This window comes from Eschrichtius robustus, chromosome 13 (assembly GCF_028021215.1).
Source record: "Eschrichtius robustus isolate mEscRob2 chromosome 13, mEscRob2.pri, whole genome shotgun sequence".
Lineage (NCBI taxonomy): Eukaryota > Metazoa > Chordata > Mammalia > Artiodactyla > Eschrichtiidae > Eschrichtius > Eschrichtius robustus.
Window position 1 is genome coordinate 95,564,645 of NC_090836.1, and position 70,506 is coordinate 95,635,150.

Here is a 70,506-nt window from a genome sequence, read left to right on the forward strand (position 1 = left end):
ATGTGCAGTATTTACATTTGTGCCAAGACCCAAAGAGAAGCTCTGAGTTTTTAGGCAAGTTACAGGTAGGCAGAGCAAGCTGCACCAGCTCACACAGACTCTCCCAAGCCTGCCATGGCATTGCCCCCTGCAGGACCTAAAGTGGACAATACTGTCCCCCAGCTCCAGACAAACCCACTCTTCCTTCCTGAGCATTTCCTGGACTAACCACCCTGTAAACATCATTGAGTTTGGTTCTCCTCATGACAACCATGTGAGATACGTTGGATTGTGCTTATTTTACAGATGCAGAGAGCAAGGTTCAGGGAGCACTGGTGAGTCAGCCAATGCACGGGAGGGGCACAGCCTGTGTTGAAAGTCAGTTTGGCTGAGCCCAGGGCCATGCTTTTCCCAGCAAGACAACTTCTGGTGTGCATGTGTACAGCTTGAATGAAGTTTTAGACAATCTTACGGGCGGAAAAGGAGTCACAGTCGTCTCTGTTCTACTCTCCTGGTACTTCCCAGGGCTGGATGAAATGAAAAGAGGAAATCCCCAGTCTTCTGCGGAGAAAAGGGAACTGGCATTTCAGGGGGTGGTGTGGGAGGAATGAGGTAAATGGAAAAGGGCGGGGAGAGCCCCAGGCCCCTGCGTGTGTGTGAGCGAGCGTGTGTGAGCGTGCATGTGCTCACATCCAGAGGAGGACCACACTCCCAGCACCCAGTGACTCCCCCAAGCAGATGTGGGTCAGTTCCAGGGGGACCTGGGGACGAATCAAATACCAGGCCTCCCTCTTAGATTTTTCTCAACACCGGTGCACAGGGTACCCAATGTGCGATCCAGCGGGAACCCACATCTTCAGAGGCCATTAAGTGCATCTCCCTCACGGTCACGTCCCAGGCACTGAGGCCGAGGAGAAGGGACTGTCCCAGGTGCCAGGCTGAGGCAGCAGCGGGAGCTGGAGCCCAGGCATCAGGGCCACTCCTGGGTCCGCCCTACCACGTGGGCCGAGTCCCAAGGGCTGACGCTTCCTTCCACAGGCCTAGAAGAGGCAGGGTCCTGGAGAGAGGATCCCCAAGGGCCGAGGACATGGCTCTGGCCTGGCCCCCAGCTGGGGAGGAACACAAGATTCTAAAGCAGTGAGGAGCCCAGACCCTACCCAGACCTGGACCCACCTGAGCAAGCCTCCTGCTCTTCCAGAGCCGACTCCAGGGATGGCGCTGACCCGGGGGCTGCTCCCCCTCGCCCTGCTGGTGCTCTGCTGGGGGCCCTGTGTGGCAGGGGCCCAAGGTGAGCCCGATCGCTCCCTCCCCCTCTCCCTCCCCCTCCCCACTGCTGGACCCCATCCCAGAGGAAGCTCCAGACCCTATGCTCCAGCCTTCCCTCCCTTCCTTCCTTGCCCCCCGCAACACCTGCTGGTTCTCGTCTCTCCTGGTCGTCCCCGGAGTCCCCTCTTCCCTCCTCCCACACTCCCGCTCATTCTTCTCTGGCCTCCTGTAAAGGCCCTCTCCGGTTGTGTGGCTTCTCTGCCCACATTTCTCCCTGCGGCATTTGAGGCCTCTGACCTCCTGGCTGGCCATTCCAGTCCTTTCCCTGACCCTCCTTCACCCCCAGACACCAGCACCTAGACGGCCTTAACCAATTCCCACCTCGACGCCCTTGCTCCTGGGGACCCTCGGCCTGGGGGGTCTCTCCTCCTGCCTGGAGGCCCTGCTGAGATGCTCCCTGGGCTCTTCAGGCCCGTGAACCCCCCTCCCCAAGGGCTCGCTGAGAACTTGGCTCCCCTGATAGCGCTGGAGACCACGCTCCCTTTCCCAGCAGCTGACCACGAGAGCAGGGTGGGGACGGCCCAGAGGAGGGCCCTGCCACACCGCCCCTTAGGGGCGGGTCTGTGCCTCTGCTCCCAGGCTGCACGCACCCAGGGGCCCAGGGGCAGGGCCTGTGCCTGATGCATGTCCCCACCCTGGGGTGGGAGGGACCCTGTTCCAGGAGCAGGGCAAGGCGGGGGCTCAGGACGTATACTGTGAATCAACCAGACTATGTGTTTCTGTGCAGACAGGAGGGTCCGCGGCTGGCACCCTCATAGCTACAGAGCCCCCAGCCCCGCCCAGGGCTCCTGGGGACCTCTGTCTGGCCTCCAGGAGCCTCTACGGGACTCTGGGAGACGCCTCCCCAGTGCCACACACCAGGAGGGGCTGGGAGGGACAATGACAAGGGACATCTGGAGGGGAGAGGTGTGACCCCCTTTCTGCCTCCCCCTGTCAGAGACCTTCCCCCTGCAGACCCTGCGCTGCCATAACGACTACACCAGCCGCATCGTCTGCAGGTGGGCGGACACCCAGGACGCCCAGCGGCTGGTCAACGTAACCCTCCACCGCAGGCTGAACAGGCGAGTGAGGCCGGGCCTGGGGCCGGAGGGCAGGAAGGGCCTCTGCTGTGGGGACTGTGCCGGGGTCGGGGCTGGACGGGGGGCGGGGCGGGGAGGCCCCTGCCCAGGAGCTGCTGCCCCACCAGGCGGCCTGCCAGGCCCGCGGGCTGGTGTCTGACGTCAGGTTTGGGGGAAGAGCCTCCTGTGTTAATATCGTTGTTATGATGGTGATGGTGATAATCTTCTCTTGTTTTGTCACAACTGAACAAGATCACCAGGCAGCAATCGATCTTGGTTCATCCTCCCTGTGAGGTGGGCAGAGATATGATGCCCAATTCACAGATGAGGAAACCGAGGCCGTGGAGGTGAGGTCCCTCCCCCAGGCCACACGGTGGGGAAGTGGCCTGCGCGGGACCAGTGTCCTGCATCCAGCCTGCATGGCTGGGCTCCACGCGCCCCCCGGGCCCTGCCACCTCCAGAGTGGTGGCTTCTCCTCTCTCCTCACCTGGTCTCCGGGGCCTACCCCATTAGGGAATGTGCTCCCACCATTCTGGGATTTGGTGAGAGTCTGACTCACCATAATAGAAATAATGAAACAGCTGGCATCACAGGGTCGGGGGTGTCCCCTGGAGGCCGCCCCTGGGAAGGCGCCGCTCTCACCCCACGGCGTCACTGCCCTTCCGCTCTCCCTCCTGCCCTCCCGGGAGCCTCAGTCTTCCTTGTCCGCTGTCCTCAGCCCCCACCCCACCTCCCACCCTTAGCTGTGACCCACTTCCTTCTGCTCGGGGACAACAGATCCCCCCACCCCGACCCCTAGCCCCCCACCTCACACGTCTGCTGCCTTCCTGGCCCCGCCCTGCAGGATCTGCCCTGTCCCAGGCTGTCTGAGGCTGCAGCCGGGCTCCCACCTGGTCTTGCTGCTCAAGGACGTCGCTGCCACCACAGTCCCCACTGTCCCCGTGCTGTCAATGGACCCTCTCCTGGGATCCACTTTCAGATGCCAACCAGGCTGCAGCTCTGGAGCCTCCTGAGCCCCATCTCCTGCAGCCGGGCCCTTCTCTCCTCTGCTTCCCTCTGAGGCAACCTCCTCTAAAGAGTTGTCTAGACCCCTGTAGCCAGTGTCTCTCAGTTACACCCTCCTGAACCCACTCCCCCAGGACTCTGCTGCCCCCACCAGGTCACTTAAACTGCTCCTGCTGAGGTCAGCGCTGCCCTTCCTGGTGCTAAATCAATTGTCAGTCCCGGCCTCCTCCCTACGGACCTGTAGGCAGCACCTGACTGGGACTGACTGGGCCTGAGCATGGGGTCCTGCTGAGGCACCTCCCTCCCCCAACCCCGGCCAGCATCCTGGTCCTTCCCCATGTCTCCCTGGCCCACCCTTTTCCATCTCCTAGTCTGTTCTCTTCTTGTGTCTCTTCCCTGAAGCGTGAGGTGTCCCAGGGCTCTTGGACCTCCACTCTTGTATCTGGATCCAGTGGCAGAGATCCAGCGTCAGACTATGGCTATGACCCTTACGTGCTCTCTCCAGCCCAGATCTTCCCCCAAGTTCCAGACCCGTAGGTGCACTTGCCTCTCCACATCATCCCTTATAGGTGTCTTCAACCCCAAATGTCCCAAACCACATTCCTGCTCTGCCCCCCAAAGAAGGTGCCTGTTCCAGATCCTCATCTCAGTTCACTGGATGGGAGCTCCTAGGGGCTCAAGCCAGACAAATGGGAGGGTTTTTATTTTTTGGTTTTTGTTTTTCAGTCGCCTTTCCCTCCTTTCCTTCTCCGCCACAGCATTCAATCCATCAGCAAATGCGGTCAACTTTATCTTCAGATAGAATGTGGATCTGGCTAACACCATGGTTCAAAACACTTCCTATCACTGAGATAGTCCAAAAGCCTCCTAACTGGTCCCTCCACTTCCAATATTGCCACCCCCTGCAACCCAATCTATCCACAGCCCAGGAGCCAGAGGAATCCTTTCAAAGCATGCCAAAATGTCACTCCTTTGCTCATAACTCTGAGTTTTCCCCAGTTCCAGTGAAATCAAAATAATCAAATTGCCTTAAATTCCTTTTGAGCACTGGCCTCCCATCATCTCCCACAACTAGGCTTCTAGACCTCCCACCCTTACATCTCTACTCTGTGCACACTGGTTAACTGCCTAGTTATACAGCACTCCAAACCTGTACCTACCCCAGGGCCTTCGCACTTGCTGTTCCCTTTAACTGAAATCCCCTTTCCCCGAAATCCCCTTTCAGAATCCGCATGGAGTCCTCTCTCATCTCCTTCAAGTTTCTGCTCAGATGTCACCTTTTCTAAGAGACCTTTCCTGCCTCCCTTATATCAGATTGTATCCCCAACCCAGACCTTCTGGCCTCTTCATACCTCTTTTCTTCTTGACTTGTCTATGCACAGTTTTCTCCATTTGACACACGACCTAGTTTCTTCAGTTGTTTCATGTGTGTCTCCCTCTATTAGGATGTCAGCTCTGTTGACAGGGATTTGTGTGTGTTTTGTTCCCTGACAGGCCCCCTGATCCTAAACAAAGCCTTGCACATGGGAAGCACTCAATAATGTTTGTGAATGAGGGATTCTTCTTCTCTCTGGGCTAACCTGCGTCTTCTCCTGACAGGGGCCTTCCACAGCCAGTGTCCTGCGATCTCAGTGATGGCATGCCCTGGTTCGATGGCCATTGTCCCGGCTGTGTGCCCAGAATATGTGTCATTCCCTACGAAGTTTTTGTCATTGCTGACCATGACTACTTCTCATTCCGACCGGACCAGCCTCTGGGCGCCCAGCTCACCGTTACTCTGAGTCAGCATGGTGAGGCTTGGGGGCCCTGGCCAAGGGTGGTCCCCTGTGTGGACAGGGGTGTCCAGGCTGCAAGAGATGGGCCAGGGAGGGAGATCCTTCAAGGGGCGTAGACACTGGCTTGAGTTGGGTTTGGTTCTTGGGGGAAGAGGATACGGTCTCCTTAGATGGAGGCACTGGGGCAGGTTCAAGGTGAGGAGCCCCAGCCAAAGGTACCCACCCCCTCCCGGATGCTCCAGCACCTGCCAAGTTATTGCCTTCCAGACTTGAGGCTTCCCCTGTAGAAGAACAGTCCTTCCTAGTCAGATACAAACTTTATTCTTTCATCAATTTGGTCTCATGGAACTTCTGTGACAATCCATTTAACAGATGAGGCATTTGAGACCCAGAGCAATTACGTAACTTTTCCAAAGGGCCACCATGAACCATCATAACAGTGATGGGCCGGACTTCCCGAGTGCTCCCTGCACATTGGTGATGGAGGTCATCCCCTTACCGCCCTCGCTGCATGGCCCCCAGTGTGTGCGCTGCGTGTCCACAGAGCCTAAGAAAGTAAATGGTCTTGGGTGGGAGTCGATGATCATTTTATATAAATAGTCGGGCTTCATTTAACTGTACCTCAGACAGAAATATAACCAGCACTTTCATCACATTAATTCAATTATATTTGTGCTTAGAATGACCCTGAAATAAACATGGGGTCATTTTTAAAAATTAGTATTCACATGGCAAGAAATCTACAGGAAACACTACTTGATCTTATTTAATCATTACAATAATGTGTGGTGTCATGCACTACTTTTTACCCCATTTCACAGATGATGAAACAGGCTGAGAGAGCAGGAACTTGCCCAAGGTTAGGTACTCAGATGCTAGTGTCTGAATCTATTGTCCTGGATCCCAAACCCTGGGCCACCTGCTGCTCCTTGCAAGTGTCGGATGGGGAAGGGGCTCCAGCCTTTGCTTCCTGCCTCTGTTCATCACAGCAGCACAGAGCTGTTGCCTGGAGGAGGGGATGGGTTAGGCTGTGATGAATTCACTCCAAACAATATCTCAAAACATGTGTCTGATGGATGAGAAGGAGTCCCGTCCCGGTGGAGCTCAGAGCGTACAGGGCAGGACACACCAGATGTTGTCCGGTGTGATCACTTACTGAAGGCGGGTGCGTGCCATGTGCCGAGGGGCAGTGGACAAGGAGCCCCTGGGAGGTCAGGACAGGCTTCCCCAAGCAGGGAGCTTTGCAGGGAGATCTGAAGGGTGGGAGGGAGGAGAGTGGGAAGAGCATCCTTGGCAGAGCAAGAAGTATGTGCAAAGGCTGGGCGACTCGGGAGGACGAGGCAGGTTGGGAAAACCGTAAATAATTGTGTCTCAGAAGCATCAACTTCAAGAGGACTGGGCAGTGGTAAGGAGGGGGGCAGGGAAGGCAGGGGCCTGACCTGGAGAGGCTTCTGTGTTCTGCAAAGGAGTTGTTTAGGGGTCAACATCTAGGCAATGGAGAGCCACTGAAAGGGCATGTCATGATCAGATGTGGGTGTGAGGACGTCAGAGGTGGGTGATGTACAGTGTAGATGGCAGGGGACAGGAGGGGGTGGGAGGATGGAGCTGAGAATGTGGCCTAAGGTACCCATCCCAGAGAGAAATGGTAGGGATTCAATCGCCTTATGGCCAAGGGATGGGAAATTGGAGGGATACAAATCAAAGTTAGGATATACAAGCAACTCATTCATTAAACTGCTCTTCAATAGAACACTTGCACATACAGGAAAGCAGTGAAAAAGTCGTCAGTGTCCCTGGCCCTGTGAAGCTTATGGGGTGATGACAGGTGTCATGGTTGAGATGGGGACCACTTAGAAATGGGGAGGGCAGTGTGGCATTTGGCTGCTGGAGCATATGTTGCGTGGGAAGTTCAGTTTTAGCCCAAACCATTTAGGCAATGAATCAGGGAGGCCTTGAGGTGCTGGGGAACGGAGAGATGTGCATCTGATCTGCTCTGAGGCTGCACATGTGGAGATCTGGCTATTTCACTTCCTCTGTCACCTCCACCTGTGAAATGAGCTGGTGGACTACATCTCTCAGGTTGGATGAATAGGTTTTCCATTGGTTTCCCAGTCTGTTCAGTTGGGAGCAGCTTCCTAGAGCTTCAGGCTGACAAGGAGTCCCACTGCATGACAGGCTCAGGGGCTAGGAGTGCATGATTGATTAGTGATGCCTGCTGTGGCTGGGGCTGGGGCAGCGGTGCTCTGGATCTGCCATTCTGGGCTGAAGATTTTCTGAGGCTCCAGCTCTGACACGCTCTATCATGCCCTGTCCCCTGTCCGGCATAGAATATTGACATCTCGTTTGGCTCTTGTGGAATTTTTTGTGTTGGAAAGTCATCTCTCAGCATTCAGATATAGAAGCTTCAGGAAGTCTGCAGCCATGCCATTCACGGATGAATCTGCGCACCCAACCCTGTAGGTCCCAGCAGGTGTCTGCTTGCTGTTGGTGATGGAATGATTTCATGAAAAGTCTCTGAAGGTGGACCTACATGTACTCATTCATTGATTCCTTCATTGATTCATTCACTTTGTCCCCATATTCGATGAAACACTCATCTCAGGCCCCGGGGAGAGGCAAGGGGGTCAGGACCCCACCCCTGACATCCACAAGCTCCTGGACTACTTGAGGGGACAGATGTGGAAGTATCTATACCCTCCAGGGCTATAAGGATCATACAAAGGGCTATGGTGGGGCAGGAAAAGGAGCAAGGGATTCTGCCTGGGGGAAAGGTCCAAGAATGTTCTAGAGGAGGAGACGTCTGCTGGGCACTGAGAAGTGCAGGATGACACTGGACACTGGAAATAAGAAAGTGTGGACAGGAGAGAGAGTAACATGAGTCACAGCGCCCTCTGCTGGGAAGGAGGCCACACAGAGCTCCTCATGGGCAGTGGGGACAGAAGGAAGCCCCGCTTGGAGTGTAACTGCCGGCACTTTGTACGGAGCTTATGTTCTGTGCGCCCAGCAATCTGCACATCTTCATTCACATGCACATTGAATCCTCACAATGTAGCAGATGAAGGTCTGAGGCCCACAGAGGTGAGGGGTCTGTCCAAGGTCGCTCAGTCCGTGGGGGCCGTGCTTGGCCTGGAACCCAGCTCTGTCCACACGTGGGCCCTGCAGGCCCTGAACCTCCCACACAGTCGTCCAGCCCCTTAGGGACCCTCTCCTTCCTCTCCCTGCAGTGCAGCCCCCCGCACCCAAGGACCTCAACATCCGTGCCGCCGGGGACGGTTTCCTGCTGTCCTGGAGTGTGGCCCATGGGGGTTCCCAGAGCCACTGGCTGTCCAGCCTGGAGTTTGAGGTGGTCTACAGGCGGCTTCAGGACTCCTGGGAGGTAGGGACCCCACCAGCTGTGCCCTGTGCCCACGGGGACCTGGCCCAGCCGGCCCTGCTCCAGCAGCCCCTCTCTCCCCCAGGACGCGCCCACCATCTACTCCAACTCCTCCCGGGCCATCCTGGGGCCAGAGCACCTCATGCCCAGCAGCACCTATGTGGCCCGAGTGCGCACCAGGCTGGCCCCGGGCTCGGGGCTCTCGGGACGGCCCAGCCAGTGGAGCACGGAGGTTCGCTGGGCCTCCCAACCAGGTAACAGAGTCGGAATGGGGACGGCGCCCCCCTGTGGGGAGGGCAGCTCATTACAGCTCCTGGACAGAAGGCGTCCAGGGGTCCGCACCGTGGGATCCACGCAGGCTCTGAGCCATGTGTTCAGAGTGACTTCCCTGGCCCACCCCGTCCCTGCTGTGACTCTGCAGAGGCAGCGGCTGCATCTTACTCACTTCTGGGCCCCAGTTTGCTGCCCACTTTCTGTGGAGGAACAATTACAATTTAATCACAATGGCATATGAGCGTCTGTGTTTTCGTGAGAGCTGCACCATATGCAGACATATCAACGTGATTGTGTTAAATTCCCAAACCCTGAGGCTGACATGCCCTCCCAGCTTTGCACAGGGGGGTGTGAAGGCTCACAGAATTCACTCTCTGAGCTGTGCTTACACAGCTGGCCCTTCGGGCTGAGTTTAACCCCTGGTCTTTTTGGCCCCAATGCCCATAATTTCTCTGTGATGAGCCTCATGGTGGGCCCACTGAGGGTTAGGGAATGACTGAATGAGGACTGAATGAGGGACTGTCTCCCTCCCAGGGAATGAGTCCCAGCCCCAGAACCTCCAGTGTTTCTTCGACGGGGCTGCCCTGCTCAGCTGTTCCTGGGAAGTGAGGTCCGAGGTGGCCAGCTCCGTCTTCTTCACCCTCTTCTACAAGTCCGGCCCCAGTGCAAGGTGAGTGTCCCCTGCCTCTGTCCCCTCTGCTCCTCTAGGCCTAGCCCCCTCCTGGCCTCCTCCTGCCCCTGGGGGCCCAGCAGATGCCACAGTTCATCCGGAGGTGTCATCCCTCATGTGGCCCTGCCTCCCCCTGCCCTCGCCTGTGCCGTGATCCTCAGGGAGGAAGAATGTTCCCCAGTGCAGACGGAGGAGACCAGCAGCCCTTACATCCGGCACTGCTGCCAGATTCCCGTGCCTGACCCCAGGAACCACAGCCAGTACATCGTCTCTGTTCGACCAAAGGAGGAAGAGAAACTTATAAAGAGCTCAGACAACAGTGAGTTTGCCCCCAGCCTTCTGCATGGAGAGTCTTGTGACAGCACTGTTTCCTTTGTGACCCGTAGAAACTCAGGGTTCCTCATGGCCCAGTCTTCATGTCTGTCACTTTCAGTGAAAAGTCCCGGGAGCAAATTGAACAAACATGATTCCAATCGGTCCTGGAAGTTCTCAAGTAGCAATAATGCAACAATGACAATGGTAAATAACATGAAGGAAGATGCAGTTGATATTCTCAAGAATATCAATATTAAAACCTTTGACCTCATTCTTTTAACTCTATTTTCCCTTCCAACTTTGCAGCTGCTCTGAAGTTCCTACTGTTGCCCATGGCCTCTTGGTCCTCCCACCACATTTTCCCTTTCTTTCCCTGATTTGATTTTTCTCTTTTAGGTTTCCAAAGTCCTCCCTTGACATATTTTCAGTCTTCAAGATAATTGATCTATGATTTACTTCTTCAGCTGGGGACTAGAGTGTGTGCAAATGGACGGTAGTTCCTTACAGGTTGATTTTCCTGATTCCTGGTACATAGCAAGGACCTTATGCAAAGGAATCTCCTGCATTACTTCATGATGATCAAGTTCTTCTACGCCGTCTCTAGCATGTGTCAGAGACAGCAGCCAATTTGCCCTAGTCACCTGGGTTTGAATTCACTACTTACTCTTTGGGATCGTCCAGGTTGCAATCTTTGTCTCTGCCACTTGTTAGCTCCTTGTCCTTGGCAAGTTACCTAGTCATTCTGGGACTCAGTTCTCTGTCTGAGAAGTGGACAAATTGAGTATTTACTACATAGGGTTGTTGTCAGAATTGAGAGAAATAATTCATGTAGGTTTACCATTAATAATAATGCTTAGAACACTGTCAATACTCTAGATTAGAAAAAATTAATAGTAATTTTATTTCTGCTTAAATACTAGGGGTAACCCACACTTCTGGTCACTTCACTACAAAACAAGTGTATCTCAGCATCTCCCAAGAGAAGGGTGGCTCAGGTCAAAATAGGTGACATGGTGAAGTGGGGCTGCAAAGACCCTGAGATGGTGAAACCTGGGGTCCTGGGTCAGTGGAGAGAGCACCTGTGACCAGCATGGAACACAAGGGATATTCCACTGGAGGAATGTTAGAAATGATGTTCTCTAACACTTTCCCTCCCTGCAGTCCAGATGGCTCCTCCAACCCTCAACGTGACCAAGGGCAGAGATGGCTACACCCTGCACTGGAAAGAAGGAAAAATGAACTATGAACACATAGCTTGCATCTTCCAGGTCCAGTACAAGAAAGAAGCAGCCTCATGGGAGGTGAGGGCCTGTGCCCGAGGAGTGGCCTGGATGGGGGAAGGGGGAAGCGAGAAAGACCAGGGAGAGTGCCACCGGCCAGGTTCCTGGCTCCCAGCAGGTGCCCAGTCAGCGGGAGCCACTGGGATTTGGCGGTCATGCCCCTGTGCAGTCAGCAGGTCACTATCCTTCCCTTGGGGAAGGAACTGAGACTCACAGAGGTGATGCGAACTTGGCCAAAATGAACACGTGACCCTGAATTGCAAAAGAGGTGTAGACATCAGGACGAGAGACAGCTGGAGGAAGGGTTTTCAAAAGTCATAAAGGGGGCATTTCTTCACGAGAATCTCATCCAGAATGCAAATGTGCAGCTGCTAAGAGGAGAGCTGCTCCCTGCGAGGCGGGCAGGGCTCCAGCCTGGGACTCAGTATCTGGCCCCCACCCCCAGGTATCCATCAGGGCCTGTGGGCAGAACCTGGGGCTCCACAGAGGCCAGTTCAGAAACCTCGGAGCCAGCCCCGAAACTTCAGGCTGGAAATGGGGAAACTGAGGCCAGAAGGGGGTGTGTCAGTGGTGGAGCTGGAAGTGGCCCCTGGGCTCCTGAACATCTGTCTAAGGGTCCAGAGTCCAGTCATCCTGCACTGTACTCCTGGGAAGGCCATAATTAGAGGCCAGGCTGTCCCAAGAGGAGCTGGGAGGCTGAGGGGGGACATGGTGACTGACTCCTCAGGGTTTCTGGGCCTCGGTGTTGTCATATGTCACGGGGCGCATTGCAAGAGGTGCTGTCCCTGATCCCGCCTGGGTGCCGCCCCTCTGTGGGCACTGGAGTGTGGTCCTCCGCGGTGGGAGTGATGTTGCCTCAGATCTGGGGATGTGACTACAAGGTGACGACTGATGGGCAGCAGGAGATCTGGGGTGCTGAGGCGGAAGGGCTTCATAGCTGTGCCCACGCGCACCAGACCTCAGCACACCTGCTCACACACCTGCACCCACAGGAGACCAAGACAGAGGACTTCCAGAACGCCCATAGCATGTGCCTGCCACCTCTGGAGCCTGCCACCAGGTACCAGGCCAGAGTGAGAGTCAAACCTGACCCCCAAGGCTACAACGGGATCTGGAGCGAGTGGAGTGAGGAGAGCTCCTGGGACACTGAGTGGGGTATGTCCTCCCGGCCCCCACTCACCCCTCCAGGCACAGCCCCACTGGGCAGAGGACGGGGGTGATATGGACATGAGATGTAACCCCACCCCAGGCTAGCATCCTTCCCTGCCAGGTGTCATTAGAGATGAGAAAGTAATACCTGGTGTGCAACACAGACTGCAGGTGAGGTCTCGAGAGGGCAGAGGAGAGCACGTCTCACCAGCAGGTCTCCCTAAGCCTGGACCTTAGTCCTCTATTAATATGGCCATGCTTTCATTAGCTTTTGTGGCAGCTACTACCCAGGGACCACTCAGCCCGAGTTTTCTGTTACCATGAAGAACTACAGACTGGGGCCTGGGATTGGAAAGTTTTGGTCTGATTTCTCAACCTTCCCTCAATCTGCACTTGCTAATTTCATTTATCTGTCACCATCACCATAGCGGCCACCAGGAGACAAGTACAGAACAAGGTCCGGGAGGTGGTGGCAGAGAGAGGAAAAAGTGTTGGCAGCAAGGTCCCCAGTCTCAGCCAGCCGTAGCAGGGAAAGAGCACGAGGAAGAGGACCCCAACCAAGCAGAAAGAAGGGCTGGGCCACTGGACCTAAGGGAAGGAGACCAGGGGAGTCCTGGAGGCACCCAGCCTATCTGAGGGGCTTGAGGTCAAGTGGAGAGTTGTGAGGGCCCCGGATGGGCCTTTACACCTTCTGGTTCCTCCACCATCACCCCTTTCCCCTCCTCGGCCTCTCCAGTCCTCCCTGTTCTTGACGACCACCTTGTATGCTGCCACCTTCAGGAAGTGCCCTATGATTGCCTCTGGCTGCAGTCACTGCCCACCTACAGCAACACCTGCTACTGGACAGGATCTAACCCTCTGTGTCCTGCCAGCAATCCAGCACTGTGGGTGGCTCAGACAAATGCCCTCTTCTTCTTAGTCTGTTTCTGGCCTCTTCTTCCCCTCTGCATGCCAAGGCAGCAACTTCACCTCATCTCCTGAGCCCCCAGCCCTTTCCCTCCCCGAAAGTTAATGCTCCTTTTTCCTCCTGGCTGCCTGGAAGTGCTGTCCATGTGGGTCCTGGCGCTCATCCTGGTCATCAGCACCTTGATCCTGCTCGTGTCCCTGCGCTTCTGTGGCGTCTACGGGTACAGGTAAGGAGACTCCAAGATGGGGGAGGGTGCTACCCAGGGCCCCAGACGATGCCAGAGACCCCACAGCTGACTTTCTCCACTCTCTGCTCTGCAACTCACACCCTGTGGGGCCTCGGTCAAAGCTGCCCTCTCCCTGGGCTTTAGTTTCACCTCGGTACATGAGCACGAGGCAGCTGCCCTGAGGCCTTGGGCAGCGGTCACCTCCCTGCTGTCTTTCCAGGCTGAACCAGAAGTGGGAGGAGAAAATCCCCAGCCCCAGCAAGAGCCACCTGTTCCAGGTAGGGGCAGGCTGTGAGGGCGGCGGAGCTGCCGGACCCCTGTGCTCCTGCGCCCACGTCCCCACGCCCGTGTCCTCCTCCCCTTCCGGTGGGCCCTGAGTAGGGGTGGTATGTGGCCAGGGCAGGGGCTGGGAAGCTCTAAGAGCCGGGCCGGCCCCTGCAAGCCCAGCACTGCGATCCCCTGGGCCCCCCCGACGCACAGGGTACCCCGCCCGCGGGGACTCCCGTGGAGCAGCAGAGAGGGTTGGCGTGGGGTTGCCAGGACCCAGGGGGGCGCAAGGAGAGCCTTAGTCACATCGGGGGCAGGGGGGATGGTGGGAAGCCGCGTGGCTTCCCCAGGACAGGACAGCAGCGCTGAGCTCTGGAGGATGGAGGGTGGTGGCAGGTGGGAGAGGCCACTGCTGGCAGAAGGCGAGTGGAGGGTGGAGACAAGACTCCTTGGAGAAGGGACCTGAGGGGCGTGGGCGGTGAGTCTGGGGCGCAGCACGGGAGGCTGAGAGGACCCCGGGGAGGGTGCCGGCACGTGGGGAGCGGAAGCCCTTTGGTCAGGCAGGCAGGGCCAGGACTGCCTTGGGAGGGTCTCACAGCCAGTGTGGAGAAGACTAGGGGTGAGCATGGAGACAGGGACAGCCCAGATGGGCGTCCTCGTGGGAACAGGCTGCCCGTCCTTGATGCCCCAGGGCCCCGGCAAAGTCCCAGCCCCTCTCTGGCCTTGCGGTCCTGGTGTCAGGAGGGCGTGGTCGGTCCTGCCCATGCTGAGATGCCACCACGTCTGGGGGCTCCCGAACCCTCGCCACCCTCAAGGCCCTGCCCCCACCTCACCTCCTGGGGTGCCCCCACCGCACAGGCACAAACGCCCTCTCTCCCCCCAGAATGGGCGCGCCGGGCTCCGGCTCCCACACAGCATGCACGTCATCGGCAGCGGGAGCCACGCACACAGGGGGCCCTGGGGTGGCAGCTGCCCTCAGCCGGAGGGGTGAGTGTCGGGCGAGGGATCCCTGGGAGGTGGGACGGTGGCTCCCTCCTGCACATCGGGGGCTCGGGGGAGGCGGCCTCGGCCTGGGGCTCAGCAGGAACAGGTCCTTGGAGGCTGGCTGCACTAAAGCAAGAGGTGCCCCGGCTGGATGGAGGGAAGAGCTTCCCGATTCCCAGCTTAGGGAGGGTCGGGGCCAGAAGCAGGAGACTGGGGCAGATGACCTCCCCCAGCCCTGCTGCCCAGGGAGACGCCACGCTGCCTCGGCCCCACTGGGTGGCAGAGGATCTGCGAAACCTCGTGGCCTCAGCACCTGAGCGGCCGGCTCACCACTCACCCGCAGGTGGGGCAGGTGAAGGCCGAGGGCATGGCCGGGCCCAGGCTGGGCGCTGACGCTGGGTGACGGCAAGGAGCGGGAGGTGGGAGGGGCCACAGCTGGCAGAGCGTGACCTTGAAGGAGAGCACGGAGGCTGGAGGGGGAGACCCATAGGGAGGCTGAAGGAGCTCCCGTTTCCTGTTCCGGGCCGGCTCCCTCACCCTGCTCTGCGTGCGTTTTCTACACTTGATCTTAGCCAAAAGGCCGAGAAGCGATTGCTCTGCGTTTTCTGTGAGCTCTGGGGGGAGCCCGGCCTCCATCCCACCCCAGGGCTCCCTGTGCGCTAGCTGAGGCATCTGTCCAGGGTGGTGCCAATGTCCCTGCCCTTGTTCTCCCCACAGGGCGTCCCCTGTAGACTTCGGGCACAGTGAGGTGTCACCTCTCACCACAGAGGACCCTAAAGATGCCTGTGACTCATCACCTGACCCTGACATGACTCTGGTCACCTCGGACCTCCCCACGGAGCAGCCGCCACGGCCCCCGCCAGAGCTGGCCACCCCCTCGAGCAGGCCTGAGAGCCAGGCTTCCGGCTTTGATTTCAATGGCCCCTACCTGGGGCCGCCCCACAGCCGCTCCCTGCCTGACATCGTGGGCCAGCAGGGACCCCTACAGACAGGCACGAGCAGGAAGCCGCAGCCCCCAGAGTCCCCGAAGTACCTGTTTCTGCCCGCAGGGGGGCAGGTGCAGCTGGTCCCACTGGCCCAGGTGATGGGGCCGGGCAAAGCCAGGGATGCAGACCTGAGGTCCAGCCCAGGCACCGAGGGGAGCCCTTCCCTGGAGTCAGGGGCAGGCCCTGCCCCTCCTGAGCCTGGGGTGATGGTGGGTGGTCAAGGCCCGAAGGACAGGGCCCCCCCATGTCTGCCCACTGGCTCTCGGGGTCCTGAGGAAGGCACTGTGGCCACTGGTTACGTCACCACTGCAGATCTGACATTCACCCCACCCACAGGGGCCCCGTCTCCTTCCCAGGCTCCCCCTCTGGGCCTCCCCTCAGACCAGAACCCCAGCCTCTGTCCTGGACTGGCCGCTGGTCCCCCTGGATCCCTAGCCCCACTGAAGCCAGAGTTTGAAGGCTATGTGGAGCTCCCTCCAACCACAGGCCAATTTCCCCAGTCCCCTCTGGCCAGCCCTGCCCCTCCTGCAGCCAGCAGTGCTGTCCTGAGCCCAGGGCCGCCCCGGGCAGATGTGTTCTCAGTCTCCCCAACCCCCGAGGGGCTCCTCGTCCTGCAGCAAGTGGGTGACTACTGTTTCCTCCCTGGTCCAGGGTCTGGCCCTCTCTCACCCCAGAGTAAGCCCACTTCCCCAGGACCCTGTCCTGAGATCAGGGACCTCAACCAGGTGTTCCAGGCCAAGAAGCCCCCATCTCAGGCCATTCCCCAGGTGCCGGCCATTCAGCTCTTCAAAGCCCTGAAGCAGCAAGATTACTTGTCACTACCCCCTTGGGATGTCAGCAGGCCTGGGGAGGTGCGCTGAGACCCTGTAAACATTGAGGGAGGGGAATAGAAGGAGAGGGTCTGCCTTTCCTCTGGCCCTGCCTTTCCCTCCTGCCAGCCCCTGGTCCCTTCCATGGTCCTTTCCGCAAAGCCAAGAAGAAGTTTCCATGTTGTAACATGGAGACCAGAAAAACAAGTCAACCATCTACCTCCTCCCTTGACCTTCAGCAAGGTCAAGCTCCTCTTTCTCTCCCTCCCTCTCTGCCACACACGCGCGCGCGCGCACACACACACACACACACACACACTGTTCTTTCAAATTCACTTCTTTTAGGTTCTGAATTATTAGAGCTTTATACACATACTCATTTCATTTGCCCCCGTTTTCCTTTTTTCCCAGTTTCCCTGCTTTTCCTATTGTCTTCTCTTTCCACTGATTTATCATTAGAGTGAGTTTGAGGTCTGGGCTAAGCCTATTCTGAGATGCCATGTCTCAGTCAGAGCCTATTCAGATGCTGACATATCTGGTTTCATGGAGGACTTCTGTCTGTCCCTGGCAGGCATGAATGCACACGACAAGATTCCAGCCCGGGGACTTCCCTGGCGGTCCAGTGATTAAGACTCTGCCCTTCCAATGCAGGGGGCACAGGTTTGATCCCTGCTCAGGGAACAAAGATCCCACACGTCGCACCCTGTGGTGTGGCCCAGTGCGGGGAGGGGAAGAGATTCCAGCCCTGAGGCAGGAGGCAGAAGGCATGGGGTGAGGGCTTGGGGGTTTCAGGCTTGGAAGAGCAGCTCTGGACTCAGCATGCTTCTGTCGGGCGCTGCAGGCCCAGATATGGTAGCAAAGCACCAACCTCCATTGTCACTCCAAGAAATGGGCATGGCGTGAGAAGCACTGTTCTGAGCTCACAGGAAGCCCTGCTAGTCTCACGGAGGTGACCGGGGAGCCTCAGGGACCCCAGGCCCTGCATCTTGTAGAGGCCACTGACCTGAGCAGTGGGCAGTGCCACTCCTGGTTGAAGTGATCTCCTTCCTACATCCAGGCTGGTGGGGCCTGGAGAAATTCACGAGGGGAGGGGAGTCCAGAACCCACGTCGACTGCAGAAAAGTTGGAAAGAACTGCTCAACAAGGGAAAAAGGAAAATGACCCAAAGGCATGTACTCTTGGGCTTATAGTCCAAATCTCGCAGCTGCCCTCCCTCCAGAAAGACCTTACAAATCCCATGCCCACCAGCCACGTACGAGGGGCTTTTGGTCTATGGCTTGGCTTACGCTGGGGATCATGGTTCTTTGAAATTCAAATTTCATAAATCTTTGCCTTTCTGATATGCAAAAAAAAAAAATGGCATTAAATTGTTTTAATTTGCATTATTTGAGAACTAGCATGTTTGCACATATTTTCATATTTCTTGGGTGTTTGTATTTTTTTTACTGATCTAAGCCTGTTAAGATCTTCGTTGTGTTGGATGTCCCCTTTTTTCTGATTAAGCTTTAAAAACTATTTAGCTCCTGCCTTTCATAGATGGTGTAAATTTGTTTTCCTCGTTTGTGGTTTGTCTCTTAATTTTGTACATGACGCTTTTGGGTGTATTCAATGTAGACTTGTCTGGGTGATCAGATAGATCTACGGGTGAACTTCTTCACGCTTCCACTTTGGGTGTCAAATTGACAAAGCCCTTCCCCACTTCAAAATTGCATTTGTCCAAAGTTATATTTTTTTCTGGTTCTTTTTGTGTTTCAAGCTTTTCATGTGACGTTATAGTGATTTTGGAATATATGCATGTGAAACGGAGAGCCAGTTTTATGTTTCCCCTAAACGAGTCGCCTGGGTGTTCTGGCATCATTGATTGAATTGCCCATTCTTCGTCCATGTATCTGAAAGGTCACATTTATGATATAGAAAATCCATGTGTATGCTTAGTCAGTTTCTAGGCTCTCCTTTTTATTGTTGTCCTCTCCATGGCACCCCACCATTTTAACTGTTCTAGCTTTATAATATGTTTTAATAAGTGGCAGAGCAAATGTTCTTGTTCCTTTTGTCCACAAATCCCTGTTCATTACAGCATTGTCTGTGGTCGAAGAAAATGATAAACAATTTAAATCCTCACCAATAGTGAAATTAATCACAACATTTGAGTCCATTCTGAGGTGGAATCCTGTGTTCAAAATGAATGAGGTGGAGGACTTCCCTGGTGGCGCAGTGGTTAAGAATCCGCCTGCCAATGCAGGCGACACGGATTCTAGCCCTGGTCCGGGAAGATCCCACATGCCGCGGAGCAACTAAGCCGGTGCGCCACAACTACTGAGCCTGCGCTCTAGAGCCCGCAAGCCACAACTACTGAGCCCATCTGCCACAACTACGGAAGCCTGCACGCCTAGAGCCAGTGCTCTGCAACAAGAGAGGTCACTGAATAAGAAGCCAGTGCACCACAACTAAGAGTAGCCCCCGCTCGCTGCATAGAGAAAGCCCGTGTGCAGCCACAAAGACCCAACACAGCCAAAAATAAAAATAAAATAAATAAATTTTTTTAAAAAATGAATGAGGTGGACCTACATGCATTAGAAAGAAGTCCAAGATATGAATTCCAAAATGTCTGGACATTGTTAACTGAAAAAATTTCAATAAAATATTTTTATTATAAAACATTAAGGTGTGTATATGTGCTGGGATAGATGGGCAGGGTTGCTGTTTGAAAGCACAGTTGCCCTAAAGAGGATGGATTCTGTTCAACAGAAGGGCCCTCGGTCTGCTACAGTGAGTTAGGAGCAGTTTTGATCAGAACAGAAATGCTGGGGGTAAGAGAGTGAGAAGCAGGTGGTGCTCCCTGGACAAGCCAGGAGGGAGTGAGGAAAGGAGAAATACAGGCTGGGGGAGAGACGTATAAAAGACACACTCACTCTGAAAAGAAGTATTCGTTGTAATCTGAAATTTGACTCTAACTGGGCATCCTGTGTTTGGTCTCTAATGAGAGTGGAGAAATAAGAAAGAGAACGAATTCCCTGTAAAAATAGATGAGAATTAGTAAGAGCTTATGCCTGTCAGACCCCGCTCCATTGATTTAGGGGACCACAACCCTCTGAGACAAACGCTACCTTTATGATACTCTTTTTGTAAGTGGGGAAACTACAGCACAGAGAGGTTATATAACTTGCCCCAGGTCAACAAGTTGGTGGGTGGCAGAGGCAGGATTCGAACCTTGGCCCTGTGGTTCAGAGCCTGCCCTCGAAAGCAAGGTCTCTCACCAGAAGATCCACACTTGAATGCAAATGATCCACGTTGCTTGGCAAGACAGAAAAGATTGTAAACCGAGCAGGTTTGGTGGTGGGGGCAGATGGAGCCAGAGGTGAGCAGAAAAATTGTTTTTATTTCTTTGGGAGCTAAATATTAAGGGTGTGGGTTCTCACTCACTGATGTCCTGAGAGACCTTGCAGGTAGGACCCCGTCTCCCTCACCCGTCTGCCCCTGGGAACCCAGCCCAGAGCCACGCATGTGGCAAGGGAAAATTGAGGGGTTGTCATGGCTTGAGGGCTCCAGGAAGCTCTTCCCGAGATGGAGGGAGACATTCAAAGGACATACTGGGGATGACAGCACAGGGGAGGAAGCAGAGCTGAACAGGAGAAGCTGTCAGCGCTTCCAGACCCGGATAAACATCCGCCAGCCCACGGGGAGCTCCGGAGCCAAAAGGGCCCCACGATGGACAGAAGTGGCCAGGTCCTAGGGCCCTCATAGTGTCAGTCATCAGCTGGGGTGCCCTGAGAAAAAGAAAGGAGCCAATGCTGGAGGCCGTCAGCAGCTGGGCTGCTGGTCCTTTCCTGATTGGGAGGCTGAACAGCGTCTGAATCTTTCAACGGTTATTTATTACACAGAGTCATTGCCCCAACAGATTATCTGCTCCCAAAGGAAACCTTTCCATTGTTTTGAAACATTCATTTCCCAGCCGGACAGAAGTGGCCTGCACGCCACTCACTCAATCAATCAAGGTTGGGCAGCCAGGGGAGGTGGTGTGGCCAAAGGGTTGAAATGCAGGTGATTTGGGCAACGTCATGGGCCCTGTGCTGCGGTGACCTCGTCGCCCATATTGTTAATTTCTTGCTTATATCTTTGTGTCTCGATGAGACTGAGACCTCCCTGAGGCCCAGCCACCATCTGACTCATGACAGGCTTCACGCGGGACTCAGGATCCGACACAGTGTTTGTTGCTGGGGACACTCCGGAAACGTGCCACTCTTTCTCCTCCTCCCCATTGGGGTGACTCAACTATTCCACTAAGGGCTGTGGAGGATGAAGAAAGTTGACTAGTTGCTGGGTGCCAAAGCAAATACATACACCTACAGCCTGGGTTTCCATAAAGACCATGCCACAGCCAGCAAGAGGGGAGGTGGTTGGGTCTTTTCAACATTGTTTACAGCCTTGGGAGAGACACCAGGAGACTCTAGTGGCCTGGGAGGGATTATGCCTAGGGTGTAGAATCCGCTTCCCCTAAATGGTTGCCAGACTTAGTAAATAAAAAAATACAGATATCCAGTTAAATTTGAATTTCAGATCATCAACAAATAGTGTAAGCTGTTGATCTGAAATTCAAACTTAACTGGGTGGCCTGTACTTTATCTGGCAACTCTGTTCCCAGCTCACGTTTGCACAAAGATGTTCATTACAGCATTGCTCACAACTGAAAAACCTAAGAGACCATCCAAATGTCCATCAACAGGGGAATGGTTTGAATAAGTTTAATTAATTAATTAATTAATTAAGGGGTACATTTACATGGGGGTGAATACTAGGAAGCCACTAAAATGAGGAAGGGCTACTTATAACAAGCTTTTCAAGAGGCACCACGTGAAAGCAAGCAGCAAGTTGCAGGCAGCACCTGAACGATGACCCCGTGCTGTGTGTCCTTAGAAGTCCTCTGGGGTGGGGTGGGGGGAGCAGGTTGTGAATGCAGGGTCTAGATCTTGGTGCCTTATTAGTTGAATCACTGTCTCCCATAGACCTGTGGGTGCTGACAGTGCAGGTAAAGATCCCGAATTCTTACAGACCCAGGAGGAGGGTTGATTCAAAGCCACCCCAAAATAAATTTGGAAAGCAAGTGATAAAGTATGAGTAAAGGTTTTGACGTCTATGTAAAGATATAAAAGCGACTGTAACTCAAAAGCCCCCAAAGATGGATTTGATAAGCCTTTTGGGTTGGAGGGCGAGTCCCAGAAGAACACATAGAAGCAGAATGATATCCTCCCTTAACTACGGCATTGGGAGAGGCAAGATGATTCTCTTGCTCCTGAAAGTCAAAAGAAAGGAAAGATGGAGAAGAGGAGAAGGGGAAAAGAGAATGAAGGAACCATGGGTTAGTGGAGTGCTCTGTGACCCTACTTATCACTGAGGTTGACAGAAAACTTCACACAAGTGGTGTGGGCTATCAGTGGGGCCGGGGGGCATTGGGGAGAGATTGGGTCCAAGTCTGGATTGCACTGGATGTGAGATGAGGCAGAGTCCGTGTGCACAGCTGGGAAGGCCTGAAGGCAGAGGCTCCAGGAGGCTGGGTGCCTCTTGGAATGTAGAGAATTGGAGAGATGGGGCACGGGGATTGGAAGCAGGAGTGATAACTTCACTGTACTCAGGAGTGGGGCTTTGAGGCAATTGTACCCAAACAGCTCAGGACAGTGTAGCTCCAGCCAACACTGGGCTAGAGATGGTAGAAAAGGGGTTAGCAGCCATAATAAAGAGGCTCCACAAATCAATAAGAACCCAGTAGGAAAAATGGCCAAAGTACCTGAATGAGTAATTTACAAAAGAAATATAGATAGCCAATAAAAAAAAGAAAAAACTTAACCCTCACTAGTAATCAGGTATATTCAACTTAGAATGAGATACACTTTTTTAGTCACTAGATTGGCAAGTACTAGCAGGGAACTTGACTGGCAATATCCAGAACTGGGAAGGGTATGAGATATAAGTACTCATGCTGTTTTTAATAGACTTTATTTTTTAGAGAAGTTTTAGGTTCACAGCAAAACTGAGCAGAAAGTACAGAGATTTCTCATATATTCCCTGTCCCACATATGCAAATCCTCCACCACTAGCCACATCCCGCACCAGAGTGGCACATTTGTTACAATCGATGAACCTACACCGACACACCATTATCATTCAAAGTCCAGAGTTTACACCGGGGTTCACTCTTGGTGTTGAACATTCTATGGGTTTGGAAAAGCATGTAATGACATGTATCCACCATTAGAGTATCATACAGAGTAGCTGCACAGCCCTAAAAATCCTCTGTGCTCCGCCTATTCATCCCTCCCTGCCCCCTGACTCTCGGCAACAAGTGATCCTTTTACTGTGTTCATAGTTTTGCCTTTTCCAGAATGTCGTATCGTTGGAATAATATAGTATGTAGCCTGTTCAGACTGGCTTTTTTGACTTTGCAATATACGTTTAAGTTTCCTCCATGTCTTTTCACGGCTTAATAGATCAATTTCTTTTAGCATTAAACAATATTTTATTACCTGGACGTACCACAGTTTATTATCCATTCACCTACTGAAGGATACCTTGGTTGCTTCCAAGTTTTTGGCAATTAGGAATAAAGCTGCCATAAACATCCATGTGCAGGTTTTTTGGTGAACATAAGTTTTCAATTCCTCTGGGTTAAATACCAAGGAGCATGACTGCTGGGTCATATGGTAAGAGTATAGTTAGTTTGATAAGAAACTGCCAAACTGTCTTCCAAAGTGGCTGCACCATTCTGCATGCCCACCAGAAATGAATGAGAGTTCCTGTTGCTCCACACCCTCGCCAGCATGTGGCGTTGTCGGTATTACGGATTTCAGCCATTCTAATGGGCGTGTAGTAGTATCTCATTGTTGTTTTAATTTGTAGTTCCCTAATTACACTTGATGTGGAGCATCTTTTCATATGTTTATTTGCCATCTGTACACCTTCTTTTGGGAGGTATCTGTTCAGGTCTTTTGCTCATTTTTCAGTTGGGTTATTCATTTCCTTATTGTTGAGTTTTAAGAGTTATTTGAACAGTTTGGATAATGGTCCATGATCAGATATGTCTTTTTCAAATATTTTCTCTCAGTCTGTCGCTTGTTTTTTCATTCTCTTGAGCAGGTACTCTTACACTATTCTGGTGGGAAGTAGTTTTTTAGACAATAGGAGCAAAATGAAAAATGCATACCTTTTGACCTTGCAATTTTGTTTCTAAAAATATTTGGGAAACATGACCAGAAAGATAGGTATATAAATGTTTATTGCAACATTGTTTGACTTTCAGAAACAGAAACCACCGAAGGCAACAGTGTGTTCCCTTAGCCCGGGGTAGGGAGAGATGTGGATGTATGTATTACACCCCATGGAATACTATGTAGCCATTAAAAAGAAAGAATATTATGGAAAGATCTCAAAGATACATTAACTGGAAAAAGCAAGGTCCAGAACAATCTGTTGAGTAGAATCACATTTTGTAGGTGGGGGGCCTGGAAGGAAGTAGTCAATCTAAGCTCAAGTTTATAAATGCAAGGGGGCACTTTGCAAGAGCACAGAGCAACCCACAGCAGGGGTTTCCTCTGGTGAGGAGATGGAATCAGGACAGTTTTATTCTACACCCTTTCAAACTGACTTTTTAAAGTTTATGTGTTACCTGTGTAAAATAAAACCATTATTTTAAAAATTATATTATTGTATCGAAAGCAAGGGAAGTGAAAAAGAAAAAAAGAAAGAAAATCAAATATCTATTTGTTATCACCATAAAAGCAGAGAGCCATAAGGTCAGGATTCTCAGATTGGATTACATGTGTTTTAATGCAGCTCTAGCCTGTTTTCAAGACACACACCCACACAAAGGGATTGAAAGTTGAAAATAATAGGATGGAAAAGGCAAATGCTAATAACAACAAGAAAATGCAGATGGCAGTGTTAATATCAGATTAAACAATATTTAGGGCCAAGTGTATTAAATAGGACAAAGAAGGATACTTACAATAAAAATAAATAACAACCTTGAAGATACAATGATCACAAACCTTTTAAAACTGAATGGCATGGGATAATCCATAAGGCAAATCCTTATAAATTTAAGACAATCTGATAAAACTAAAATCTCAGTTGGCAAATGTAATATACTTGCTTCATATTTGGCAGATCACATAGATAAAATATAATTACAAGGATTCAAGGAACTAGCCCGGTAGAAGGCACAGAGTAGACCCTCAACAAATATGGGTGAGTGAATGAGAAAAATTATTTAAGAGCTGACACTTAGATAACATTTGATTTTATACCAGGCACTTTACTCTCTTAATCCTCCTGGGCACCTTGCGAGACGTGTATGATTATCGTCCCATTTTACAGATGAGGGAGCAGAGGCACAGAGAGGGTTGGGAACTTGCCTAAAGGTACTAAGTTGCTGAGTTGGGGTTTGAACCCAGGCAATCTAACTATAGAATCAGAGCTATTTCCCTCTACTGCCTCTGGATATAACTTATATAAAACAATAATTAATAAGTGAGATTATATAGGTGAATAAGTATATTTGTAACTGTATAATATACAATATGTATATAATATATAAATAAAGATGATCTTTTCTTGCTTTTTTCTTTTATTCCTAGGGAATAGATAAATAGATGAATGATAGATAGATAGGTAGATAGCTAGATATAGATGAATCAATCTACTTAGCCACAAGGAAAGTTTAAAGAAATTCCAGAGAGGAGGAATTCTGTATTGTATCATGGCTACATTTTCTGCCACAATACAATAAAACTAAAAATCAGTAACAGAGGGGAACAAAGAAGAATCTTGATTAGTTGCTCATAATTCATCTTAATTGCGAGCAGTTTCTGCCCACTAATGGGCAGAGGTATAGCTCTTGTGTGAGCCCTTGTTTCTACACCAAGGTCCTCAAAGTACCTTCCCCAGACAAACAGCATCAGTATCACCTGGGAACTCCTGAGAAATACAACCTAGGGGTCTCACCCAAAACCTACTGAATCAACAACTCTTTTGCTGTAACAAGCTCTGCAGTTGATTCTGGTGTATGATAAAGGTTGGGAACCACCGCTCCTTACTACAGTGTCTCCTCTGACACACGGAAAGTTCTGGGGAAGGAGCCAGAGGATGAAAGGCAGATGCAGAGCCTCAGCTGAGTCAGAGGAAGCAGCTAGACCTCTCCAGGCATGTTGTCACTCCTCAGTGGTGCTGGATCCTGCAGTGGCTTCACCCTTTGAAGATCTGAGTTATACCTTGTCCCTCACACTCAGCCTGGCATGGGCATCTTGACCATGGTAACTTAGTTCCAGGAGTTTGCCCTGGAGAGGTACCTGGCATACTCCAAAGCTGGAGGGGAGGGAAGAGTCACCTACACACTTCAGGATGAGGAGCCCCTTGGGCGGGTGGGAAGGCTGGGCACACATCTCCCTGGGGTCCCCTGGGAACAGGATAGGGCTGTTGACTGCAGGAGGCACAGGACTGGCCAGAGGGGGCTAGGGAAACTGGTCCATGCTTGGAGGGAGATCCACATAGCCCTCAAACTCTGGCTTTAGAGGGCCGAGGATGCAGGGAGCCCATCACTCAGTCCAGGATGGAAGTAGGGGTGCTCGTCTGAGGGGAGGCCCAGAGGGGGGGCCTGGGAGGCAGATGGGGCCCCTATGGGCAAAGTGAATGTCAGATTTGCAGCGGTGACGTAACCAGTGGCCACAGTGCCCTCCCTAGGACCCCGAGAGCCAGTGGGCAGACATGGGGGGGCCCTGTCCTTCGGGCCTTGACCACCCACCATCACCCCAGGCTCAGGAGGGGCAGGGCCTGCCCCTGACTCCAGGGAAGGGCTCCCCTCGGTGCCTGGGCTGGACCTCAGGTCCGCATCCCTGGCTTTGCCCGGCCCCATCACCTGGGCCAGTGGGACCAGCTGCACCTGCCCCCCTGCGGGCAGAAGCAGGTACTTCGGGGACTCTGGGGGCTGCGGCTTCCTGCTCGTGCCTGTCCGTAGGGGCCCTTGCTGGCCCACAATGTCAGGCAGGGAGCGGCTGTGGGGCGGCCCCAGGTAGGGGCCATTGAAATCAAAGCCGGAAGCCTAGCTCTCAGGCCTGCTTGAGGGGGTGGCCAGCTCTGGCGGGGGCCGTGGCGGCTGCTCCGTGGGGAGGTCCGAGGTGATCAGAGTCATGTCAGGGTCAGGTGATGAGTCACAGGCATCTTTAGGGTCCTCTGTGGTGAGAGGTGACACCTCACTGTGCCCGAAGCCTACAGGGGACGCCCTGTGGGGAGAACAAGGGCAGGGACATTGGCACCACCCTGGACAGACGCCTCAGCTTGTGCACAGGGAGCCCTGGGGTGGGATGGAGGCCGGGCTCCCCCCAGAGCTCACAGAAAACGAAGAGCAGGGTGAGGGGAGGGAGCCGGCCCGGAACAGGCAACGGGCGCTCCTTCAGCCTCCCTGTGGGTCTCCCCCTCCAGCCTCCGTGCTCTCCTTCAAGGTCACGCTGTGCCAGCTGTGGCCCCTCTCACCTCCCGCTCCTTGCCGTCACCCAGCGTCAGCGCCCAGCCTGGGCCCGGCCATGCCCTCGGCCTTCACCTGCCCCACCTGCGGGTGAGTGGTGAGCCGGCCGCTCAGGTGCTGAGGCCACGAGGTTTCGCAGATCCTCTGCCACCCAGTGGGGCTGAGGCAGCGTGGCGTCTCCCTGGGCAGCAGGGCCGGGGGAGGTCATCTGCCCCAGTCTCCTGCTTCTGGCCCCGACCCTCCCTAAGCTGGGAACCGGGAAGCTCTTCCCTCCATCCAGCCGGGGCACCTCTTGCTTTAGTGCAGCCAGCCTCCAAGGACCTGTTCCTGCTGAGCCCCAGGCCGAGGCCGCCTCCCCCGAGCCCCCGATGTGCAGGAGGGAGCCACCGTCCCACCTCCCAGGGATCCCTCGCCCGACACTCACCCCTCCGGCTGAGGGCAGCTGCCGCCCCAGGGCCCGCTGTGTGCGTGGCTCCCACTGCCGACGACGTGCACGCTGTGTGGGAGCCTGAGCCCGGCGCGCCCGTTCTGGGGGGAGAGAGGGCGTTTGTGCCTGTGCGGTGAGGGCACCCCAGGAGGTGAGGTGGGGGCAGGGCCTTGAGGGTGGCAAGGGTTCGGGAGCCCCCAGACGTGGTGGCATCTCAGCATGGGCAGGACCGACCACGCCCTCCTGACACCAGGAACACAAGGCCAGAGAGGGGCTGGGACTTCGCAGGGGCCCTGGGACATCAAGGACGGGCAGCCTGTTCCCTCGAGGACGCCCATCTGGGATGTCCCTGTCTCCATGCTCACCCCTAGTCTTCTCCACACTGGCTGTGAGACCCTCCCAAGGCAGTCCTGGCCCTGCCTGCCTGACCAAAGGGCTCCCGCTCCCCACGTGCCGGCGTCCTCCCCGGGGTCCTCTCAGCCTCCCGTGCTGCGCCCCAGACTCACCGCCCACGCCCCTCAGGTCCCTTCTCCAAGGAGTCTTGTCTCCACCCTCCACTCGCCTTCTGCCAGCAGTGGCCTCTCCCACCTGCCACCACCCTCCATCCTCCAGAGCTCAGCGCTGCTGTCCTGTCCTGGGGAAGCCACGCGGCTTCCCACCATCCCCCCTGCCCCCGATGTGACTAAGGCTCTCCTTGCGCCCCCCTGGGTCCTGGCAACCCCACGCCAACCCTCTCTGCTGCTCCACGGGAGTCCCCGCGGGCGGGGTACCCTGTGCGTCGGGGGGGCCCAGGGGATCGCAGTGCTGGGCTTGCAGGGGCCGGCCCGGCTCTTAGAGCTTCCCAGCCCCTGCCCTGGCCACATACCACCCCTACTCAGGGCCCACCGGAAGGGGAGGAGGACACGGGCGTGGGGACGTGGGCGCAGGAGCACAGGGGTCCGGCAGCTCCGCCGCCCTCACAGCCTGCCCCTACCTGGAACAGGTGGCTCTTGCTGGGGCTGGGGATTTTCTCCTCCCACTTCTGGTTCAGCCTGGAAAGACAGCAGGGAGGTGACCGCTGCCCAAGGCCTCAGGGCAGCTGCCTCGTGCTCATGTACCGAGGTGAAACTAAAGCCCAGGGAGAGGGCAGCTTTGACCGAGGCCCCACAGGGTGTGAGTTGCAGAGCAGAGAGTGGAGAAAGTCAGCTGTGGGGTCTCTGGCATCGTCTGGGGCCCTGGGTAGCACCCTCCCCCATCTTGGAGTCTCCTTACCTGTACCCGTAGACGCCACAGAAGCGCAGGGACACGAGCAGGATCAAGGTGCTGATGACCAGGATGAGCGCCAGGACCCACATGGACAGCACTTCCAGGCAGCCAGGAGGAAAAAGGAGCATTAACTTTCGGGGAGGGAAAGGGCTGGGGGCTCAGGAGATGAGGTGAAGTTGCTGCCTTGGCATGCAGAGGGGAAGAAGAGGCCAGAAACAGACTAAGAAGAAGAGGGCATTTGTCTGAGCCACCCACAGTGCTGGATTGCTGGCAGGACACAGAGGGTTAGATCCTGTCCAGTAGCAGGTGTTGCTGTAGGTGGGCAGTGACTGCAGCCAGAGGCAATCATAGGGCACTTCCTGAAGGTGGCAGCATACAAGGTGGTCGTCAAGAACAGGGAGGACTGGAGAGGCCGAGGAGGGGAAAGGGGTGATGGTGGAGGAACCAGAAGGTGTAAAGGCCCATCCGGGGCCCTCACAACTCTCCACTTGACCTCAAGCCCCTCAGATAGGCTGGGTGCCTCCAGGACTCCCCTGGTCTCCTTCCCTTAGGTCCAGTGGCCCAGCCCTTCTTTCTGCTTGGTTGGGGTCCTCTTCCTCGTGCTCTTTCCCTGCTACGGCTGGCTGAGACTGGGGACCTTGCTGCCAACACTTTTTCCTCTCTCTGCCACCACCTCCCGGACCTTGTTCTGTACTTGTCTCCTGGTGGCCGCTATGGTGATGGTGACAGATAAATGAAATTAGCAAGTGCAGATTGAGGGAAGGTTGAGAAATCAGACCAAAACTTTCCAATCCCAGGCCCCAGTCTGTAGTTCTTCATGGTAACAGAAAACTCGGGCTGAGTGGTCCCTGGGTAGTAGCTGCCACAAAAGCTAATGAAAGCATGGCCATATTAATAGAGGACTAAGGTCCAGGCTTAGGGAGACCTGCTGGTGAGACGTGCTCTCCTCTGCCCTCTCGAGACCTCACCTGCAGTCTGTGTTGCACACCAGGTATTACTTTCTCATCTCTAATGACACCTGGCAGGGAAGGATGCTAGCCTGGGGTGGGGTTACATCTCATGTCCATATCACCCCCGTCCTCTGCCCAGTGGGGCTGTGCCTGGAGGGGTGAGTGGGGGCCGGGAGGACATACCCCACTCAGTGTCCCAGGAGCTCTCCTCACTCCACTCGCTCCAGATCCCGTTGTAGCCTTGGGGGTCAGGTTTGACTCTCACTCTGGCCTGGTACCTGGTGGCAGGCTCCAGAGGTGGCAGGCACATGCTGTGGGCGTTCTGGAAGTCCTCTGTCTTGGTCTCCTGTGGGTGCAGGTGTGTGAGCAGGTGTGCTGAGGTCTGGTGCGCGTGGGCACAGCTATGAAGCCCTCCCGCCTCAGCACCCCAGATCTCCTGCTGCCCATCAGTCGTCACCTTGTAGTCACATCCCCAGATCTGAGGCAACATCACTCCCACCGCGGAGGACCACACTGCAGTGCCCACAGAGGGGCGGCACCCAGGCGGGATCAGGGACAGCACCTCTTGCAATGCGCCCCGTGACATATGACAACACCGAGGCCCAGAAACCCTGAGGAGTCAGTCACCATGTCCCCCCTCAGCCTCCCAGCTCCTCTTGGGACAGCCTGGCCTCTAATTATGGCCTTCCCAGGAGTACAGTGCAGGATGACTGGACTCTGGACCCTTAGACAGATGTTCAGGAGCCCAGGGGCCACTTCCAGCTCCACCACTGACACACCCCCTTCTGGCCTCAGTTTCCCCATTTCCAGCCTGAAGTTTCGGGGCTGGCTCCGAGGTTTCTGAACTGGCCTCTGTGGAGCCCCAGGTTCTGCCCACAGGCCCTGATGGATACCTGGGGGTGGGGGCCAGATACTGAGTCCCAGGCTGGAGCCCTGCCCGCCTCGCAGGGAGCAGCTCTCCTCTTAGCAGCTGCACATTTGCATTCTGGATGAGATTCTCGTGAAGAAATGCCCCCTTTATGACTTTTGAAAACCCTTCCTCCAGCTGTCTCTCGTCCTGATGTCTACACCTCCTTTGCAATTCAGGGTCACGTGTTCATTTTGGCCAAGTTCGCATCACCTCTGTGAGTCTCAGTTCCTTCCCCAAGGGAAGGATAGTGACCTGCTGACTGCACAGGGGCATGACCGCCAAATCCCAGTGGCTCCCGCTGACTGGGCACCTGCTGGGAGCCAGGAACCTGGCCGGTGGCACTCTCCCTGGTCTTTCTCGCTTCCCCCTTCCCCCATCCAGGCCACTCCTCGGGCACAGGCCCTCACCTCCCATGAGGCTGCTTCTTTCTTGTACTGGACCTGGAGGATGAGATTTATGCGTTTGTCCTGCATTTTTCCTTCTTTCCAGTGCAGGGTGTAGCCGTCTCTGCCCTTGGTCACGTTGAGGGTCAGGCAAGCCATCTGGACTGCAGGGAGGGAAACTTTTAGAGAACGCTGTTTCTAACATTCCTCTGGTGGAACATTCCTTGTGTTCCAGGCTGGTCACAGGTGCTCTCTCCACTGGTCCAGGACCCCAGGTCCCACCATCACGGGTCTCTGTGCCCCTACTTGGGGTGCCAGCATCTATCATGGCCAGACCAACTCCTCCCTGGGAGATGCTGAGATAAGCTGCAGTCTGTTGATCAGTAATGAGGTGGCTGGGTTACTGGTTACTCACAGTAGCTGAAGAAGCCGCATTTGACAATCTGTGCCTTTTACCTGAAATTGACGTGGGCTGAGTCAAAGTCACCACTTTGATAGCATCTGTTCCAGGCACCTGCCTTTTATGCTGCCTTGAGAAGGGAAGGTGAACAGAGTTTCAGGCCCTGGAATGGTGCCCTTCTCCACCCGTGGCTCCAGCCTGTCTTCACTTGGCTGCCCCTCATGAGGGTTTGCCGGGCATGGGACAGACCCCTGTCCTCCAGAGACAGGACACAGGTGAAGACTGCCCATCTCGAGAGGGAACTCGGAGGTGCTCACTGCGGACACACCATCCAGGCTCTGAGAGGCCCAACCCCTCATTAGTACTGGACACAGGCCAGGCTGTTCCAATGGCCCTGTGCCCACGCCTCCCTGAGGCTGACCCTCGGGGCAGGATTTGGAGCTGCCATGATGAAAAGACCAGAGAGAGGCTGTGGAAGAATAAACAAGGACCCCGGAAAGTATCCAGGTCCTGCCCTGGAACTTGCTACCTTACATGGCAAAATGGACTTTGCAGGTGTGATTAAGTTAAGGATGCTGTGATGGGGACACGATTATCCAAGTGGGCTCTAAATGTAATCACAGCGGGGGGAATTCCCTGGCAGTCTAGTGTTTGACTGTGCACTTCAAATGCAGGGGGCAGGGCTTCAATCCCTGGTCGGGGAACTAGGATCCCACATGCCCTGTGGTGTGGCCAAAAAATTTAAAAATAAATAAATAAAATTAAATTTAAAAAAATAATATAAATGTAATCACAGGGGTCCTTATATGCTGGCGGCAGGAGGGAGATTTGACTACAAAGAGAAGGCACTTGGCAGGAGCAGAAAGAGATTCAAAGGTGTTCCCCTGCTGGCTTTGGAGATGCGGGAAGGGCCGGGGGCCAAGGGATGCAGCTCTAGAAGCTGAAAAAGGCCAGGACATGGATTCTCCCCCAGAGCCTCCTGAGGGACTGTGGTCCTGCCGACTCCTTGACCTCAGCCCAGTAAAACCTATTTCAGTCTTTTTTATTATTGTGGTAATTTGTTGCAGGAGCAATGGGAAACTAATACAGAAGCCGAGGATTCCAGCCCAGGCTCTGCATTTGATGTGTCAGTTTATCCAGTTACCACCGGTCTCAGCGCCAGTTTCCTCATCTATGAAACAAAGACCACGGTCATCGCTCTTCCTCCTGCTCAGGACCGGGGTGAGGGCCACGGGACAGAATGGTGAGTCTGAGCTTTCTACCAGCTCACCACTGGCCCATAACTGGGATGAATGGTATCAGATGGGGAAATAGCTTGTTTACTGGGTCCAACAGGACAGCGCCAGCCTGATTTATCCCAGGACAGTGGATCTGAGATCTCTTAGGGTTCAGGCTATACAGAAACTGAAGGATCATCTGGCTTTTGCAGGAGGAAGTGCTCCCAGATTTTTTGGAAGGGGGAGGGGAAGAGAGGCAGGATCTCAGAAGGGGGAAGAATGCAGCCTCCAGAGTCAGACCTGGGCTTGAACCCCTGATCTCCTTCTTTCCATTGTGTGACTGGGGCCTCCCTTTACAGACATAGAAACTGGGCATTAGCAAAGCCATCCGCTGGGGAAGCCGGAGACTTCAAACTGGGTCTACCTGGCACACCTGCTGCCCTTAACCAGGGACTGTGTCTCTCACAGTTAAAAGGACAGAGCACGGAACACTCTGCGATATTGAAGTGCCAGGCAATATGTACATGCACAACTGAATCACTTTGCTGTACACCTAAAACTAACACAACATTGTAAATCAACTATACTCCAATGAAATTAAAGTATTTGTTTAAAAAGTGCTAAGCAAATACAAGAGATTGCTTTTCTTTGGAGTCATCAAAGTACAGCAGGGACAAAAATAATTATTATTGTTACTATTTAATTTTTAAATAATTAATTTAATAATTTATTATTATTATAAGAAGAAGAAAAAAAAGAAGATCCTATTTAGCTACATTGTTATTTTTTATCCCTGTTTTGCTTCAAAGGCCTCAAGAAGAAGGAACTCCTTCCTCCTACCCCTCACCCCTTCCCACACCAGCCCCGGCCCCTCCCTTCCCCATCCCCATCCTAAGAAAATCCATGGGGGGTAGATTGAGGCAATGAGGGAGGGGGGAGCCTTGGAGGAAGGGGGGTGGGCAAAGGACAGAGAGCGGACAGGAGGTTGGGAGAGACCTGTACTGTCAGGCAATGTTTGTACCTTGATTCAACACACTTTGAGGGCCTACTGTGTGCCAGGTGCTGCTCTGGGGAACAAAGCAACGTCCCTGTCTTGACAAAGCTGACACGATAGATAAATATACGTCAGGTCGTGATAAGTACTGTGGGAAAAGAAAGTGGGGTGACCCATGATTTCTGGGTTGGGTGCTATTTTATATAAGCTTTTCAGAGAAGGTTTCATACAGATTGTGACATTTGGGCAAAGGCCTGAAGGAGGTGAGGGAGGAAGCCGTGCAACTTGAGAGAACAAAGGGAAGCAGGTGCAAAGGCCCTGAGGCAGGGGTGTGCCCAGAGAGTCTCCCAATGTGGAGGAGGCCATGAGGCTGAAGTCAAGGGCCGAGGGGAGTAGGTCAGAAAGGTCTTGTGGGCTGTGACAGGGATCTTGTTATTTCCTCTGTGCAGGAGGGGAGCTCTTGGAAGCTTTGGGGTAGAGGAGGGGCATAATTTGGTTATGTGTTAACAAAATCAGATGGGCTGCTGATTGGGAAGAGACTGAAGGGACTGCAAGGATGGGAGAGGGAGACCTCACTGCACTAAGGGCTGCAGTAGACACATGGTCCAATTCTAGGTGTATTAAAAAGATAGAGGTGACAAAATTTGCTGGGAGACTGGATGTGGCATTTGAGAGAAAGCTGCTATGATGAGGAGGATCCCAAGGTTTCTGGGTAAAGCAACTAAAAAAGACTTACCATTTAGGGAAGTGGGGAGGATATGGAAAAGCAGGATAAGAGAGACAAGGGATGTTCATTATGGAGCATGTTAGGTGTAAAATAACACTGGACATCCCAACGGACATGCTGAGAGGGCAACTGAGACTGAGTGGTATCAGTTGCCAAAGGTCTGGAAACTCAGATTGAGAACACAGAGCAAATAATGGGGAAAGTATTTTCAAGATTGGACTGATATGTTATCAACCGCATCATTTATATATTTTTTGAGAGTTTAAACATTAGACTTACTCCTGTTCAGTTTGGGTTGCTGGACTGCATTTCACTGAAAGTGACAGACATGAAGACTGGGCCATGAGGAACCCTGAGTTTCTACGGGTCACAAAGGAAACAGTGCTGTCACAAGACTCTCCATGCAGAAGGCTGGGGGCAAACTCACTGTTGTCTGAGCTCTTTATAAGTTTCTCTTCCTCCTTTGGTCGAACAGAGACGATGTACTGGCTGTGGTTCCTGGGGTCAGGCACGGGAATCTGGCAGCAGTGCCGGACGTAAGGGCTGCTGGTCTCCTCCGTCTGCACTGGGGAACATTCTTCCTCCCTGAGGATCACGGCACAGGCGAGGGCAGGGGGAGGCAGGGCCACACGAGGGATGACACCTCCGGATGAACTGTGGCATCTGCTGGGCCCCCAGGGGCAGGAGGAGGCCAGGAGGGGGCTAGGCCTAGAGGAGCAGAGGGGACAGAGGCAGGGGACACTCACCTTGCACTGGGGCCGGACTTGTAGAAGAGGGTGAAGAAGACGGAGCTGGCCACCTCGGACCTCACTTCCCAGGAACAGCTGAGCAGGGCAGCCCCGTCGAAGAAACACTGGAGGTTCTGGGGCTGGGACTCATTCCCTGGGAGGGAGATAGTCCCTCATTCAGTCCTCATCCAGTCATTCCCTAACCCTCAGTGGGCCCACCATGAGGCTCATCACAGAGAAATTATGGGCATTGGGGCCAAAAAGACCAGGGGTTAAACTCAGCCCGAAGGGCCAGCTGTGTAAGCACAGCTCAGAGAGTGAATTCTGTGAGCCTTCACACCCCCCTGTGCAAAGCTGGGAGGGCATGTCAGCCTCAGGGTTTGGGAATTTAACACAATCACGTTGATATGTCTGCATATGGTGCAGCTCTCACGAAAACACAGACGCTCATATGCCATTGTGATTAAATTGTAATTGTTCCTCCACAGAAAGTGGGCAGCAAACTGGGGCCCAGAAGTGAGTAAGATGCAGCCGCTGCCTCTGCAGAGTCACAGCAGGGACGGGGTGGGCCAGGGAAGTCACTCTGAACACATGGCTCAGAGCCTGCGTGGATCCCACGGTGCGGACCCCTGGACGCCTTCTGTCCAGGAGCTGTAATGAGCTGCCCTCCCCACAGGGGGGCGCCGTCCCCATTCCGACTCTGTTACCTGGTTGGGAGGCCCAGCGAACCTCCGTGCTCCACTGGCTGGGCCGTCCCGAGAGCCCCGAGCCCGGGGCCAGCCTGGTGCGCACTCGGGCCACATAGGTGCTGCTGGGCATGAGGTGCTCTGGCCCCAGGATGGCCCGGGAGGAGCTGGAGTAGATGGTGAGCGCGTCCTGGGGGAGAGAGGGGCTGCTGGAGCAGGGCCGGCTGGGCCAGGTCCCCGTGAGCACAGGGCACAGCTGGTGGGGTCCCTACCTCCCAGGAGTCCTGAAGCCGCCTGTAGACCACCTCAAACTCCAGGCTGGACAGCCAGTGGCTCTGGGAACCCCCATGGGCCACACTCCAGGACAGCAGGAAACCGTCCCCGGCGGCACGGATGTTGAGGTCCTTGGGTGCGGGGGGCTGCACTGCAGGGAGAGGAAGGAGAGGGTCCCTAAGGGGCTGGACGACTGTGTGGGAGGTTCAGGGCCTGCAGGGCCCACGTGTGGACAGAGCTGGGTTCCAGGCCAAGCACGGCCCCCACGGACTGAGCGACCTTGGACAGACCCCTCACCTCTGTGGGCCTCAGACCTTCATCTGCTACATTGTGAGGATTCAATGTGCATGTGAATGAAGATGTGCAGATTGCTGGGCGCACAGAACATAAGCTCCGTACAAAGTGCCGGCAGTTACACTCCAAGCGGGGCTTCCTTCTGTCCCCACTGCCCATGAGGAGCTCTGTGTGGCCTCCTTCCCAGCAGAGGGCGCTGTGACTCATGTTACTCTCTCTCCTGTCCACACTTTCTTATTTCCAGTGTCCAGTGTCATCCTGCACTTCTCAGTGCCCAGCAGACGTCTCCTCCTCTAGAACATTCTTGGACCCTTCCCCCAGGCAGAATCCCTTGCTCCTTTTCCTGCCCCACCGTAGCCCTTTGTATGATCCTTATAGCCCTGGAGGGTATAGATACTTCCACATCTGTCCCCTCAAGTAGTCCAGGAGCTTGTGGATGTCAGGGGTGGGGTCCTGACCCCCTTGCCTCTCCCCGGGGCCTGAGATGAGTGGTTCATCGAATATGGGGACAAAGTGAATGAATCAATGAAGGAATCAATGAATGAGTACATGTAGGTCCACCTTCAGAGACTTTTCATGAAATCATTCCATCACCAACAGCAAGCAGACACCTGCTGGGACCTACAGGGTTGGGTGCGCAGATTCATCCGTGAATGGCATGGCTGCAGACTTCCTGAAGCTTCTATATCTGAATGCTGAGAGATGACTTTCCAACACAAAAAATTCCACAAGAGCCAAACGAGATGTCAATATTCTATGCCGGACAGGGGACAGGGCATGATAGAGCGTGTCAGAGCTGGAGCCTCAGAAAATCTTCAGCCCAGAATGGCAGATCCAGAGCACCGCTGCCCCAGCCCCAGCCACAGCAGGCATCACTAATCAATCATGCACTCCTAGCCCCTGAGCCTGTCATGCAGTGGGACTCCTTGTCAGCCTGAAGCTCTAGGAAGCTGCTCCCAACTGAACAGACTGGGAAACCAATGGAAAACCTATTCATCCAACCTGAGAGATGTAGTCCACCAGCTCATTTCACAGGTGGAGGTGACAGAGGAAGTGAAATAGCCAGATCTCCACATGTGCAGCCTCAGAGCAGATCAGATGCACATCTCTCCGTTCCCCAGCACCTCAAGGCCTCCCTGATTCATTGCCTAAATGGTTTGGGCTAAAACTGAACTTCCCACGCAACATATGCTCCAGCAGCCAAATGCCACACTGCCCTCCCCATTTCTAAGTGGTCCCCATCTCAACCATGACACCTGTCATCACCCCATAAGCTTCACAGGGCCAGGGACACTGACGACTTTTTCACTGCTTTCCTGTATGTGCAAGTGTTCTATTGAAGAGCAGTTTAATGAATGAGTTGCTTGTATGTCCTAACTTTGATTTGTATCCCTCCAATTTCCCATCCCTTGGCCATAAGGCGATTGAATCCCTACCATTTCTCTCTGGGATGGGTACCTTAGGCCACATTCTCAGCTCCATCCTCCCACCCCCTCCTGTCCCCTGCCATCTACACTGTACATCACCCACCTCTGACGTCCTCACACCCACATCTGATCATGACATGCCCTTTCAGTGGCTCTCCATTGCCTAGATGTTGACCCCTAAACAACTCCTTTGCAGAACACAGAAGCCTCTCCAGGTCAGGCCCCTGCCTTCCCTGCCCCCCTCCTTACCACTGCCCAGTCCTCTTGAAGTTGATGCTTCTGAGACACAATTATTTACGGTTTTCCCAACCTGCCTCGTCCTCCCGAGTCGCCCAGCCTTTGCACATACTTCTTGCTCTGCCAAGGATGCTCTTCCCACTCTCCTCCCTCCCACCCTTCAGATCTCCCTGCAAAGCTCCCTGCTTGGGGAAGCCTGTCCTGACCTCCCAGGGGCTCCTTGTCCACTGCCCCTCGGCACGTGGCACGCACCCGCCTTCAGTAAGTGATCACACCGGACAACATCTGGTGTGTCCTGCCCTGTACGCTCTGAGCTCCACCGGGACGGGACTCCTTCTCATCCATCAGACACATGTTTTGAGATATTGTTTGGAGTGAATTCATCACAGCCTAACCCATCCCCTCCTCCAGGCAACAGCTCTGTGCTGCTGTGATGAACAGAGGCAGGAAGCAAAGGCTGGAGCCCCTTCCCCATCCGACACTTGCAAGGAGCAGCAGGTGGCCCAGGGTTTGGGATCCAGGACAATAGATTCAGACACTAGCATCTGAGTACCTAACCTTGGGCAAGTTCCTGCTCTCTCAGCCTGTTTCATCATCTGTGAAATGGGGTAAAAAGTAGTGCATGACACCACACATTATTGTAATGATTAAATAAGATCAAGTAGTGTTTCCTGTAGATTTCTTGCCATGTGAATACTAATTTTTAAAAATGACCCCATGTTTATTTCAGGGTCATTCTAAGCACAAATATAATTGAATTAATGTGATGAAAGTGCTGGTTATATTTCTGTCTGAGGTACAGTTAAATGAAGCCCGACTATTTATATAAAATGATCATCGACTCCCACCCAAGACCATTTACTTTCTTAGGCTCTGTGGACACGCAGCGCACACACTGGGGGCCATGCAGCGAGGGCGGTAAGGGGATGACCTCCATCACCAATGTGCAGGGAGCACTCGGGAAGTCCGGCCCATCACTGTTATGATGGTTCATGGTGGCCCTTTGGAAAAGTTACGTAATTGCTCTGGGTCTCAAATGCCTCATCTGTTAAATGGATTGTCACAGAAGTTCCATGAGACCAAATTGATGAAAGAATAAAGTTTGTATCTGACTAGGAAGGACTGTTCTTCTACAGGGGAAGCCTCAAGTCTGGAAGGCAATAACTTGGCAGGTGCTGGAGCATCCGGGAGGGGGTGGGTACCTTTGGCTGGGGCTCCTCACCTTGAACCTGCCCCAGTGCCTCCATCTAAGGAGACCGTATCCTCTTCCCCCAAGAACCAAACCCAACTCAAGCCAGTGTCTACGCCCCTTGAAGGATCTCCCTCCCTGGCCCATCTCTTGCAGCCTGGACACCCCTGTCCACACAGGGGACCACCCTTGGCCAGGGCCCCCAAGCCTCACCATGCTGACTCAGAGTAACGGTGAGCTGGGCGCCCAGAGGCTGGTCCGGTCGGAATGAGAAGTAGTCATGGTCAGCAATGACAAAAACTTCGTAGGGAATGACACATATTCTGGGCACACAGCCGGGACAATGGCCATCGAACCAGGGCATGCCATCACTGAGATCGCAGGACACTGGCTGTGGAAGGCCCCTGTCAGGAGAAGACGCAGGTTAGCCCAGAGAGAAGAAGAATCCCTCATTCACAAACATTATTGAGTGCTTCCCATGTGCAAGGCTTTGTTTAGGATCAGGGGGCCTGTCAGGGAACAAAACACACACAAATCCCTGTCAACAGAGCTGACATCCTAATAGAGGGAGACACACATGAAACAACTGAAGAAACTAGGTCGTGTGTCAAATGGAGAAAACTGTGCATAGACAAGTCAAGAAGAAAAGAGGTATGAAGAGGCCAGAAGGTCTGGGTTGGGGATACAATCTGATATAAGGGAGGCAGGAAAGGTCTCTTAGAAAAGGTGACATCTGAGCAGAAACTTGAAGGAGATGAGAGAGGACTCCATGCGGATTCTGAAAGGGGATTTCGGGGAAAGGGGATTTCAGTTAAAGGGAACAGCAAGTGCAAAGGCCCTGGGGTAGGTACAGGTTTGGAGTGCTGTATAACTAGGCAGTTAACCAGTGTGCACAGAGTAGAGATGTAAGGGTGGGAGGTCTAGAAGCCTAGTTGTGGGAGATGATGGGAGGCCAGTGCTCAAAAGGAATTTAAGGCAATTTGATTATTTTGATTTCACTGGAACTGGGGAAAACTCAGAGTTATGAGCAAAGGAGTGACATTTTGGCATGCTTTGAAAGGATTCCTCTGGCTCCTGGGCTGTGGATAGATTGGGTTGCAGGGGGTGGCAATATTGGAAGTGGAGGGACCAGTTAGGAGGCTTTTGGACTATCTCAGTGATAGGAAGTGTTTTGAACCATGGTGTTAGCCAGATCCACATTCTATCTGAAGATAAAGTTGACCGCATTTGCTGATGGATTGAATGCTGTGGCGGAGAAGGAAAGGAGGGAAAGGCGACTGAAAAACAAAAACCAAAAAATAAAAACCCTCCCATTTGTCTGGCTTGAGCCCCTAGGAGCTCCCATCCAGTGAACTGAGATGAGGATCTGGAACAGGCACCTTCTTTGGGGGGCAGAGCAGGAATGTGGTTTGGGACATTTGGGGTTGAAGACACCTATAAGGGATGATGTGGAGAGGCAAGTGCACCTACGGGTCTGGAACTTGGGGGAAGATCTGGGCTGGAGAGAGCACGTAAGGGTCATAGCCATAGTCTGACGCTGGATCTCTGCCACTGGATCCAGATACAAGAGTGGAGGTCCAAGAGCCCTGGGACACCTCACGCTTCAGGGAAGAGACACAAGAAGAGAACAGACTAGGAGATGGAAAAGGGTGGGCCAGGGAGACATGGGGAAGGACCAGGATGCTGGCCGGGGTTGGGGGAGGGAGGTGCCTCAGCAGGACCCCATGCTCAGGCCCAGTCAGTCCCAGTCAGGTGCTGCCTACAGGTCCGTAGGGAGGAGGCCGGGACTGACAATTGATTTAGCACCAGGAAGGGCAGCGCTGACCTCAGCAGGAGCAGTTTAAGTGACCTGGTGGGGGCAGCAGAGTCCTGGGGGAGTGGGTTCAGGAGGGTGTAACTGAGAGACACTGGCTACAGGGGTCTAGACAACTCTTTAGAGGAGGTTGCCTCAGAGGGAAGCAGAGGAGAGAAGGGCCCGGCTGCAGGAGATGGGGCTCAGGAGGCTCCAGAGCTGCAGCCTGGTTGGCATCTGAAAGTGGATCCCAGGAGAGGGTCCATTGACAGCACGGGGACAGTGGGGACTGTGGTGGCAGCGACGTCCTTGAGCAGCAAGACCAGGTGGGAGCCCGGCTGCAGCCTCAGACAGCCTGGGACAGGGCAGATCCTGCAGGGCGGGGCCAGGAAGGCAGCAGACGTGTGAGGTGGGGGGCTAGGGGTCGGGGTGGGGGGATCTGTTGTCCCCGAGCAGAAGGAAGTGGGTCACAGCTAAGGGTGGGAGGTGGGGTGGGGGCTGAGGACAGCGGACAAGGAAGACTGAGGCTCCCGGGAGGGCAGGAGGGAGAGCGGAAGGGCAGTGACGCCGTGGGGTGAGAGCGGCGCCTTCCCAGGGGCGGCCTCCAGGGGACACCCCCGACCCTGTGATGCCAGCTGTTTCATTATTTCTATTATGGTGAGTCAGACTCTCACCAAATCCCAGAATGGTGGGAGCACATTCCCTAATGGGGTAGGCCCCGGAGACCAGGTGAGGAGAGAGGAGAAGCCACCACTCTGGAGGTGGCAGGGCCCGGGGGGCGCGTGGAGCCCAGCCATGCAGGCTGGACGCAGGACACTGGTCCCGCGCAGGCCACTTCCCCACCGTGTGGCCTGGGGGAGGGACCTCACCTCCACGGCCTCGGTTTCCTCACCTGTGAATTGGGCATCATATCTCTGCCCACCTCACAGGGAGGATGAACCAAGATCGATTGCTGCCTGGTGATCTTGTTCAGTTGTGACAAAACAAGAGAAGATTATCACCATCACCGTCATAACAACGATATTAACACAGGAGGCTCTTCCCCCAAACCTGACGTCAGACACCAGCCCGCGGGCCTGGCAGGCCGCCTGGTGGGGCAGCAGCTCCTGGGCAGGGGCCTCCCCGCCCCGCCCCCCGTCCAGCCCCGACCCCGGCACAGTCCCCACAGCAGAGGCCCTTCCTGCCCTCCGGCCCCAGGCCCGGCCTCACTCGCCTGTTCAGCCTGCGGTGGAGGGTCACGTTGACCAGCCGCTGGGCGTCCTGGGTGTCCGCCCACCTGCAGACGATGCGGCTGGTGTAGTCGTTATGGCAGCGCAGGGTCTGCAGGGGGAAGGTCCCTGACAGGGGGAGGCAGAAAGGGGGTCACACCTCTCCCCTCCAGATGTCCCTTGTCATTGTCCCTCCCAGCCCCTCCTGGTGTGTGGCACTGGGGAGGCGTCTCCCAGAGTCCCGTAGAGGCTCCTGGAGGCCAGACAGAGGTCCCCAGGAGCCCTGGGCGGGGCTGGGGGCTCTGTAGCTATGAGGGTGCCAGCCGCGGACCCTCCTGTCTGCACAGAAACACATAGTCTGGTTGATTCACAGTATACGTCCTGAGCCCCCGCCTTGCCCTGCTCCTGGAACAGGGTCCCTCCCACCCCAGGGTGGGGACATGCATCAGGCACAGGCCCTGCCCCTGGGCCCCTGGGTGCGTGCAGCCTGGGAGCAGAGGCACAGACCCGCCCCTAAGGGGCGGTGTGGCAGGGCCCTCCTCTGGGCCGTCCCCACCCTGCTCTCGTGGTCAGCTGCTGGGAAAGGGAGCGTGGTCTCCAGCGCTATCAGGGGAGCCAAGTTCTCAGCGAGCCCTTGGGGAGGGGGGTTCACGGACCTGAAGGGCCCAGGGAGCATCTCAGCAGGGCCTCCAGGCAGGAGGAGAGACCCCCCAGGTCGAGGGTCCCCAGGAGCAAAGGCGCCGAGGTGGGAATTGGTTAAGGCCGTCTAGGTGCTGATGTCTGGGGACGAAGGAGGGTCAGAGAAAGGACTGGAAACAAACTGCCAAAACTAAATCAAAAAGAATTATAAATTTTGGATAAGCCTATATCTGCTTAAATGTTGAATTTATAATTAAAAAGCTTACCACAAATAAAATGCCAGGCCCAGATGGCTTTACTGATGAATTCTAATGAATAATATCAATTCTACATGAACATGAAGGAGGGAATACTTCTCAACTCATTTTATGAAGTCATCAATACTCTTACAGCAAAACCAAGCAAAGACAATACAAGAAAAGAAAATTACAGACCAATACCTCTTATGAGCATAAACACAAAAATCCTTAACAAAGTATTATCAAGTTGGAACCAACAATATATAAAGAAGGTAATACACCATGACTGTGTAGGGTTTATACCAGATACGCCAGGTTGGCCTGACATTTGAAAATCAGTCAGTATAATTTTACCACGTTAACAGACTAAAGGAGAAAATCATATGATTATCTCAATACACACAGAAAAAGCATTTGACAAAATTCAACACCCATTCATGATACAAAATAATTTCATCAACCTGATAAAAGGCATCTATGAAAAAGCTACAACAGCTTCCCCCCACCAAGATCAGTAACAAGATAAGAATGTTATACTTCCATTGCTATTCAATATTTTGCTGGAGGTCTTAGCCAATGCAGTACATCAAGAAAAAGAAGTAAAATGCATACAGATTGGTAAGGAAGAAATAAAACTGTCTTTATTCACAGCTGATACTCATGCACACAGATAATATTAAGGAAACTATCAAAAAATAAAAGCTATTAGACCGGGCTTCCCTGGTGGTGCAGTGGTTAAGAATCCGCCTGCCAATGCAGGGGACACGGGTTTGAGCCCTGGTCCAGGAAGATCCCACATGTCGCGGAGCAACTAAGCCCATGTGCCACAACTACTGAGCCTGTGTTCTAGAGCCCGCAAGCCACAACTATTGAGAGCGTGAGCTACAACTGCTGAAGCCCACATGCCTGGAGCCCGTGCTCTGCAACAAGAGAAGCCACCGCAATGAGAAGTCCACGCACCGCAACGAAAAATAGCCCCCACTTACCGCAATTAGAGAGGGCCTGCGTGCAGCAACAAAGACCCAATGCAGCCAAAAATAAATAAATAAAATAAATAAATTTTAAAATAAAGCTATTAGACCAAGTGAATTTAGCAAAGTTACAGGATACAAGGTTAATCACACAACATTTGGGGGAAAAGAATGGTTGGTGCTCAAGAAGAGTCAATGTCTTTACACAGCTCTGGGACAACCCTCGCAACTCCTAAATTGAGCTCACCACACCACACTGAGCTTTGAGCCTGCATAGAGAGAATCTCCAGGTTCCACCTTTTATATCCCTCTTCCTCTGCCCTCACATTCCTCATATGTACACACGCACACTTCCACACAAACACACATTTCTAAATCTATGTGTCAGAGCTGGAAAGGGTCTCAGAGAGTGTCAGCTCCAATACTCCTATTCTAAAGATGAAGAGACAGAAGCCCAAAGTGGGGAGAGAATATTCTCACTGTCACCAAGGCTTTAATGGCAAAGCAAGGGACAGAGCACAGATATCTGACTCCAGAGCTCTCTCCTCCAACCCCTCATTCCAATGCCTGCTTGAGAGATCAAGCCCTAACCTCTCAAGTCCCCAGAGCATGCCTACCCACTCAACATCCCCAGGCTCTCCCGGTCCTTTCTATCCCAGACTCCCACACTTGCCCTGCTCTCCACCCCGCCCTTCAGCCTGCCCCTGAAGCCGGGCCATACCTCCTTGTGCCGGGACAGTTGGACCTTCTGCTGGAATCTCCAGGCAGCAGCCAACGAGCCTCTCAGTCTTCGTATTTATGCTGACGTCATTAGGAACCAGAGAAGCAGAAAGAGGAAGTGGGGCTGGCCCTGGCCTCCTTCCACACAAGTGACTCTTCACGAGATTGTCCAGCTTCTTAGAACTGTGGACACCAAGATATCAATTTTTTTTCTGAGCCTTACTTACTTTGCAAATGTTGTTCCTTCTGCCAGAAGTACTTCTACCTTCTGTACTTTGTTTCCCTGTAAACTTCTAAACATCCTCTGTCAGCCCAATGCACAGTTCCTTCATGAAGCTTCTCCTGACACCCACAGGGGGATGCAGGGGGAGGTGGCTGCAATACCCAGAGCAGGTGAGAGCCCAGAGCCACAGGGTCCTGGCCTTGATTCCCACCTCCACCTGCTCACAGTGTGAGTACTGTGAACTGAACTGGGTCCCCCACAAATTTATATGTTGAAACCCTAACAACCCCAATGCAACTGCATTAGAGATATGACCTTATGGAGGTAATTAAGGTTAAACGAGGTCATAAAGATCCTGATTCAATAGGATTAGTGTCCTTATAAGAAGGTGCACCAGATGGACTTCCCTGGTGGTGCAGTGGATAAGACCACGTGTTCCCAATGCAGGGGGCCCAGGTTCAATCCCTGGTCAGGGAACTAGATCCCACATGCATGCTGCAACTAAGACCTGGCACAAACAGATAAATAAATAAATAAAATTAAAAAAAAAAAAAAAGAACGTGCACCAGAGAACTCTCTCTCTATCTCTTTATCTCTATCTCTCTTTCTCTCTCTATGAACCTCAAAGGGGTTTTGAAGGAATCAAGTGAGATGACGCAGGGTGCATGATAACCCACAGTCAGTGGTAGCTGAAAGTACTTTTATTCTCCTTAGTAGTTCTCCTTCCCTGCACCCTCCCACACTGTCCTATAGTCCTCAGTTTTCATGTCCAGCCCCCAACCTTGTTAATATCTCTTTCCTTGGCTGTCTGCACATGTCCTGTCACAGAGGTGGCACTCAGGACTCTGTGTGTGGAATGCATGAACAAACGAACAAGTAAATGCATGAGTAAATGAATGAATGGCTCCTTGAGGACAGAGACTCCAGAGCCCACACCTTCTCCCCTCTCTCTGGTTCTATCCAGCCAGACCCTGGGCTGGGCCCATGAACTGGGGAGCCTCACTTGACGATAGAATGAGCTGGGTGTTGTGTGTAGACCATAGTGATGGGCACACTGAGTCCTGATGTTCAGAATTCAGACACTGATATCCTGCCTTCTTCCTGGGATGGGGAGAAGGGCAGGGAGGAGGAGAGGGAAAGAGTGGGCACTTGGCATTCTCTTCTGATGATTCTTTGTTTCCTTTCTGCCAGGAAGGGCACGTCTGGCCAGATCACTCTCTGGCCCTCCTGCATGTGTGCGATCACCATCCTGGCATGGAGGGAACATTCCAGGGTTCAGTGCAGGACACGCGGCATCTGAGCTGGAATCCCGGAATCCTGTCCCCAGGAATATTTTTTTCCTGCTGAGCCCTCTCCCTCAGCTTCCTGGAACCCCTAGGCTGCCCTGGGAGCCCGGGAAAGTGCCATGCACAGGGCTGGCCTGCAGGAGCTCAGTCTGGAGGTGTGTAAAGCAGAAGTAGGAAGATGTTCCTCAAAGCATGTTTGCTCCTCTACGTTCTCCCCCTCCCGCCACCCCCGAAAACATCAGGGCCCGGGAAGACCAACACGGGTGCAGGGTCTGCCAGGGATTTCTGCTGCCTGGGAACTTAGGAAGCTCCATCGCTACCCCTGTCACCCACCAAGAGAACCCTGAGCCACTCACACTGCTGGTGCCTCGCCTGGTGGGCGAAGGTGTCTCTCAGCCTCCCGACTCCCTGCGTACCAGGAGCTGAGTCCCCTGGCCAGGCTGCAAAGAAGTGGGAAGTGGGAGATGGAACACAGGAAGTTATCACAGCAAACTTTAAAGTATTCCCTTTTAAAGATATATTAAAATATTAAACAATAAAATATCTAAAAATTGAATAATGATAAGGGAGCCTTGTGGGAGGTCCTGGGTGTGACTACAAGAATCAACGGTTGTAAAGGGGCAAAAGGCTTGTGTGTTTGAATATTTAGGCTTAAGATAGAGCCATAGCAATTCTTTGTGGGAAAATCAACTTGAGGTCTCCTTACATGTGGGCAGGTGGGTGGAGGTGAATTCAGGCTGACAATTAAACGATGAGATTGACAGCAACAGTCAGCTCTACCCACCACCAGAGCCTCCCATCAAGCCTCTTAGATAGCCTCAGCCACCAGAGGGCAGACAACAGAAGCAAGAAAAACTACAATCCTGCAGCCTGTGGACCAAAAACCACAGTTACAGAAAGATAGAGAGGATGAAAAGGCAGAGGGCTATGTACCAGATGAAGGAACAAGAAAAAACCCCAGAAAAACAACTAAATGAAGTGGAGATAGGCAACCTTCCAGAAAAAGAATTCAGAATAATGATAGTGAAGATGATCCAGGACCTCGGAATAAGAATGGAGGCAAAGATTGAGAAGATGCAAGAAATGATTAACAAAGACCTAGAAGAATTAAAGAACAAACAAACAGAGATGACCAATACAATAACTGAAATGAAAACTACACTAGAAGGAATCAATAGCAGAATAACTGAGGCAGAAGAACGGATAAGTGACCTGGAAGACAGAATGGTGGAATTCACTGCTGCGGAACAGACTAAAGAAAAAAGAATGAAAAGAAATGAAGACAGCCTAAGAGACCTCTGGGACAACATTAAACGCAACAACATTCGCATTATAGGGGTCCCAGAAGGAGAAGAGAGAGAGAAAGGACCAGAGAAAATATTTGAAGAGATTATAGTCGAAAACTTCCCTAACATGGGAAAGGAAATAGCCACCCAAGTCCAGGAAGCGCAGAGAGTCCCATACAGAATAAACCCAAGGAGAAACACGCCGAGACACATAGTAATCAAAGTGGCAAAAATTAAAGACAAAGAAAAATTATTGAAAGCAGCAAGGGAAAAACGACAAATAACATACAAGGGAACTCCCATAAGGTTAACAGCTGATTTCTCAGCAGAAACTCTGCAAGCCAGAAGGGAGTGGCATGATATACTTAAAGTGATGAAAGGGAAGAACCTACAACCAAGATTACTCTACCCGGCAAGGATCTCATTTAGATTTGATGGAGAAATCAAAAGCTTTACAGACAAGCAAAAGCTAAGAGAATTCAGCACCACCAAACCAGCTCTACAACAAATGCTAAAGGAACTTCTCTAAGTGGGAAACACAAGAGAAGAAAAGGACCTACAAAAACAAACCCAAAACAATTAAGAAAATGGTCATAGGAACATACATATCGATAATTACCTTAAACGTGAATGGATTAAATGCCCCAACCAAAAGACATAGACTGGCTGAATGGATACAAAAACAAGACCCATATATATGCTGTCTACAAGAGACCCACTTTAGACCTAGGGACACATACAGACTGAAAGTGAGGGGATGGAAAAAGATATTCCATGCAAATGGAAATCAAAAGAAAGCTGGAGTAGCTATACTCATATCAGATAAAATAGACTTTAAAATAAAGAATGTTACAAGAGACAAGGAAGGACACTACATAATGATCCAGGGATCAATCCAAGAAGAAGATATAACAATTATAAATATATATGCACCCAACATAGGAGCACCTCAATACATAAGGCAACTGCTAACAGCTATAAAAGAGGAAATCGACAGTAACACAATAATAGTGGGGGACTTTAACACTTCACTTACACCAATGGACAGATCATCCAAAATGAAAATAAATAAGGAAACAGAAGCTTTAAATGACACAATAGACCAGATAGATTTAATTGATATATATAGGACATTCCATCCAAAAACAGCAGATTACACGTTCTTCTCAAGTGCGCACGGAACATTCTCCAGGATAGATCACATCTTGGGTCACAAATCAAGCCTCAGTAAATTTAAGAAAATTGAAATCATATCAAGCATCTTTTCTGACCACAACGCTATGAGATTAGAAATGAATTACAGGGAAAAAAACGTAAAAAAGACAAACAAATGGAGGCTAAACAATACGTTACTAAATAACCAAGAGATCACTGAAGAAATCAAAGAGGAAATAAAAAAATACCTAGAGACAAATGACAATGAAAACACGACGACCCAAAACCTATGGGATGCAGCAAAAGCAGTTCTAAGAGGGAAGTTTATAGCTATACAAGCCTACCTAAAGAAACAAGAAAAATCTCAAGTAAACAATCTCACCTTACACCTAAAGAAACTAGAGAAAGAAGAACAAACAAAACCCAAAGTTAGCAGAAGGAAAGAAATCATAAAGATTAGAGCAGAAATAAATGAAATAGAAACAAAGAAAACAATAGCAAAGATCAATAAAACTAAATAAAAGCTGGTGCTTTGAGAAGATAAACAAAATTGATAAGCCATTAGCCAGACTCATCAAGAAAAAGAGGGAGAGGACTCAAATCAATAAAATCAGAAATGAAAAAGGAGAAGTTACAACAGACACCGCAGAAATACAAAGCATCCTAAGAGACTACTACAAGCAACTTTATGCCAATAAAATGGACAACCTGGAAGAAATGGACAAATTCTTAGAAAGGTATAACCTTCCAAGACTGAATCAGGAAGAAATAGAAAATATGAACAGACCAATCACAAGTAATGAAATTGAAACTGTGATTAAAAATCTTCCAACAAACAAAAGTCCAGGACCAGATGGCTTCACAGGTGAATTCTATCAAACATTTAGAGAAGAGCTAACACCCATCCTTCTCAAACTCTTCCAAAAAATTGCAGAGGAAGGAACACTCCCAAACTCATTCTATGAGGCCACCATCACCCTGATACCAAAACCAGACAAAGACACTACAAAAAAAGAAAATTACAGACCAATATCACTGATGAATATAGATGCAAAAATCCTCAACAAAATACTAGCAAACAGAATCCAACAACACATTAAAAGGATCATACACCACGATCAAGTGGGATTTATCCCAGGGATGCAAGGATTCTTCAATATACGCAAATCAATCAATGTGATACACCATATTAACAAATTGAAGAATAAAAACCATATGATCATCTCAATAGATGCAGAAAAAGCTTTTGACAAAATTCAACACCCATTTATGATAAAAACTCTCCAGAAAGTGGGCATAGAGGGAACCTACCTCAACATAATAAAGGCCATATATGACAAACCCACAGCAAACATCATTCTCAATGGTGAAAAACTGAAAGCATTTCCTCTAAGATCAGGAACGAGACAAGGATGTCCACTCTCACCACTATTATTCAACATAGTTCTGGAAGTCCTAGCCACGGCAATCAGAGAAGAAAAAGAAATAAAAGGAATACAAATTGGAAAAGAAGAAGTAAAACTGTCACTGTTTGCAGATGACATGATACTATACATAGAGAATCCTAAAACTGCCACCAGAAAACTGCTAGAGCTAATTAATGAATATGGTAAAGTTGCAGGATACAAAATTAATGCACAGAAATCGCTTGCATTCCTATACACTAATGATGAAAAATCTGAAAGAGAAATTATGGAAACACTCCCATTTACCATTGCAACAAAAAGAATAAAATACTTAGGAATAAACCTACCTAGGGAGACAAAAGACCTGTATGCAGAAAACTATAAGACACTGATGAAAGAAATTAAAGATGATACCAACAGATGGAGAGATATACCATGTTCTTGGATTGGAAGAATCAACATTGTGAAAATGAGTATACTACCCAAAGCAATCTACAGGTTCAATGCAATCCCTATCAAATTACCAATGGCATTTTTTACGGAGCTAGAACAAATCATCTTAAAATTTGTATGGAGACACAAAAGACCCCGAATAGCCAAAGCAGTCTTGAGGCAAAAAAATAGAGCTGGAGGAATCAGACTCCCTGACTTCAGACTCTACTACAAAGCTACAGTAATCAAGACAATATGGTACTGGCACAAAAACAGAAACATAGATCAATGGAACAAGATAGAAAGCCCAGAGATTAACCCACGCACCTATGGTCAACTAATCTATGACAAAGGAGGCAAAGATATACAATGGAGAAAAGACAGTCTCTTCAATAAGTGGTGCTGGGAAAACTGGACAGCTACATGTAAAAGAATGAAATTAGAATACTCCCTAACACCATACACAAAAATAAACTCAAAATGGATTAGAGACCTAAATATAAGACTGGACACTATAAAACTCTTAGAGGAAAACATAGGAAGAACACTCTTTGACATAAATCACAGCAAGATCTTTTTTGATCCACCTCCTAGAGTAATGGAAATAAAAACAAAAATAAACAAGTGGGACCTAATGAAACTTCAAAGCTTTTGCACAGCAAAGGAAACCATAAACAAGACGAAAAGACAACCCTCAGAATGGGAGAAAATATTTGCAAATGAATCAACGGACAAAGGATTAATCTCCAAAATATATAAACAGCTCATTCAGCTCAATATCAAAGAAACAAACACCCCAATCCAAAAATGGGCAGAAGACCTAAATAGACATTTCTCCAAAGAAGACATACAGACGGCCACGAAGCACATGAAAAGATGCTCAACATCACTAATTATTAGAGAAATGCAAATCAAAACTACAATGAGGTATCACCTCACTCCTGTTAGAATGGGCATCATCAGAAAATCTACAAACAACAAATGCTGGAGAGGGTGTGGAGAAAAGGGAACCCTCTTGCACTGTTGGTGGGAATGTAAATTGATACAGCCACTATGGAGAACAATATGGAGGTTCCTTAAAAAACTAAAAATAGAATTACCATATGACCCAGCAATCCCACTACTGGGCATATACCCAGAGAAAACCGTAATTCAAAAAGACACATGCACCCGAATGTTCATTGCAGCACTATTTACAATAGCCAGGTCATGGAAGCAACCTAAATGCCCATCAACAGACGAATGGATAAAGAAGATGTGGTACATATATACAATGGAATATTACTCAGCCATAAAAAGGAACGAAACTGAGTCATTTGTTGAGACGTGGATGGATCTAGAGACAGTCATACAGAGTGAAGTAAGTCAGAAAGAGAAAAACAAATATCGTATATTAATGCATGTATGTGGAACCTAGAAAAATGGTACACATGAGCCAGTTTGCAGGGCAGAAGTTGAGACACAGATGTAGAGAATGGACATATGGACACCAAGGGGGGAAAACTGCGGTGAGGTGGGGATGGTGGTGTGCTGAATTGGGCGATTGGGATTGACATGTATACACTGATGTGTATAAAATTGATGCCTAATAAGAACCTGCAGTATAAAAAAACAAACAAAACAACTAATACTAAACTTTTATTGGGTTATTTGTATGGAAATATGTTAATATAAATGTTTCAGACAGTACATGAAATTTCTAAAAATCTTATATTTGTATTTGTATGGAAATATGTATGGAAATATGTTAATATAAATGTTTCAGACATTACATGAAATTTCTAAAAATCTTATATTTGTATTTGTATGGAAATATGTATGGAAATATGTTAATATAAATGTTTCAGACATTACATGAAATTTCTAAAAATCTTATATGTTCTGGTATAATGTTATATGTAATAATCCTAGTTATTACTTTAAAATGTGTATCTCAGAAATAAAAAAAAACAAAAAAAAAAAACAAAAACGACGAGATTTACGTGGATTCACGACAGAAATGGTGAGCTGCAGAGAAGGCTGGTTGGAAAGTCAGGACCTGAGAAGTCGCAGGGAGAAGCATGTACTCTTTCCTGGGTCTCAGGGCTGCAGTGTGAGCCTGAGCTCCTAACTGGCTGCCGCCTCTGCTCCAGGAAGCCCTCCTGGGATTGGAGCCAAGATCAGAGCTCCAGCCTCGACTTAACCTCTACCTGGCTGTGCCACCTTGGACGTGTCGCTCACTGTCTCTGAGCCTCGCTTTGAGGTCTCCTCGCCTGTAAAATGTGGGTGTCAGACAGCATTCACCAGTCTGAGCCCTGAGCCCAGCCGCCGCGTGCCTGGGGGCCCTCCAGCCCTCTCTGATATCCCCACAAGCAGAACCCAGGGCCCTGAGGAGGCCCAAATCAACCATTACCATCCTAGAACACGCTTCTGGAATCCGAGAATAAATCTGAAACGTTATCCACCGAAAATGAAACATTTCTACAATTTTATTATTACAAATGTGAGTCTCCAAATTTTAAACACTGACATTTTTCTGGGTAATAAAAACAATTTCTCAGCACTGTCAACCTCAGATGACTCCTGGGTTTCCTCGCCTACAAGCCTGTGATGCTTAATAAACACTCCTTTGGATAATATCCAACTGTTGGAAAATAGTCCCGATCTTTCGGTGCAGATGAACATCAGTCAGGTAAAAGTTTCGGGCAATATGTTTCCAGAAGGAATTCTATACCCAGGAATAATTGCTCAGGCAGATCCCAGAGCCTTCATCTTTAACTTCTGAAAATGGTTGGCAGTCTGGAGCAGTCATTTCTACAAGCATTTTGTTTAGATTTGCCTCCGAGGACTCAAAACTATGAGGAATGGCCTTCCTAAGGCATTCTTGTGACGTGTGTTGTTCTGAGGTTTGAATAATGAGGACAAAATGTGTCTGGGTGCCTTGCTTATGTGTAATACTGGATTCCTTTCTTCCTTGCTTCATCGTCTTCAGTGTGTCTGCCTCAAAGATAATTTATCGTGGACCTGGAACTCAGTTTTGAACTTTTTTCTCTTTGTGAAATATGGACGGGACTAAGTTGACATTTCACTTCTAATTTATTCACACAAGATATGAACAATTCTCACACTGGAGCTTTTCTTGAAGGGTGTATGACCTAAATGGAATTAAACCACTAAAAAATGAAATAAAATTCTTAAAGAGATTCTGTTCCATGTAAGGAGTGTTATTACTCTAAAATTTCTACAGCGATGAAAATTATAATTAAATCTCCATTTTCTGCCTTTTATTGTTATTTATATTTTATAAGCTCAAACCATCTATAATAGTCTTCCTGAAATTATCAAGCAAATACACTCTCTCAATATTTGTATTAACCATCAATCTAGTTCCCTAGTCAATGCTTTAAAGCCCTTAATTATTGTTTTTCTTCAGAAAATTAACAGCTTTCACCACCATTAATTAGCACAGCCTTTTACTCTTGAAATAATAAATATGTGCTTATACTTCAACTGAATGGCTCAATTTTAACATAAAAATTGCATAAGCAAACACATTGCAAGTAGAAAAAAAGAGAAGTAGATGGAGTAGCTACAGATTTAAAAAGGCAAAACTATGATATAATGTTTGGAGATGCACCTTAGATGATAAAACAATAAAGAGAAATTAGGAAATGATGGACGCTGCCATAAAAGTCTAGATGCTGGTTTTGCGGGGCTGAGAGGTGTGTTTGGGGGCAGCCTGTGGAAGGATCTGGGTGGCTGGCAAGTTCTATTTCCTGTGCTGGGGAGGGTGCAATTACGAGGATATTTACCTTACAATAATTTATTAAGTTATATGTGTTTCGTGTGGTTTGGGGTACTATGTTGTATTTAATGATAAAGCAGGTTTGTTTGTTTTTTAATATTCTTTTTTCTTTTTCTTTTTCTTTTTTTTCTTTTGGCTGCACTGGGTCTTCACTGTGGTGTGGGCTCTATAGATGCAGTGCGTGGATTTAGTTGCCCCGTGGGCACGTGGGATCCTAGTTCCCTTACCAGGAATCAAACCTACGACCCCTGCATGGGAAGGTGAATTCTTAACCACTGGACCACCAGGGAAGTCCAAAACAGGATTTAAAAAATGATATGAACTTCCCTGGTGGTCCAGTGGTTAAGACTCCATGCTCCCAATGCAGAGGGCCCAGGTTTGATCCCTGGTCAGGGAACTAGATCCCACATGCATGCTGCAACTAAAGATCCCACATGCCACAACTAAGACCCAGCACAGCCAAATAAATAAATAAATAAATATATATATAAAAAGATGGGAGTGTTTGAGAAGATTGCTCTGATTTGCTGAGAAAGAAAATCTAATATAGATATATATATTTAAAAAAGGATAAAATTGCAATCTGGAAATAAGAAAAACAAAAAGTTGGGACATAATATGTAACATCAAAGGCCTTCTATAAATTTCCTTTTCCACCTGCATACTTTATTCATGCTTTTCCCTTTTCCTTCTGGCCCCAGTGCAACCCTGTTTGTGTTTTGACCCTCTACTCAGAGGTCATCATATATGAGAGAAACTAATCCTGTTTCTCCTCCTGTCTCCCCCTCCCCCTCCCCACCCCACGGACCCGAGGCCTCCCCGCATCCCTCTGCTGTAGCTCTCACCACAATAAATAGAAACTCTTTTCATTCATCCGTCTCTCCCATTCCGCTGTGAGCAGCTTGGGAGTGGGAGCCTAGCATACTCCCAGACATATAGAAGACATCCTAATTTACTAATTAAGTTTAAACTTCACAGCCCCCTCTGTTCCAGTAACATTTGGTTTCACATCATCATTTTGCATGATGATTCGAGGAGAGCAATATATCTTCTAAGAATTTTAATTGTCAGAAGAGGGGTTTCTAGCTGAAGTTATTACAGGTTGAAAGTCAGTCCAAAAATCTGCAGGGTTATTCACCTACTGTGCATTTTCTTCAGGGAATGGGATTACAAGTGAATTTCCTTTTCCCTTTTTGTGAAACATTATTTTGTCATTTTCCCATAATCAATGCACATTTATGTAATAAAAGAATAAAATACAATGTTCATTTAAGACGATTTTTTTTCATTTAACTTGCATTCACTGAGCAGTGAAAAAAACACATAAGATATTTTGACTGCACATTAAATCTCAAATGCTTGCCCATGTGTGAAAATGAATGTTCAGCTAGAGCACTGATTCCTGAGACACACGCTGTGGTCAGTTGTTTCCAAAGATGGCGGCAACAGTCCCTCCCACCCCCATGCCCTTCTATGCTGTGACTTTGCAGCTCTTTTTATCAACAGGGGGAATCTATTTCTCCTCCCTTTGGATCCGAGCCACCTGTGACTCACGTCAGCCAGTAGAATGCAGTGGGAGTGAAGCCGTGTGGCCTCTGGGACTAGGCTTCACCAAGCCCTGCAGCTCCTTTTGCCCTCTCTGAAGGCAGCCACTGGGCAAAGCAGCCCGGCTCTCCTGCTGTAGAGGCCTTGTGGACAGAGAAGGCCTGGAGGATGAGAGGCCACGTGGAGGGAAGTGAGACTCCCAACTGACAGCCAGTGAGGCCATCCCTCCCCTTCCAGCCCCAGCGAAGTTCCCAGCTAAATGCTGCCCATGGAGCGAAGAACCACCCGGCTGAGCACAGCCAACACATGGGACGGCGACAGCCAGTAAGCGTTTGTTGTTTTCAGCCACCAAGTTCAGGGGTAGTTTGTTACACGGCAGTAGAGTGTTTGTTCTTTTTTTTTAATTAATTTATTTATTTTTGGCTGCGTTGGGTTTTCGTTGCTGTGCACGGCTTTCTCTAGTTGTGGCGAGCGGGGGCTACTCTTCGTTGCGGTGCGCGGGCTTCTCATTGCGGTGGCTTCTCTCGTTGTGGAGCACAGGCTTAGTTGCTCCGTGGCATGTGGGATCTTCCCGGACCAGGGCTCGAACCCGTGTCCCCTGCATTGGCAGGCGGATTCTCAACCACTGCGCCGCCAGAAAAGGCCAGAGTGTTTGTTCTTAAGGCAGACATTGGCTTGCTGGTTAGATTCAGTGTAACCTCTGGGATCCTGGGGTCACGTTGTTGGTCCCACAGAAGCAATGTCAGAAACGTCTCCAAGGCAGGTGCTTGGCCGTTTGGCCTTTCCAGGCCCAACTTCAGAGCATCCCTATTTCCCAGCCATTGTCTCCCTCTTCCCTATACTGTGCCAAGCTGGAGTCCATCCCTCCCATCTCCCTCATCCCATCGGTTGATCCCCTCTTTGTCTTGTATCTAATAAATTTCTGGGATGTTCCTCAGACCTGAAAACATAATCAACTCTCTTTCATCTTCAAAAAAAAAAAGCCCTGCCCCTCCCCCCAACCAAGCATCCATGTAAGGCTTCCATGCCATCTCTCCTCCCTTTCCAGCCAAGCTTTTCCAAACAGCTGTGTTCATCCTGTTCACCAGAGTCTAGCTCTGCCCCCATGCACCCCAGGCTTGTCTGTCATCAGTATCGTCCAGGAGCTTCCTGACCCCTTATCCCAGGGGCTTACCTCCTCCCTGACCTCTCGGACACACGTCCAACACTGTTCCACCCTTGGTGCCTAGCACATCTCTCCCTTTTATGCCTTCCACGACTTTCCCTCCTCCCCCTCTGACTGTCCCTTCTCTTCAGCCACTCCCCGCTCCCCATTGGCCATCATGTCCCCAGGGGTTTAATGCTCCATTTCTCACCTCACTCCCCATGAACAACCCCCTGCTTTGTGCCCTGCCTTCAGGTTCTCAGGCTCTCTCAAGCTTCTCCCCAGATGTTTCTCAGGCCAGTTCTTTCCTCCAAACCTGACAGACACAAATCCAGCTACATGTAGGGCACCTCCTGAAACTGAGCAGGACCCTGTAGGGCTCCTGGGCAAGGAAGTCTTTCAAACAGTTGCTAATCAGGGAAGGGAGGGGATGCAGAAACAGGGGAGAAGCAGCCATGAAACAATAGTGCAGCCTTGGGGCAGGGTCCTGGTTCGCCTCAAGGGATATGCATAACAATGTCATTGAGCTCTTTACAGAACTAAACCCCCAACAAATGGAAGATGTTAGCATTCTTCATTCCAGAGAAGATCACAGTTTGATAACCTTGAGAAGCTCAATAGGAGACCCCCTGAGGCCCTGCACACACCCTAATACTTATCAGCAACCCCACCTTTGAACCATTGCTATAAAACTCCTCACCAAATCCTCCCGGGTTGGGACACACGGTTTTGAGAGGCACAATCCCACTGCATCCCCCTTTGCCTGGTAAAGCGATAAAGTTATTCTTTTCTACTTCACCCAAAACTCTGTCTCCAACATTCGATTTGGCATGGTGCACAGAGACCAGTTTTCGGCATCACTACTCTTAGAGGTTCCAGAGACGCCTCGAATTCAACATCCTGACCATGACCCCTCAGCCCCCGACCACTTCTCCTTTTATAAGTGGCCTTGCCCCGGGCCACTGGTTCTGCTAAGGCCACAGAAGTACTGGACATGGGCCAGGGTGGCCTGATCCAAAAATGAGGAACTAGAGAGGAGGCACCACACCCCTCCCCAAGCCACCTGCCTTTATCAAGGGCGGGTCAAAGGAGATACCAGGAACTACTCTGCAGTCGCAAGGAAGATGAATCTCTCAGTGCTCATTATCTCCAAAGACAGAGAAGAAGCAGCTCCCATGTGATGACAGAGGGAAGAGTCTAGGGCTCAGAAACATGGCAGCCTTCCCTCTCCAATGATGGGACTACGCTTATGAAAATCCCTTGCATGGGAACCCCTGGCCAAGAAACTCATGCCTGGGTTCACAACCCGGATCTGTGGGAGGAGTGACTTTGCAGTCACATGGGAGGTTGAATCCTGCTCTATGGTCAGGTCACTCAAAATGACTGTTCTCTTGCTCTCTGTACATCCCCTGCCCAACCAGTGCTTGCTTCACCTACACCCTACTCATATGATTGACCTTCCTACATACTTGCCCCAGGCCCCAGCTAGAGATTGTTCTTATCAAAGGGGCAGTGAGGGGCATGCCCCTCTGCTGGTTTCCCTGGTAACTAATGAGCCAACCTGACGTAATTCCCCCTTAAAATTGGTAACCTCTTCTTACCCCCAGGAGTGAGGACTGCCACCGTGTCCTGCCCACCATCACCGCACATGGTGGGGTGTTGCTTCAGACGTGTAAGCTTCCCCCTGTCCATTAAACCACTGATGTCTCTGTTGCTGACTCCCGGATCTTTCTTCGGTCTTAAAACTGGGCAAGTGCAGGCCTCATAGGCCTATGGGATACAGCCCAACATCTGCTCTGCCACTAAGCTATGTGAACTTGAACAAGTTACTTCATCTTTTTGAGTCTCAGTTTCCTTATCTGTAAAATGGGAACAATCATAGCTGTTCCTCTACTTCATAAAGTTATCATGAGGATTACTGAGATTAGGGTAATCATCCTTCCACAAGGCCTTGAACTGTTCTTGGCGGGGGAGGTGGGGGGGCCCTCTTGAGAATGAGAAGAAGCCGAGGAACAAAGGGGCTTTTGTGTCTGCAGATCATGGAGGGTGCTGTGGGAGCCTGGGGCAAGAGGCCCTGTGTCTGGTCTATATGCCTGCACCTGTCCTTTGTCAATGAAAAATTAATCAGTCCGTCTAAGAAAGAAATGGAAAATTTTATTTGAGCCAAATTTGAGAATTGTAATCTGGGAAGAGCATCTTAGAAAGCTCTGAGAACTGTTCTGCCCATTAGAAGTCAAGGCACAAATATATAAGTTTTTTGAGACAGAGGGCTGTACATCAAATTGTTACCAAGTCCAAGCTTGCTCTGCTCACTGCACGACAGGCCAATAAATTGGGAGACGAGGTGCTGAGGCAAAGAATAGCGACTTTATTCGGAAAGCCCACAGACTGAGAAGATGGCGAACTAGGATCCCCAAAAAACAATCTTATCAGGGTCTGGATGCCAGTTTCTTTTATAGAACAGAGAGGCGGAGGAGGTGAGGAAGTAAAGTAAAAGGGCCATTTATCTTGCAAAATAGGAAGGGATGTGTTAATTTCTTCTTTTCTGCAGCCATTCACAGGGCAGGGTCAGAATGTCTCTCTGTGAGGGCTTCCCTGGTGGTGCAGTGGTCAAGAATCCACCTGCCAATGCAGGGGACACGGGTTCGAGCCCTGGTCTGGGAAGATCCCACATGCCGCGGAGCAACTAAGCCTGTGCACCACAACTACTGAGCCTGCGCTCTAGAGCCCGCAAGCCACAACTACTGAGCCCATGTGCCACAACTACTGAAGCCAGTGCACCTAGAGCACGTGTTCTGCAGCAAGAGAAGCGACCGCAATGAGAAGCCCGTGCATCACAATGAAGAGTAACCCCCGCTCACCGCAACTAGAGAAAGCCCGCGTGCAGCAACGAAGACCCAACGCAGCCAAAAATAAATAAATAAATAGAAAAAAAATTTTAAAAGAAAAAAAAGAATGTCTCCCTGTGAGCTGAACAAAGGTACTTTAGTTTAACAGTCAGGCAGAGAGGCAGGGTTCCCTGTGGCAGGCCATTATGTATGCTTACAGCTATAGACAGTGATTATAATAACAAAAGCAACAAAAAGCAAGGGTTAAAGTAAAAGAAAGAGATCCAACATGGAGTCAGAATTGGCTCTTCCCTGTTACAGAATGACGTATTATTGAGAGTTTACACAATCTAGAGTTAAGCGTCCTTACAAGATCCAGAAGGAATGTTTTCTTTTGTTGTCTTGGGAGAATGTTGCTCTTTGTAGCTGAGCAGGTATTGCTGCTGATGCACAAGGCAGATACACAGTGTGCAGTGCAGGGGAGAGAGGAGGCCGAAGGGCAGAGAAAAAATTTTATGTTTACATTTTCTTCTCTTGCCATAAAATATGAATTTTTTTTCACACCTTGAATGTGACGATTTGGAAGGTGCCAGGGGGCTGGAGGTGGATGATTATACTACCCTTGGGCCAGTGCCCAGGAGCCATGCTGGGTCAGGAACCACTCCAGAACCCCCCAAGGGGCAGGCCTCCCAGGACCCTGGGAGCTCAGCCTGAGCTGAGAGGGATCCACGTGCCACCTGTGCCTGGAAGCTTCCACGGAGATGCTTCAGTTACCAAGTGGGGTCACTGCCTCCCTACAACACTCAGGATATTTATAAGCCCCAGAGGGACCAGCAGGCACCCACCCTATGGGCCAGGTGGAGGTGCCCCTCTCCAAGTGCCCTCTATCCTGAGCTGGGAACAGAGGGGAGAGAGCCACACCACCACTTCTGCAAAATCTTTAAACAGAGTTGGGTGGTAGAGATTGCCAGGAAGGCTCTGAAAGTCCTTAGGCACATATTTGTATTATCACTAAAGTCAAAGGTAAAGAGAGCCCATGAGATAAGTTGAACACCATGACACATCTGACTTATGAATGATGGCTGCAGTACAATTTATATCTTGCCCCTGGCTGGCTAGAAACTCTACATCACCTTTAACCAGATACTTAAAAATTTCCTCTTGTCTCTTAAGGAAAGTTGGAATAAACAAAAAAAAGTTTTCTTCAAGGGAAAATGACACCTTGTTTAGAGCACACCCGCGTAGGAAGAAGGGAGATATGATCCTAGCATTTTACTGCCTTTGAGCTATTTTAAACTCTATAAATGGTACATAATCGATAGCAATATAAAATAATCCTTGCCTATAGACGTGCAAATAAATTCTGTTCAGCAGAGGGACACCCAACCTCAACACACACACACACACACACACACACACACACACACACACTTGGTTTATTTCAACATTCTCAATCTGTAAATGTAAATACGTCTGTTCTTTGGACTCTCCTTTGAACTGGATGTAATGTCTACTTGGTTTTCTCATTAATAATGAATTAAATGAAATCTTTAACTTGTGTTCATTTTAAATCTGCATGATTTTGTCCTCCTTTAAGATTCAGCAGCATTCAGTGGAGGATCAGATGGAGGAAAAAAAATGTCATCTGTAACTTGGAGGCAAAGGCCCTGAAAGTTGATCCCGCCCAAGGAAGTGGTCCCAGAGTCAGACTGACTGACTTTTACTGCAGCTGAGGGGCTGGCATGTCAGCCACAGCCCCCAACCCAAGCCCCTCCCACCTTGGGGTACCTTGAGGAGACCTGGCAGTTCTTCCATCAGGCTGGGGTGACGGGTGTGTTCATTACCTTGATTGTGGAGAAGGGACCGTCCAGGACCTGATGGTCTCAGGCAGCCTGGATCTACTTGACTCCCCAAGTCACCCCCAAGCCCCAAGCCCTTATCTCCTTGGGACACTTCTGGTGTGAGTCAGCCCTGTGTCTAAGCAACCTCTGTCCTAAGCTCTCAAGGCACAAGCTGACCACTTCCTCTGCCTCATTCAAAGCTATTAATTCAAAAGAATTAAATTACACAGTGGAGAGGGAGCCATGGAATGGTCTGGAATAACCGTAGTCCAGAGAAAGGCAGGCTCGGACGCTGACCCCCAAGGTCTGTGCGTTTGAAGCTAGGAACTTGGGGTGCAGACCTGGGCACCCCTGAAACCTGGGCAGGTGCCTACCAGTGGTGATTGGTGACTTGGGAGGTTCCCAGGACAGGAAACGAGCCAGCACCCCCTGACCAGGGCCAGGGCCACAGGCTCCCCATGGCTGGGCAGGGCCCCAGCTCAGGAGCCCAGCCCTCCACTCCCGCCTCCCACCTCCCCCCTCCTCCATCAGCACTCCGCCCACTGGCCCTGCATCAGAGGCAGCTCTGTGCCCTGGGCTACACTTGCAGGATTTGCCCATCCAGGTCTCTGTGCTCAGCAGGGGGTCCTCCTCTCCCCTTGACTGAGCCACCTGTGCCCCACCCTCCCATCCCCTCTCTCCCCGCCTCCACTGCCTAGCTGGAGGCAGAGAGCCATCCTCAGTCCTAGGACCAACCCTGGCCCTCGGCAGCAGGGATGCCCAGGGCCAGAGCAGTTTCTGACCCCTGTGCACTTTTGTTCTCATCCTTGGGTCCAGTCTCATTCCTGAGAGCTGGGGCAACCCGGGGCCAGCCTCTGACAGCTGAATCCCTGCCTTCTTTCTCATGCTGGAGTCTCTGTCCTAAAAGACTCAAGAGTCAGACCTGTCCTGTTCTGTCCCTCCCCAGCTCCTGAAGGGCTTCTGGTCCCATACCCTGGGTCCTGCAAGTGGGACCCCTCGTACCAGAGACTTCCTCTTGGCCCCCCTGATTAATGAGTGGGGACTTGCTTCCTCCTCTGTTACTGCTCACCCCTCTTCTCTGCTTTCCTATATCTCTCTACGTAGGTGGTTTCCAAGCTTTGCGTTTTCACTGATATTCGTGAGTAAAAAAAAAAGAAAGAAAGAAAGAAAAAAGAAGAAGAGAAGCAGTACCAATTTTTTTTTTTTTAATCAGACCAATTAAAAAGAAACCATCAAGGACTTCCCTGGTGGCGCAGTGGATAAGACTCCACACTCCCAATGCAGGGGGCCCGGGTTTGATCCCTGGTCAGGGAACTAGATCCCACATGCATGCCGCAACTATGAGTTCGCATGCCACAACTAAGGTGCCCGCTTGCTGCAACTAAGACCCGGTGCAACCAAATAAATAAATATTAAAAAAAAAAAAAAAAAAAAGAAACCATCGTTTGGGACTTCCCTGGCTGTCCAGTGGTTAAAACTCTGTGCTTCCACTGCAGGGGCCGAGGGTTCCATCCCTGGTTGGGGAACTAAGATCCCACATGCCATGCAAAAAAAAAGGAAAAAGAAAAGAAGAAAGAAACCATCATTTACTAAACCTTAGACCAGCTTCTTGACCCTAGCCTCTGACCTCCCTTTTCTTAGAGCCTTTTCTTTAGAAAACTTGTAAACTCTTTCTCTGCCCCTTTGAGATATCACATCATTTTTAAAAGCCCCTTTCCAGTTTTACAACCCAGAACTGTCTTTCTCAAGGACCTGGCTGCCATCCCTTTGAAGTGTCATCATCAAAGAAAATGGGTCTCTCTCTCCCAGTTACTGCGCAGAGGTAGGTGCCTAACCACAGTGGGCACATTGCTCCAAGTTGTAAAACTACCTCCTGACATGAGATAAGATAAAGTTTGCTTCTTCTTTGGCTAAAGCCAGTTAGCAAACACAGACAGCCCATGAGCTTCCTCTCTGGTAAGCTCTTGAAAACCCTCCTGCTCTTTTTGTTTCAGGAAAGTTGAGTTTAAACTTGGTTCTAGTCTTTCTCCCCTGTTGCAGTAGTCTTAAATAAAGTCTCCCTTGTTTTATTTTGCTGGGTACAATTTGCTTTGGCAACGGAAGCCACAGTGGTGGGACAATCCCTTGGAGTTCCAAACCCACCAGGGATTATGGCTTATGGAGGGATTTCTAATGTTATGGGACCTACTGGTAGGGCCCCTCCTTTAATTTATTGTGCTGATTGATTTCCTAAGTTAGCACTATCACTGCCTTGTGGGATTGAATTCTATTCAGTCAGATATTCCTTTAAAACACTGCTGGAGGGCTTCCCTGGTGGCGCAGTGGTTGAGAATCTGCCTGCCAATGCAGGGGACACAGGTTCGAGCCCTGGTCTGGGAGGATCCCACATGCCGCGGAGCAACTGGGCCCGTGAGCCACAATTGCTGAGCCTGCGCGTCCGGAGCCCGTGCTCTGCAACAAGAGAGGCTGCGATAGCAAGAGGCCCGCGCACCACGATGAAGAGTGGCCCCCACTTGCCGCAACTAGAGAAAGCCCTCGCACAGAAACGAAGACCCAACACAGCCATAAATAAATAAATAAATAAATAAAATTAAAACACTGCTGGATCTGATTTGCCAATATTTTATTGATGATTTTGCATCTGCATTTGTAAGTCAGATTAATCTATAGATCTCTTTTTATGTTAGCTTTATCAAATTTTGGGAACATGAAAGAAAAACTTAAAAAGGATGATAAGTTAAAAAACATTGCTTCCACGTTTGGATTTCAGGAGAAAAAAAGCTGTCAAATATCAAGTATTTTAAAATTCTGTTACACTAAAAAAGAAAACAGAAGGCTGTCTCCCTTAAGGCTGCAATCATCCATTGAGGTATCATGCTCTCTGAATATCACGCTGCTTTAAGAAATTTGCTGAGCTTGCTGTTGAATCATTTATGTATACTGACATAATTTTTGAACCATCATCAGTTTTCATGAATTATATAATTTACCCTGAACAATGTTTCAGAAGCCTTTGAAACAACTGAATTATTCAAAGATTCTTAATATAAGCAATAAAAAGTAAATGAACATGTTTATTAGCATCAGAGGAATTCATTTTTTTCTGGGAGGTGAGTTCGAGTTTAGGTAAAGCAGGTAAAGCAAAACTGCATTGGTTTTGAGGCTTTTTCTTTAGTTTTAAACTCTAGCCTGCAAGCCTGTTTCTGATTAGCAGCTGGCCGACCTCCATTCATCTTCCTGATCTTAGGTTTTCTTTCTAAAGAGGGGTTTATGTGCTTTCTCCCCACAGTTTAGGGATGTGACAGCTGCATTGAACTAATTGGGAAGTTTTCTTTCCATCTTTACCTTTCCTCTGGGATCATTTAAATAACACAAGGACTATCTGTTGCTTAAAAGTAACTTGTCTTAAAAGAACTTAAAAACTTAAATGAATTTAAAAATTTAAAAGAACTTGCTTGTTAAACTGTCTAGACCTGATACATTTATAAGTGTTTAATTATTAAATATGCTTTTCCATTTGTTTCTATGATTATTGTTTTTCGGTATTTTAAAACTTAAAAGGAGACTTGGTGTCTGAAAAATACTCTTTCTACATTCACCTCTCAAGGATCTGTGTCCAAAGCAAAAGCCCCTGCAAGAGCTATGTCTGTCTTTTGTAGCATAGTATTAATTTAATATGCTTCTGTGGCGTATTTACTTTTTAAAAATTTTATTGAAGTATTGAAGTATAGTTGATTTACAATGTTGAGTTTAATTTCTGCTGTACAGCAAAGTGACTCAGTTATACATATATATCCTTTTCATATTCTTTTCCATTATGGTTTATCACAGGGTATTGAGTACAGTTCTCTGTGCTATACAGTAGGGCCTTGTTTTTTATCCATCCTATATATAATAGTTCGCATCAGCTAATCCCAAACTCCCAATCCTTCCCTCTTCCCCCACCCCCTCCCCCATGGCAATGTGGCATTTTATTAAACTGAGCATCAGATTAAAACCAACATCAGAAAGATTCTCATCTTTTTTCTCTCTCATTAGCATTTCTGCTTCTTTTTGAGTTGGTTTTGGTGCATTATAGCTTACAGGATAATTGGGCATTTCATCCAGATCTTCCAAATTATTGGCACATAGTTGCACATAGTATTTTCTTATACTTCTATTAATTTTCTCTATCTCTATGACGATATCTACTTTTCTCATTTAAACATTACACGCTCTTGTTTTCTCTTTTAAAAATTAGATCTAGGCCAGGACAGCATTAAGTCTTCTAAAATACTCAGAATAAAATTATTGATGGAATCTACATATGCTAGATGAGATCATTAATGCCCTTAGTGCAAAATGTTTTCTAACCCAGAAGCAGAAAAAGTCCTAGTTACAACTTCATCAGTATTAACATTTCACCTTTGGTGGGTCGTTATCAGGTTCCTTCAAGAAAATTCTTTACATGGAACCTAAGACCTCGTGATACCAAAGCATCAGAACTTTCTTCTTCTGGTGGGAAGAAAGAGGGGAATTATTCTTCCTCCTTTCATCTCTCCCTCCCTTCTTTCCTTCCTTCCTTCCTTCCATCCTTCCTTCTTGTTAGCTCTTGCCTCTTTTTCTTAAGTAGGCTATGCCAAGGGCTTCATGTCCCTCCAGGTAAAGCTTGCTTATCTCTAAAAAGAAGGAATTACACCATGTCTGCAAGTTCTTCATTCTCAATTGCCTTCTCAAAATTATGTTTAAAAATAATTCAGAGTTGTGGTTGGAATTCCACTTGCTTGCTGTCTCTGTACGTATATGCTTCTCTTAAAAATTAGAGAAAAGTGAGTGATTGCATCATTATCCCAAGCGAGATAAAAGGAATGTGTGATTGAATGTCACATGGGCCCTGGTAACTTCATCTGGCCATTGCAGGGGGTCTCTTGGCCACAGGCAAACCCCACTGGTGTTGCCACCATTGGAAAGAGAACTGGTAGAAAGCCAGACTCTAAGACTGCCCCAGAGGTTGAAGAACCCCGTCTTCGAGCGGAGGGCTGGGAACAGGGCCAGGGTGCCTGGCTTAAAGCAATACCACATATTATCTCATGGTCTCTGGGTCAGACCAGATGTGGCTTAGCTGGATGGTCCAGCTCAGGGTCTCTGGCAAGGACACAGTCAAGGTGTCAGCTGGGGCCACAGTCATCTCACGGTTTGACTGAGCCAGGATTTGCTGCCAAGTTCACTCAGTGATTGTTGGAGGGATTCAGTGTCTCGTGTACTGGAGGACTGGGAGCCTCGGTTCCTTTCTGACTATTGACCAGAGCCTGACATGCTCGGTTTCGTAGCACGTGAGCTGTTCCTCAGGCAAATTGCACCATGGCAGCTGGCTTCACCAAAGTTAGCAAGAGAGACCAAGAGAGTACCAGTAGGAGGAAGTCACGGCCTTTTACAACCTGATCTCAGAAGTGAGGTCCCATCGCTTGTGTGGTGTTCTATTGATTAGAAACAAGTCACTAGATCCATCCCATACTCCCGGGGAGGAGACATAAGGGCATGACTTCCAGAAGGCAGGGACCATTGGGAATCGTTTGAGAAGGGTGCCAACCACAAGAGTCTGAAACAAAACCAGATATGTGTGGGAACTTACTATCAGACAAGGTGTCATTTCACATCCTGGTGAAAGGGTGGATGACTCACCCCAAAATTGGTGAGATAATTAACTCTCATTTGGAAGTTAGGTTCCCTACCTCATACTCTTCACAAATATAATTTCCAAATGGACTAAAAATCTAAAAATAAAACAATAGGGACTTCCCTGGTGGCGCAGTGGTTAAGAATCCACCTGCCAATGCAGGGGTCACGGGTTTGAGCCCTGGACCGGGAAGATCACACATGCCCCGGAGCAACTAGCCCATGCGCCACAACTACTGAGCCCACGTGCCACAATTACTGAAGCCCACATGCCACAACTACTGAAGCCCACATGCCTAGAGCCCGTGCACCGCAACGAAGAGTAGCCCCCGCTCGCCACAACTAGAGAAAGCCCGCACACAGCAATGAAAACCCAACACACCCAAAAATAAATAAATAAATAAATTTATGAAAAATAAATAAATAAATAAATAAATAAAACAATAGAATACCATAAAAATAGAAGAAAATACAGGCAACTGTTTTTATGATCTGCAGATAGGAATGTCCTCTAAACCTGATTAGTGGGAACAATTCATGGGAGAAGGAAGTTCCCTAGCATTGTTATGATTGTTGTATTCCCAGGACTAGAAACTGTACCTGGCATGTTACAAATGCTTAAGTAATACTTGAAAAATGACTGAAGGAATGAAACCCAAAAGCCCTAACAGAAAATACTGACAGATTTGACTATATACAATTTTTAAAGGTGTATGTGGTGGTGAACACTAAAAGTAAAGTTAAAAACAAAACCATATGCAGTCACTATGGAAAGCAGTATGGAAGTTCCTTGAAAAACTAAAAATAGAGATGCTATATGATCCAGCAATCCCACTGCTGGGCATATATCTGAAGAAGACTATAATTCAAAAAGATACATGCACCCCAATGTTCATTGCAGCACTATTTACAACAGCCAAGACATGGAAGCAACGTAAATGTCCACTGACAGATGAATGGGTAAGGAAGCTGTGGTATATATATATATAATGGAATATTACTCAGCCATAAAAAAGAATGAAATAACGTCACTTGCAGCAACATGGATGGACCTAGAGATTGTCATAGTAAGTGAAGTAAGTCGGACGGAGAAAGACACACATCATGTGATATTGCTTATATGCAGAATCTAAAAAATGATGCGTATGAACTTACTGAATGTATTTCAAACCAAAGATGTCTCTGAGGAATTTCTTTTTTTTTTTTTTTAATTTTAACAATTTCATGTATCTTTATTTATTTATTCTATTTATTTATGTCTGTGTTGGGTCTTCATTTCTGTGCGAGGGCTTTCTCTAGTTGCGGCAAGTGGGGGCCGCTCTTCATCGCGGTGCGTGGGCCTCTCATTATCGCGGCCTCTCTTGTTGCGGAGCACAGGCTCCAGACGCGCAGGCTCAGTAATTGTGGCTCACGGGCCTAGTTGCTCCGCGGCATGTGGGATCTTCCCAGACCAGGGCTCGAACCCGCGTCCCCTGCATTAGCAGGCAGACTCTCAACCACTGCGCCACCAGGGAAGACCATCTCTGAGGAATTTCTTAAAAGACATTTACATCAATCAAGTATCGGAGCACAGATAAAACTGACTTTAGTTTGTGGATGTTGAAGCTTCAGGATACACTTAGCAATTCAATCAATAAATAATAAAATGAAGTATAGAGTTTTTTCTTTTAAAAAAAAAAGGGAGAAAAAACTGAATAGCACTTACACAGTACTCATTTCTGCAACTGGCCACGTGGACATAACTAGTGTTAATAACTTTCCTTTCACCACCCATTCTGTGTTTTCCTTGCCCTCAACCAGCACTTCCAGACTCCTGGTTCTTTACCTGGTGGGACAACTCACACCATCCTTGAAGGTGGTTCTGCCTCTCTTGGGTTGCTGTAGTTTTGTTCTAACTTTTACCATTGAGCATGTAATATTAAGAGGCATTGCAAAAAGGCCCTGGGTTCCAGAGGCGCTCTTCCTTCTGCATTGTGTAATAACAATCCTCTTCTCCCTTGAGAGTCACAACTAATCACCCCTAAAGGACAGTGACGCCCTTCTTGCCTGTTGGTTTAGTGATGTGAGAAACCCCAACTGGCCAGGTGGCAGCCTCAGCTTCCAGAACAGCAGAACCCTTGTTTGATGTCCCCTGTTAGAAGCATTTCTCCCTTGGGAACTAAGATCTCTAAACCACTAAAACCCAACGTTGCAGAGACAGGAACAAAATTTTTGCCAGTGGGCCATTAAGAAAGGCCAGTCCCAGTTCTGGCCCTTGTTCCTGGACCAGTATTTTCCAAAAGTCTGGATCTTTTCCTTTCCCCGATGCACAGTCCCTTTGGAGAAGGCTAGAAGAAACATTTACTATATACATATTTGGCAGTGTAGCAGGGTCCTTCCTTGAGGGGACCCACCCTTCCCTTCAATCAAGGGGCTCCGGGTCTGTGAACTGGCTGAGTTCTAGGAACTGGACGAGGGGGGAAAGCTCCCTAGTGTGGTGATTCAAATCACATCTCTGTCCATTAAGAGTGTTTTCACTTGTACAGATTAAAACTTTCATAGGCTGCCCCACTACATCAGTCCTAACTACCCCGTGACCAATTAACTTCTGCTAAAGCCCTCTCAGGTCATACTATCCTTTGACTATTTCAGCTCTGCTTCCCATGATGCCAAGCACACCCACCCTTCAAGTACTTCCTTCTAGGCTCCACTACACCTGGATCCCATCAAGCCCCACTGAATTCAGGGAACCCATTGCAAAGGTGGCATCTCCCACCATCGTCCCTGGTCTGCAAAGAAAAACCACTGCAGAGCCTTTTAAGAAGGCTTGTGTTCCTCTCACCACTGAAGCAGGGATTATCACACTTCCAAAGGTCTCTAGGAGCATGTGGTTTGTTTGCTAGAAAGTGAAGCAAAGAGACTAAAGAGAAGAAGGTGTTATGGCGATGCTAACAGTCCCTCAGTCGAGCATTTGGTTTCTCCTATCTTCCAACAGTAAATTCCACCTTCCCTTAGTGTCGCTACAGAGGTTGCAGGGACTGGGGAGATCACACCTGAAAGATCCAGCTAGTTTGATCAGTTGCCAAGTGCTTGCACATCCCGAATTATGTCCTGCTATGAACTTGTCCTAACAACGAAGCATTCTGAGCAGACGCTCTACATGCTCATTGGATATTTTTGTCTCGTGCAGCTGAACATCTGCACTGCGGTGCAGCTCCGTGTCCCTGGATGACTGACGGGAATGAGGCTTCCCCATCCTCAATAGGCTTTGCCACATCTTACCACCCCAAAGTGTTTTCCCCCAGCTTTATTGAAGTATGATTGACAAATAAAAATTGTACATATTTAGGTGGTACAGTGTGCTTTTCTCATACAACGTGATGATTTAATATAC

At 50.1% G+C, this 70,506-nt stretch overlaps 2 protein-coding genes across 3 annotated transcripts; one reads left to right on the top strand and one right to left on the bottom strand.

Moving 5' to 3' along the window:
* Positions 1 to 1,032: 1,032 nt before the first annotated feature.
* CSF2RB (colony stimulating factor 2 receptor subunit beta) lies at positions 1,033 to 16,668 on the top strand. 2 transcript variants are annotated; one of them, XM_068560728.1, is made up of 13 exons: positions 1,033 to 1,267; positions 2,243 to 2,366; positions 4,968 to 5,158; positions 8,368 to 8,519; positions 8,602 to 8,770; positions 9,324 to 9,459; positions 9,621 to 9,778; positions 10,936 to 11,075; positions 12,047 to 12,209; positions 13,246 to 13,336; positions 13,557 to 13,614; positions 14,487 to 14,590; positions 15,305 to 16,668. In XM_068560728.1, the coding sequence occupies exons 1-13, from the start codon at positions 1,192 to 1,194 to the stop codon at positions 16,431 to 16,433; spliced, it is 2,691 nt and encodes an 896-aa protein (XP_068416829.1). In that variant the 5' UTR covers positions 1,033 to 1,191; the 3' UTR covers positions 16,434 to 16,668. The 2 variants fall into 2 exon arrangements, with proteins under 2 accessions (XP_068416829.1, XP_068416828.1); XM_068560727.1 differs by having other exon boundaries at positions 9,324 to 9,441; positions 9,585 to 9,778.
* Positions 16,669 to 25,084: 8,416 nt separating this feature from the next.
* LOC137775858 (cytokine receptor common subunit beta-like) lies at positions 25,085 to 42,732 on the bottom strand (the record flags this gene model as incomplete). The annotated part of the gene is given in 14 exon segments (XM_068561977.1): positions 25,085 to 25,953; positions 25,956 to 26,650; positions 27,317 to 27,420; positions 28,293 to 28,350; positions 28,571 to 28,661; positions 29,698 to 29,860; positions 30,832 to 30,971; positions 34,573 to 34,730; positions 34,892 to 35,027; positions 35,581 to 35,749; positions 35,832 to 35,983; positions 39,193 to 39,383; positions 41,985 to 42,108; positions 42,636 to 42,732. Coding segments are annotated over 14 exon segments (2,595 nt in total), but the record flags the coding sequence as incomplete, so codon positions are not given.
* Positions 42,733 to 70,506: the final 27,774 nt, after the last annotated feature.

Excerpts from the sequence above, each read along its gene's own strand:
- CSF2RB (XM_068560727.1), top strand. The coding sequence starts at position 1,192 with ATGGCGCTGACCCGGGGGCTGCTCCCCCTCGCCCTGCTGGTGCTCTGC. Across the intron at positions 2,367-4,967 it reads CTCCACCGCAGGCTGAACAG|GGGCCTTCCACAGCCAGTGT; the intron begins GCGAGTGAGGCC and ends TTCTCCTGACAG. Across the intron at positions 13,337-13,556 it reads TGTGGCGTCTACGGGTACAG|GCTGAACCAGAAGTGGGAGG; the intron begins GTAAGGAGACTC and ends CTGTCTTTCCAG.